Raw genomic sequence first — 72,089 nt, forward strand, 5'->3', positions numbered from 1 at the left:
CAAAGAGAGAGAGACAGAAAAAGATAGAGAGTGAGAGAAAGATAACTCTAATAGGAACACTGTCTAAACACGTGGAAGTTGTCTAGAGTGTACATAGGAGAAGTTGACAGGTGAAAGAAAGTACAACTACATGTATAATAGGCCTACAGAGAGTTTTGTTCGAGGATGTACACATCATATACCTGTCAATTATATATATGGTTTGATGTTTTACATATGTTTTGTAAGAAGTTGTATGGAATCCACATTAGACAAATATGACACAGATTTGAAGAACAGTATGATACAATTGAGTTTCAAAATACATTTCATATCATTTAATTTTGTTCAAGCATAAACATTTTTATAAAATATACTCAACAATTTCAGGGATTTAGATCCATGAGTATTATTACTTTTTTTCTTCAATGCACATGCAGAAACATGTTGTGTCATCTACTTGTATGTCCAGTGATTTAGAGTTTGGGTAGTATTCTGAAAACAATGTTATCTTTACGGTAGTAAAAAGTATGTTCATTGTCATAACAAAGTGAAATTGTGCAGAATAGACATATTTCATCTTTGCTCCCGCAGATGCCTACAGGCGTATGGTATGCAGCCAGTTTGCAAAAAATAGTAACCATGACTTGGCCTACTTGCGATTTCTTATGACAATCAACATTACTTTGCTATCAAAACAGATGACATGGTTTTCAGGACACCACCCCAGTGCCATTGCTTAGAAGAGTTGGCCAATCTGTTTTGAGTTGGGCACAGTACGGTGAATACTGCTTTCGTTGGGAAAGTACAAAAAAACAGAATGTACGCCACGTTGTGACCAACTGAAATCAAGTTGGCCAAACTCTGTGTATAGATGGCTCTGATTAAGACTAGAAACTATTCTGAAAAAGTTAACGCAGCCTCCTTTCTTTCATAGCTAATTGCCCTATGATTTGCTAATAATAATAATAATTTGATCAATTTATAGAGCGCAGCTATTATTAAATATACTCTACTGATATGATGAAGAAAAATAACTGCTAACAGTGCTACTTTACAGACACACAATAGCAAAATAGAATCTATTTTAAAGCTCCTGCAAACAAGTGCGTCTTCAACAAAACTTTGAAGAGAGCACCAGATGAGGCTTGTTTTTATGTCTAGTAGGAGTTATTCTAAAGCTTTGGAGCGGCACAACTGAAAGCACAATCTCCAAGATTTACCCTTGTTTTTGTGTGAGGTAGCTTTAGAAGCAGCTTGTCCTGTGTACTTCATTAGTGTTCACAGGCGGCTGGTTTCACTGAAAAATGAATAAACACAATAGGCGATCGGTCAATGTGAATATGTGATCAAATGATTTATAATGCATACAGGAACATGTACAGGGTTGCATACACGTTTCTATCAAGAACTTATTGTATCCCCCCCCCCCCAAAAAAAAAAAGAAAAAGAAGAGAAGCTGGTTCATGAATCTGATGAGGAGTCACTGATATCACTATCACTGAAGTCATAGCCCCCTAGCAGACTCAGTCCACTTGATTTCTCTTTCGCGACCTTCTGCGATGCAACCTTCTGCTTCTTAAGTCCTTCTTGTATGCTACTCGCAAACGAAGCCTCAGCCTCCTCTTGCTTCTCCTCCTCCGTCTTCTCCTTCTTCTTTTCCTTCTCCTTCTCTTCTTTCTCCTTCTCCTCCTCCTCCTCCTTCTTTGCTGTAGTGTTATTACCATCCGAGTTCTCACTATGTGATTCACTATTTTGGTCACTCTCTGCTGCTGAATCAGTTCTCTTCTCAATTTCTCCATTCCCACCTATTGACAATGGTGCTGCATCTGTCGCAGTATGGGATTCAGCCTCAACTTGTTTTGTGGTCAACAGTGCTGCATCCGTTGCAGTATCCGATTCAGCCTCAACTGCTTTTGTGGTCAATGTTGCTGCATCTGTTGCAGTATCAGATTTAGTTTCAACTAGTTTTGTGGTCTGACTTGGACTAGTTTCTGTTGATGATGTTACATTGTCTTGATCCTGTTTGCTGCTGCTGCTATCGCTCTTCTTGACCTTGACTAGACCCGAGAGGAATGACCTTGAGGATGACTTTGTGGATGACTTTGTAGATGACCTTGAGGAGGTGTCTGCTAGCTTCTGTTTCTTGGCTCCTGATGGTCCACCGACTTCCTGTTGATAAAAGGGCAGACGAGAGAAAAAGATGATGAGCTGAATATTTTTCAACAATCACTATGAATATGACGAACAAAGAAAGATGACAAAATATACAGTACCTCATTCTACCCTCAACAGTTGCTGTGGAAGACAAAAGGAACATTCCTTCACTGCTATTATGTAAAGATTGTAGAGCAGGTGTCACATGCATATTCACCTGTTCTACATATTTTTACATAATAGCTGTGAAGGGATGTTCCTTTGTCTACCACAGCAATTGTTGAGGGTAGAATGAGGAACTGTATATTTTGTCCTCTTTCTTTGTCCGTCATGTTCATAGTAAATGCAATTCATATTTTCCATTCATATCTCATACTCCAGATTTGACCCTAAAGTGCTTAATATTTTGAAGGTCTCAAGAGCCTGTGGGGCAGCAAATTCCATGAACCCGCCATCTGAACCGCCAAGCAACAAGAAGTAATGAAACCTGGCATATAATGAAGGAACCAATGAAGTCTAATGTAAATACCTCAGTTTGGGGATAAGTTATGAAGTTATTTTTGATTGAATGATGATTCAGCATTGTATGCAGTATTAGAAAAATTATTTTAGTTTTATTACACAAAGCACATTCATGTTTTTATAAACTGCATGGGTTCTTGGCCATAGAATGAGGAAAAATTCTGAAATTTGGCATACAGATAGAGTATCTCACAAAGAATATTTATCCTGGAATGTATAGCAGGGCCCTCAAGGGGGGTTGATTCAGACCTCCCCCCCCCCCCTCCCACAGCCCTAATATGGTTACGGACATCATCATAATCATACACAAAGACGATGCTTACATCTGTCAGAATATCAGTAGGCCTTTTAAATGTCGTAGAGGATGGAGAAGGTTTGGAGATGCTAGGAGATTCATCATCTTCGGCATCATCATCATCGTCTAGTCTCTTGATTATGATACCGTCTCCTCCCTTGCCAAAGAGTCTCCTACAAGAACCATGTGAGAAAGAGAATGAAAAAAATACAGCAATAGAAATAATATACTCATTGGTCAAGTTAGCAGAAGATCAGGAGACAACCTTGAACATATTATTATTCAAGGTACCTTTAAAGGAACACGTAGCAAAGGAAGACCCAAGCTAAGATGGAGTGACAGTCTTAGGGATATCACTGACCACACTCTCAATAGACTCTATCGAATTGCAGCAGACAGATGCCGATAGAAAGGTCTCATCACATGGGTTACAAGGGTTAGCCATGATCTATAGGACAACGATGACGAAGATGGAGAGAAGGGATCATTGAAAGATGATAACAACCACAAGATTGTCACTCTGTGACGCCCCTGATGCTCCAACATTATAACCTCTGTCATAGCAGAGTGGACAAATATGTAGCCCTTTAACATTAGCATATTGGGTAGCCATTAATACCTGGGTGGAGAGTGGCAGACTTGAAGTAATGTATTAATTCCAGGATGGGATTAGAAACCTGAACTCTTGGATTGAGAGTCGAGTGAATGAACCATGAACATAACAGAGAGAGATATAGAGAAAGAGAGAGAGGAAGAGAGAGAGATAGAAAGAAACAGTGAGACAGACACAGAAAAAGGAAGCGAATTTGTTTAACAATCGATCCATACCTGCCAACCTTTGAAGACTAAAAATAGTAATCATTTTTTATGAGGACTGTGACGGAGCGGAGCAACAGAACGAAGGAGCGAAGCGACCGAGCGGGGGGTGGGTGTGGGAGAGGGCTGTCCTCCTCCCACGGTAGGGAGATTTTGGTATTTTCAACATGTAGGAATGCCTTTTTCCTTCACTTTAAACTCATTTTTCAACACTTATGCAACCCCCTCCCCCATAAAAAATAGGACTAAAAGCTCAAAATTCCCCTGATGAAATAGAACCTGGAGGAGAAAAATAAAGGGCTGTGCATAAGCGTGTAATGAGGTACTCGAATACGCAATTTTGTTGTTGTTGACACAACCATACTACGGTAGAAGTATCCCAGGTCCATCACCGAAAACTCAAGCGATTTTACTTGGAGTTGCAGTTGAAGGCGCTGATTTAATAATAATAATAGTAAACAATGCTGTTTTTAAAACAAAAGATGACAGACTCTCAGAGTTCAAACAGAAATCTGGACATTTGGTCCCACTTTCCGAGTGGTGAGTTGACAGTGATTGAGCTGTTAAACTTTTTTTTGCTCTTGGTACCATGCTGGTGCTCTCCCGGGCACGCTTAAGCGTTGGCCTGGACAATGCCAGGTGAACGGGCAAAAATATATATATATATATATATATATATATTTAAAAAAAAAAAAAAAAATAAATAAATAAAATTAAAAATTAAAAATCGTAATTTTATGACAAAAAATCGTAAGACGTAATTTGAATAAGAAAATCGTAATAATTACGCCAAAATCGTAGTAGTTGGCAGGTATGATCGATCATGCAATCACCTCTTTCATCCCTCCGTCCGTCCGTCCGTCCATCCATCAATTTCAATCCATCAAATTCTTACCTAATCTCCTCTTCATCGTCCTCCTGTTGCTTCAGCCCAAGTGCCTCTTGCTCTGGGCCTTGTTTGAAAATCTCCTCATAGTTAATAGCGCCCTGTCTCATGCTGAGCTCCCTCCCTTCCTCCCTTCCTCCACCTATCTATCCCTCTATCCATCTATCTATCTATCTATCTATCTATCCATCAATTTTACCTTATCTCCTCTTCATCGTCCTCCTCCTGTTGTTTCAGCCCAAGTGCTTCTTGCTCTGCGCCTTGCTTGAGGATCTCCTCCTAGTTGATAGCCCCCTGTCTCATGTTGAGCTCCCTCCCTCTCTCCCTCCCTCCCTCCACCTATCTATCCCTCTATCCATCTATCTATCTATCTATCTATCTATCCATCAATTTTACCTTATCTCCTCTTCATCGTCCTCCTCCTGTTGTTTCAGCCCAAGTGCTTCTTGCTCTGCGCCTTGTTTGAGGATCTCCTCATAGTTGATAGTACCCTGTCTCATGTTGAGCTCCCTCAGCTCCTCAAGATTCTCCATCACCTCCATCTCTAGCTTAGAGTCCTTGGTTCGGTTCTCCAGCACCTACACACCAGGAGCAGAGCAGGCAATATTTGTTATATTATTCTTATACAGCACATAGCGACAGCCATTTACTGCCTTTGTGTTTTTGAAGAAAGAGAAAGAGTTACTAAATAATGAGGTATTTGCCATGACAGGAACAAGAAAAAAACTTCTGAATATAATAAGAGATCGACAGCTAAGCTTCTTGGACCATGTTATACGAAAGAATAGTTTTGGAAAATCTTGTACTGACTGGAAGAATCGAGGGGAGGAGGAGTAGGGGTAGAAGGAGGATTCTGTGGATGAGTAGCTTAATGAGTGGGATTTCTGAAAGAGGAATTGATCTCGGGGAGAATGAATTACTTCATAGAATATGGGACAGAGAGTTGTGGCACTCTATGGTCATCAACGTCTCAGGACATGGCACGTAGAGAGAGTGTTTGAAAAACGCATTTGGTGATAAAGCTGTATTTACATGTACTTTGCGTCCTAAATTTAAATTCTATCACATTTTCCCACCATACAATTTGGAAAAAGGGGTGGACACTTTTTCCCCTTTGAGATAACATGGGTTAAAGAGGTGCGCATTGGCTGGTTTTGCCATTGCGGCCTCCTCCACCCCTTCCCCCTTTTCCGTAAGTCAGTAAGTCAATCTTCTTTCCTATCATCTGGGCCCTGTTTCATAAAACAAAAGTTACAATGACTGTTATAACTGAAATTGCTGCATTTGATTGGCTGAGAGCAAATTTGTTATAGAAATGTGACACTCGTTATTGAAAACAATTTTTATGACTGCTGCTACCGGGTCAAGCTCGCTATCCATAAGGACCATTATTCATAGGGACCGCTATCCATAACGTGTGACGAAATAAATAGTGATCCTTTATGAAGAGCGGCCATTATAAATAGTGAGCAAACCATAGACAATTTGCCTCACTATTCATAAGGACCGCCATTTGTTAGGACCATTACTCATAAGGACCGCTATCCGTAACGCGTGACAAAATGAATAGCGATCCTTTATGAAGAGCGGCCATTATAAATAGTGAGCAAACCATAGAAAATTTGCCTCACTATTCATAAGGACCGACATTTGCTAGGACCATTACTCATAAGGACCGCTATCCATAACGCGTGACAAAATGAATAGCGATCCTTTATGAATAGCGGGCTTGACCTGGTAGTAGTACAGGGCCGTTTCATAAAACGGGTTTTCAATAACAAGTGTCACCTTTCTATAACAAATTTGCCCTCAGCCAATCAAATGCAACGATTTCCATAGCTTATGACAGTCCTTATAAATAGCGAGCAAACCATAGACACTTTACCTCCCTATTCATAAGGACCGCCATTCCTAAGGGCCACTGTTAATAAGGACTGCTATCCATATTGTGTGACTAAATGAACAGAGGTCTTCTATGAATAGCTGCCCTTATAAATAGCGAGCAAAATTACAGACACTTTTCCTCGCTATTCATAGGGACTGCCATTCGTAAGGACCACTATCCATAATGTGTGACTAAATGAAAAGCAGTCTTTTATTAATAGCGGCCCTTATGTATAGCGAGCAGACCCCCTGTACTGGACTGCTACCTACCTTCATGGGGTTTGTGGCATCTTCCTCTGCTTGCTTCTTCTCCTTCTCCTCAGCTGCTTGATAGAGCTTGGCCGCTTCAAACAATCTGATAGCTCCTTGTTCTAAGGTGTAGTCGGTTTGTTGGGGATCCGTCTAGAAATGTAAACAAATTAAACATTAAGTAGCATCATGAAGTTGCGATTTTGAAAGATGTGGTGAAGGGAAAGTTAACTCTGCATAAGTCAAACATGTTGGGGACGGCCAGAGAACGGTCTGACTCATGCATAATTCAACTTAAACAGTATAAATAATACATGTTTTGCATAGTTTGGGTCAAAGATTAGAAGTGATTCAACTTAGGGAAAATCTTGTTCTAGGGTGTAGTCGGTTTGTTGGGGATCCGTCTAGAAATGTAACTAGAAAACAAAGAGTAACATTGTCGATTTGCGATTTTTGAAAGATGTAGTGAAGGATGCTGCAGGTACAGTTAACTCTACAGAAGTCTGAATCTGTCGGGACTGCCAGAAAAAGTCTGACTTTATTATGCACAATTCAATAACGAACATCGCTGAGACAGTTACTAGAAGCTGGTGATCAAGAGGACACAATCACATAATTTCATGCTGATATTTTCGAGAAGTTTTGGCAAAGGATAATGCAGTAGATATAGTTCCCACGGTCATGGAAAAATACATTCTTCTGGAATCTAGTGGAAAGACCCAGAGAAATATATACATTTTGAGGAACCTATCCACAACAAGCTCTACTTTTCCATAGGCTCCGCCACTATATCTCTTAAGTTCTACTTAATGGACATATTCTGAATCTAAAGTGTGGACCGGTATTGTATGTACATGTATATTATAATCATTATCAATATGTTGTTACACTCTTTGTAAAATGAGATATTGTGGAAACCAATAAACTATCTATCTATCTAAACTATCTATCTATACATCTTGTACTAGTCGAACCCAAACAAATTCCACAACACTCACAAGGCGAGTTGCAATATTACCAAACCAATATGTCATAGAGTATTGTTTTTGTTTAGACACCCTGTATATGCTTACCTTGAAGACAACTTCTGAGATGCACCTAGGACATCTGATGTAGAAGCGATAGATGCGCAGTCCCAGGTAGTTCTCATTGTGGACATTCTCTGTCTTGGCGTTGAACTTCTTCCCCTTGTAGATGTACTCGTTGCACACCTTACATCTGAAAACAGAAATGAAAAATTAATTAACAATAATGATAATAATAATAGTGGGTTCTTGTATAGTGCTCATGTCTGCCAGATTTGACACTCCTGGCGCCCACGATTATTACCCTGGCTTTAGCACGGCTGCCATTACGGCGCTCTAGCATTTCAAGGAATTAATTCCTGCCAGGTACCCATTTACATCAACTGGGTTGAGTGTGGCAAATGTAGATCAATGTCTTGCCAAAGGACATTAGTGCCGCGGCGGGACTCGAACCGCGGACCTTGTGATCGACAGTCCGGTGACATATCCACTCGACCACAACACCTCTACATACCATTCCAGACATCTAAGTGTTGACAGATTTTTAAAAGCCTGTCTAATGCCTTACTTTCAAGGAAAAACGTTTGGGAAAATTCAAAAATGGTTGGGAGAATTTACTGTTAATCACTGTTCAAGGGTGTTGCACAGTGACACCTTCAAAGAAAACCATACATATCTTTGTGGTTTGAGAATTTTCTCAGGACTTTTTGCTTGTTAGAGGGCAAGTACAGTAGAATGAATATATATACATAACATTTCATACAAAAATTACATATATTTAAAAATCAACCTTCAACAATGTTACCGAGTCACTTTAAAATATGCAAGCCTCCATTTTGGATTATAATGACAATAGGGAAAAATGCGTGCCTACATTATTATACAAAATGCTGGCTCGCTTGTTTTTTCTCTCCCCTTAGACTAATATTATTAATTTAAAAGTCATGAAAAGGCACTTAATATCAACGAATATGGTCTACAACAACTCCAAATGACAAAATAATCCCAGCTAGACTGTCTAGGCATGTTTTTAAATCAAATTTTAAAGATATCCAATTTGCAATTCAGTGCTACACACGACTTGATAGCCTCAAAAAACTTGAACATTTTCTCTTTGTTGTTGTTGATCATTCACTTTTCATTGATCAGCGATAGACATTTATCATCCGACTTCACCTGATCGGCCAGCGATCAGCCCCCAAACCGATTATCAATAACTGGTTTAATACTCACTGCATGTTGAAAGGTGCCATGATACGGACAGTGTATTGCCTCTCCTTGGCTAGCTTGAGTTTAGGGATCTTCGCAGGATCAAACTCTGGTGGGTAGTATTTCTGAAAGAAAGAAAGAAAGAAAGAAAGAAAATATATCTCATTTAGTTTTAAAGATATCCAATTTGCAATTTAGTGCTAAACATCACTTGAAGTGCATGAACATGGCTTCAAATTAGTGCTGTGGTCAAACGTTTAACCGTCCAGTCTCTGACTGCCCATGGCACTATCCGTTTTCTATCGGACGGTTTTGTTTTCCTGTTGTTGTTTTTTGTATAAATTAATTAGACAAATCATTATTTTCGGAAGAAATTGCCACACAGTCTATTCATTCACTAGTTGAAATGAGGAATGGTAGTTTGTTGCTTTCGGATGATGCTTGAAAATCCAAGGGCATACATGTACATACAGATGAATTTATCTGTAGGGTAGAGCGCCCGGTATTCGGTCACTTAAGGGGAAATCGCTAATATTTTGAATTCTTACCTCTTTTTATTGGCAATCTACCCATCAAAAGAAAAGAAATTTATTCCTCTAACAGGATTTTATAGTCACTTCAAATATAGAATGATGATAAACAAATTACTACCGAGAGAAGGCGGAGCATTTTTCTGCCCAGAATTCGGTCGCGCCGAATAGAATTCGGTCACGCGATTTGTGCGTGGTATATCCGTTGCCAAGGAGTGAAGCTTATTTGCGCACTATTTTCACACAATTGCGCGATAAAGCACTGAATGTCAATCCGTTGACCGAATACTGGACGAGCGATACCGCATGGCAAGGGTATCGTATAAATACCTCTTGCACATCGGCAAGTGCGTCATTTGCAAATTCGCTGCGATGGAGCTAACACGGAAGAGCTCCTCTTCACACACATACTAAATTCATTGCGACAGCACACGTAGTTGTTTCGCAATAGACTTCTACATATGGCTATGCATGTTAGCGCATGTACTAACAGAACGCAGAAGTGCATAAAGTTGTGAGACACTGACCAATTTCGAGCTAAGTTGGAGATCTTTCCGGGGCCCTAAATCTGATTTAATTTTGAGAGTTAAGAAAAGTTGTTCAGCTGCCTGCTTTGTGCCAGTTTCGTGGCTCATAAATTATTTTTTTAATTGTTACAGCTGTTGAAACGGCGGTCTGACCGAATACTGGGAATGGACCGAATACTGGATGCGCTACCCTAGGCCTAGACCGAATTTTCCGTCTCTTTCGTTCGTTAGCCTCTTATTGGGGTAGGGTCGGCTCTCTCTTTAGAGACGGAAACCGTCTATACACATTCCCTTGATAACGCCACGGCCATTTCAGGTCGTAGCGTTTTGCCCCCAAAATCCCCCAAAATGTCATTTTACCTCATGCATTGATTATTTAAAATTAGGAGAAGGTTATACTACATCGGTTCCACTTACCAACTTGACTGAAATAATCCGTTTAATGGTCCCTTTTAAGGAAATTATGGGTCAAAATCAAAATCCATGTTGAAATCTTGCAAGCCATGTTAAACTCTCGCTGCGCACGGAGTCATCTAAATCAATCTCATCCCTTCTAGTCTACGCCGAAGGCAAAACGATTATGAAGGAAAAACTGTGCGCCATCTACACGTTCGTAATGGCGTTATCACAGTTTTTCCTTCATAATCGTTTTGCCTTCGGCGTAGACTAGAAGGGATGAGATTGATTTAGATGACTCCGTGCGCAGCGAGAGTTTAACATGGCTTGCAAGATTTCAACATGGATTTTGATTTTGACCCATAATTTCCTTAAAAGGGACCATTAAACGGATTATTTCAGTCAAGTTGGTAAGTGGAACCGATGTAGTATAACCTTCTCCTAATTTTAAATAATAATGCATGAGGTAAAATGACATTTTGGGGGATATTGGGGGCAAAACGCTACGACCTGAAATGGCAGTGGCGTTATCAAGGGAATGTGTAAAGACGGTTTCCGTCTCTAAAGAGAGAGCCGACCCTACCCCAATAAGAGGCTAACGAACAAAAGAGACGGAAAATTTGGTCTACCCTAGGCCTACTGCGCGACCGAAAACACCAAGATAATTTTCTTACATAGGCAACACACAGTCACACAACCATTCAACAACGTAGGCGCATAAGCTCGGCAGAGATAGTTATAGACAACGAAAGGGAGACATGATATGATGATTTCATTGAAACATTCACAGTATCTTAACATTGAAATGACTCTCAGATGTTGAAAATGTTATCATGCAGGAGCTACTTACATTTAAAACTTTTCTCTCAGACATCTTCGGGAATTTTCTCTCCTTTCTCTAGAATCTAGACAAAGATTAGTTATCTTGCTTGGATAGATAAACGTATAGGCCTAGGCTACCGTATAGGCTACAATGAATGGTAGCTTCAAATCGAAAATATCGAAGCTTTTTTAGTTTGATTGGATGGCATGATTTTACTTCTTCAAATAAAATCTTCTGATACACGAACATATTTTGCTAACATATATTCAAATTTATGGATGTTTTTTTCCTTGGAACCTAGTGACGAGCTAATACTTGGAATCTAGTTTGCATACATTCCTTTTTACTATGTCGGGAAAGCCTCGCGCAAGTTATTCAGGTTGTCAAGAACAAACTTTGTTTAAAAAGTATGCATATTATTAAACCAGTCTATCAAGTGGCGGCAATCAACTGATTAGAACTGGCACTTTAAAGAGAGATCGTCGTGAATTGCATTTTGCAGAAATGTATTCATTTATATATTTATGAAATTCGCTAATACATCTTGAGGAGGGTAAATAAAACAAAAATAATAAATAAATACACTCAGTTAAAAAGAAAGAAAAATTGGACGCTCTTTTCTGTTCAGAATCGTTTATACCGGGAATTAATATAGGCCTATATCAAATAAAAGAAAAGTCAATTGTCTACCAACAACGATTAGGATCAAGTTTTGAACCTTCACCGTTGAATAGGCACATTTATTTAATCCTTAGAAGCTCTAATTAAGAAAATTGCAAAATTAGTAGCCATTCAAATATTAACGAACATGTGCATCCGTAAGACATGCATTCTTGTTCGACAATAAAAAGAAAGAATGAGAAACAATAAGGAGGACTGAGCTTTGGATGTCAACTGTTGTCCGTCAAGACTGCATGCGGTTTAAAAAAACACGGCCAAAATGCCTCCCCTTTTAACTCAAGATCGTGGATCGTGGATCGTGGACGAAATTCAGGATAGCTACACCATTTGAATGCCCAGATACCCCATTTTATGCAATGTTCTTTCAGAGACTCGTTTATTGTTAAATGCAAATGGAATGCTATGATTCCAATTACTTTATCTTTAATTTGATATATAATTAGATAAGTTTGTATTGAATTTTTTATTTGACAATATTGATTATAAGGTCACTAGTTGACGGCTATATACGCAGCCGCGCGTCCAGAAAAGGCGTCGAAATGGTGTATTTTTTTTAGCTATACGGTGACGTCGACGTTTTTCTTAAAAAAGGGGTGTTTTTCCCCGGTGTTTTTCAAGCGCTGATCGCACAAAAACCCTAAAATAAAGGGTATCTGTTCAGGTTCAGGTACGCCATTTACGTCCATTTCAGTAAAGGTTTGATACACCATTATAGGTTTTATTCCAGAGGTTGATGAACACAGTTGAGTAGCACTTGTGTATGCGAGTGAACCCCCCCCCCCGCCCCCCTCACCCCCCAGGTTTGCGTCTGTCTACCCCACCCGGCCCCCCCCCACTCTCTCTCTCTCTCTCTCTCTCTCTCTCTTTCCCTCTCTCAATCTCTCTCTCCCACTCTCTCTCTCTCTCTCTCTCTCTCTCTCTCTAACTACATGAAATCCGTTTAAAATTTTCACAGAGTTTAGACTTCAGAGGAAACTCTACTTACAAATGACCTGCGAAATTCCATTGACGATGGTAAAATGCTTTTTTAAAGATATTGTCAATCAAATTCTCGTTGCATTTTTTGTGTGTGGAGTCACCCGTGGACACAGTTACGCCTTTTCGACGAATCGATGGTTAACTTAAGTCAGGCGCGTACGCAGGGGGGAGGGGGGGGGGTAAACCCTCCCCCCCCTTGAGTTTTTTTTTATATGTATGTTTTATGTATGATTTTGGGGAAAACCCTCCCCCCCCCCTTTTGATTTTTTTTTTTTTTTAATAAAAAAAAATTATGCCAATGGCTGACCTCAAAAAGGTGACCTTACCCCCCCCCCAAACAAAATGTCAAATTTTCAAACTTCGAGACCAAAAAAAAAAAATGTCCTCTTACCACCCCCCCCCCCCACCCCGCTTATTCAGCGGCTGGCTGAATCGTTGCGAAATTTTGGGCCTGATTATAAACCCCCCCCCCCCCCCTTGAAAAAATCCTGCGTACGCCACTGACTTAAGTACCAGTTGAGAAACGGGTTTAATTAGAGATCTTTTGAATATTTTAATTAAAAAATGTAATCATATTTATACACCTTTACCTCATGACAAGCTTTCAACTTCAATTAGATGTTCGAGGTCGAGCAAACATACAGTTAACAACTAAATTATTCACACCCCTATCAAGTTTTGTAATTTTTTAAGTACGTGGAAAATTGATTTGTCCCAATTTATGTTTGTTGAGAATGGGACAAATTAAAACTGAAATCTAAAAGTATTCAACATTATGCCCTAATTCAACAAAACAAAAACATCACATTTACAAGATGTATATATAAATAATTTATTTGTTAAGTGTATAATGATTCTACTAACAACGCGTAATATAGGCTTGTTCAATATTGTACTTTGATTATTGAATATTACTCGTATCTAGACAACAGATGAATTAATTCGCATGGGGCACTCAACAAAGATGAAAGGCTATGAATAAAGTTAGGTTGAATAACAAAAATGGTCTAGGTAGGTCTATTATTTTGCAACCCATTGATGTTTCGAAGTTAAATCGATGTATTCCTATATATTTTTTTAATTTAATGGAACTTCTTCGTTTATGAGATGTATATTTCCATTCTAAATTATGTGGAGTTGTGAGAGTGCACGTGAAGAGGGAGGGAGGGAGGGAGTGTGTGTGTATGTGTGTGTGTTATAGAGAGAGAGCGGGGGAGGGAGAGAGAGAGGGAGAGAGAGGGAGGTAGAGAAAGAAAGAAAGAGAGAGAGAGGGAGAGAGAGAGAGAGAGAGAGAGAATGAGATTTTAAACAAAATCGCTACCCTGAGTAACGGGTCTGCAACAAATTGGATGGGATAGAAAGCCCCACCATCGCAAGCTATGTGTAATAAGTGTAATTAGTGGTGGGGAGGGGTCTTTGTGCTTCAAAAATTAATTTATGTTTATTTATTGTTATTTTCACCCATAGACTCCCCCAGTTTATGATAAAACATATACACACTTTCTTTGCCCTAAAAAAGCTTCTTGGGTATTCAACATTTTGAATGTTGTCCAACAAGTAAGTAACAGAAGTTAGCACAAGTGCTAGTCGAGCCTAGTTCCATTTTTTTAGCAAGATTTATTTTAAATTTGTTAATAAACATGAATGTAAACTTGTTTGTTTTGTATTGACATGTATACAAAACTAATAATACAGTATCATGTTACTTTTGTACATTTTTTTTCTTTCTCTCTCTTCCATTTAATATTTTTTTCTTTCCTATCAACGTTCTGTTATATAAAATGTAATTTTCAAAATAATACCTATAATGTTCTCTCAGTAACTGTGTTAATTTATTATGGGCGTTCCCAACTCAAGCTATGCTTTCCGGGTTTTCGCCTCCTTCCGTATCTGAATTATTTACTGTATACTCTATGTTGAAATAATTGTTACATATATCATGTATATATACATTGTGTTTCATATTGTACTGTTGAGAAGGAAATAAATGTTAATAAATACAATACAAATACAATATAAAAGAAGCCAACAAAATAAGTTTGAGTGCTATAGCATTATAATGAAAGATACAAAATCTGCTAACATATACAATCATCACTATGTTCATAAAATTAAAAGTATGTATTCATTAAAAAAAATCATACAGATGTACGTATATGCAAACATACTGTAATATTTAAGGGCAGCTGTAATCGTTAACAAGGAAGTGTATACATATATACATGGAAGACAAGTAAAATAATAAAAAACCGACGGGGGGTGTTGAGCCCACGTCATTTACAATTATAGGTGAAAAGTTGTCTCTGAAAAGATAACCTCGATGTTTATAATTTAATTTCATACAAACGAAATACAAAATTGTTCTTGCGTTTTCATACATTTTAGTTGATAGAGTAAGCCACTTTGTTACATTCTGATTTCTGAGCTGTATCATCTGACAATAATCGACTAAGAGTGTGGTAGTACATTGTTTACCAAATTATACACACAATTATGTTGATACAAGAAGTTCATGAAGTTGAAAAGTATTTGATATTTCTAGACTTTGAAAAAGATGTTTGGAATCTGTTTAAGTAGACTGAATTTAATTGCTCTTATTGCCATACATACATACATACACATACACACATACAATATTATGTATACATTATATTATACATCATTAAGTGTAGACTTATGTACGAAATTCCAATCTTAGTATGAATTTGGATGAAATATATATGCAGTGGATATTCACCATTATGATTTGCAGACTAACAGGTGTATTCACACAAATCCAATCACAGTATGATATCATATAAAACATAATATGCAATGAATAATCACCATTATGACGTGCAGACTTATGCACAAAAATCCAATATCAGTATGATAGCATATGAAACATGCATGTACATTGGACTAGTGTCCCTCTATAAAGGGACACTACATTGGACTATAACCATTACGATGTGCGGACCTTTGAACACAAATCCTATTTCAGTATGAAATTACATGACATATATATATATATATATACAATGGACATTCACCATTAGAATGTGCAAACTTTATGCACACAAATCCAATCTCAGTATGATATCATATAAAACATGTATGTGCATGGGACTATTATCATTACGATGTGCGGACCTTTGCACACAAATCCTATCTCAGTATGAAATTACATGACATATATGCGATGGACATTCACCATTAGAATGTGCAAACTTATGCACAAAAATCAAATCTCAGTATGATATAAAACATAATTTATATGCAATGGATACTCACCATTATGAAGTACAGACTTATGCACAAAAATCCAATCTCAGTATATCGTTTATGTAATATTTATGCAATGGATACTCACCATTATGAAGTGCAGACTTATGCACAAAATTCATTCTCAGTATGATATTGCATGACATTATATGCAATAGATAGTCAACATTATGACGTGCAGATTTATGCACAAAAATCCAATCTGAGTAAATACATATATGCATTTGACATTCACCAGTATGATGTACAGACTTAAGCACACAACAATCTTAATTCAACATCGAGATATGATTTCATACGAAATTCATATTCAATTGCAATTCACCATTATAATAATGCAGACTTATGCACAAAAAGTCCAATCTCAGTATATCATATGAAATGTACGGTATATGCGATGTACATTCGCCATTATGATGTGCAGATTTAGCACAAAATTGCGATCTCAGTATAATAAAAAAATGTAATATATCTGCATTGGATATTAACCTACATAATGTGTAGACTTATGCACAAAAATCCAATCTCGGTATGGTATCATATGAAACATTTATATACATTTCGCTTCAACATAATTATGCATCCCTATATGCACAAGTATCCAATCCAGATACGATATCATATTAACATGCATTTGACATTTACCATTATAAAGGGCAAACTTATGCAAACAAAGAATCCAATCTCAGTATGATACCATATGAAAAATATATGCTTTGGGCATTCACCATTATAATGTGTAGACTTATGCAGTTACACATTTAAACTGAACAGAGAGATAATATTAGTTTACCTGTCAACCGGTCCACACACTACTAATGCACCACAGATCTGATACTAGATATATATTCCCATAGTTGCATTCAATATGATAAACATATACATTGACATTCTTTCATTCTCTAAATAATGAACTCTTTGAAATGCTTAACTTGGCACTTTATATACACGTGTTGTATTTATAATCTTACAAATACACTGTCACTCATAAAGTTGGAATATTTTTGTTTTACCCCAATTTATGGAATTATTTTTAAAATAATTTATTCCTAATGGATCAAGATAATAGTATACATTCTCAGATTTTATTGAATAATAATTTAACAATGTGTGTTTTGCGTGACTGCTAAATCATGTGTATGCTACTATGCTTATCAACTAGGGGACCTATGCCCTTAAGTCATAAATGATAGTAATGAGGATTAATGCCCCATCGACACGGTTTTGATCCTGGGGCCTCACAGTTACGAGGCCATTGCTTTGTCACTGAACTATGACTGTACGCAGCGGGGGCTAGGGTAGGGGGCAGTTTCCATAAATTAAAAAGAAAAAAAATGCAATAAATTTTCAATAATTTATTGCATTTTACCCCGGTTCCCAATATAAACAAATCCTCTGTGTGCCCATGCCTTGAGCCATAATGTATGGTCGTCCAATGGATTTTTTAAAATGTTGGGGACCGGGGTAAAATGCAATAAATTATTGAAAATTTATTTCATTTGTTTAAATTTTTATTATTTATGCAGAAGCTTGGTTTAGTCGACTAGTGCGGGCGCCATCACTTCCAGAAGTTACGCTTAAAGTAAGACTGGGTCGGTGGAAGGTCGTGTTAACTTAATCGTGGCAACTTGGTCCGAGTAAGAAGAGCGTATGGAATGGTAAAGTCAATTATTTATAGAATATACATGCTGCTGGGAAAAACTCACGCCGACTAGAAAGCCACATCTGAATGTTATGGCTTGTCCTACCTAGCAACACGGAATGTAGATAATTCGCATTATGACCATTGAAATATAATTATTCATAACAGGTGAATGAATAATTATTTGTAACATCGCACTAAACAAAGATGTACGCATTAATTTGACTACATTAAACAAGTTTTCTATTAGAACGGTATAGGGTTAGGGTTAGGCATAGTGTTTGGTACAGGGTAGAAGTTCAGAATTAGATTAGTGTCGACAAATGAAACGGATAATTTATCGCAGGAGCAGGCGCCGTACACCCTCCTTGCCATGACTACTTCTTGTATTCAGGTACAAGCCCTCCAAGGTCAACTTTTCTCAAAGCTGCATCGAGATCCTTCGTGGATCCACCCTTGTTTTTCCATTCGTGCAACAGTTCTTTGGAAGCAGCCGTCGAGTCCATGAAACTTTTCTTCAATATCTTCTGTATGTGGTCGTACTTGAATCCCAAGTTTTCGAACAGTTCGCTGTATTTTCCGTCAGGTAAAAGTTTGGATAACTTGGTGATCTTCTCATCCGTTACTTCTCTGTTATTTGACATAAAACATATATGTTTATATCAATTTACCCAAATTGAATAACTATAATTATTAAAGACCCATGATTTTGAAAAACAATATTTTGTCAAAGGGCAGAGTTTTAATCATTTCTTATAATTTCTTTTCATTTAATTATTTGTTTGAAATAGCCGTTTTTCCTTTAATGTACCCGAATACAAAGCCTGCATTTATTATGTCCTTATTCTATCAATTCTATTTTTTCTCTTCTTCGAAACAATTATAATTATTTAGTACCAGAGTCAAAAATGACCAACTGATTTGCATATTAAAGTATATTATTCTCAACATTTGCCTTTTCTTGTAAAACATAAACACATGTACGAAAATGCTTCTAAATGTAACGTTTTTGTTGTTGTTTTGTTTGGGGGAGGGGGTCATAAATCAAGTATGCATTGATTTCACAAAACACAGGCACATATGCATTCAAATGTTGGCTATCATCATGAAAAAAGTACAATTTAAAAAGGAAGTTTCTTACTCTTTGCAATACCCATTTAGTTCGTGAAATTCCATGAAAATGATTCCTCCTTTAAGTCTCATTAGAAGTCAATTTGGATATCACTTCTGGAATTTTGATAACTTAAATAACTCCGCCATATCGAGAGAAATCCTTCCCTATAAATCATCATAAAATATTGTGTTAGATTTGTGGACCTTTCTAAAGCCTTTGATATCTCAATATGTAGTTTATAATAACAATTCCTCAAAATGTTATTCTATTACCACTAGGTTCTATCCTAGGTCCTCTACTCTTTTTTATTCACATTAATGATCTTACATATTCTTCTGACAAATTTAATTACATTATGGTATGCTGACGATACCACTTTAATTTACACCCAACCTAACACTCATAACTTACAAACTAATATCAATACTGAATCAGACAAGGTAACGAAATTGTTCAAATCAAATAAATTGATGATAAATCCGAGTAAAACAAATTACATTACTTTCTTCCATATAGGCAGTCAAATTTCACTAATTTGCTTTACGCTTTGTTTATAAAGATAGATGACGTTCCATCAATAAGGTTAAAAGTGTTAATTGTCTCGGTGTTTATATTGATTATATTAATATTCAATGGGACACCCATGTCAATAAAGTCACTCAAAAGGTATCTAAATGTTTCGGTATATTATACAGACTAAACGACTCGCTTCCACCTTCAGCATTAATACTACTATATAATACAATCATGCTGTTTGGGGTAATTGTAGTCGAACTAAATTAGATAAATATTCAAATTGCAAACAAAATTCCCTTCGTATTTGCTTAAGATGCCATTATCGTTCCCATTTTGCCCAACTCGGAAATTGAAATCTCTTAATATTTGTGATTTGTACTATTACTCAATTCCCCTCCTTGGTTTCTTTTAATTTAAAAATAAAATTTTCTGCTAATATTTTTCAGATGTTCATTCTTAATTACCAGATACATAAAAACAATATCCGTTATAAGGATTCTTTTCACCCATGACCAGTAAAAACAAATAAGGTAATGAAATCATTAAGACATAATTTCCCTGTGATTTGAAACTCCATCCTCAATGATATTTCTGAATGCAAGTCAGTTAATTCTTTTAAACGAAAGTTGAAGCATTTTCTTTTTCTTAAATATATATAGTTATACAGTTGGCTTGCGGGTGCACCATGTGTGTGAGAGAGAGAGATAATTGAGGAGTCCTTAAAAGGACTCTGACTCGGTAATCTTTCTTGGGGGTGTGTAGTCCTGAAAAGGACTATATATTGTTATTCATCTTTTGTTTATAGTTGTGTTATATGTTTTTTGTTAATGTTTTTGTTTGTTTGTTTGTTATCTTTGCTTTACATTATGCTAGGAATCATTTGGAAACTACGCTTGTACAAGGCCTAAGGGCTATATTTATATAGTTCCCCATTTATTTTTCTAAATATGCTTTTAAATTATTGTGTATCTATTGTATCAATGTATTTTTTTAACCGAGAATGAAATAAATTAGAGTTGAATTGATTAGAACAAAGAATCGCTTTTCACATGATCATTTGTATGTATCATTTGAGTGGGACACTGGTCTTGGGATTACGATTTGAAAGAAACTGTAGAAACGAATGAGAAATCTTTATTATGTAATGAATTATAATTGATGTATAGTGTGAGGTTTGGGAATGATCAAAATCAAATGAAAACCTTGCTGAAGAACACATGCACTTCAGAAAATTATTTTGTCCACAAATTTCTGTTATATCTTGTAATATTTCAAATAAAAAAGGCATTTGAAGAGCAATCCGTTTCAGGTTTGACTTCTATCATGATATTCTACCAAACCTACAAACACAGATTGAGGACGCTCACAATTTTATTTTATTTTTTTAACCATAACTCAGCCAGCTCATTGAATTGAAATAATATATTATAAATAGGCTACATACCCTGAGAGCGTTGGCACCTCTGCTGATTGTGATCTGGCATCCATTGGACAGAATGCTGCTCCTCTTACTGGTGTCATTGCCACGTTTGTTGTTGCTGTTGTTTTCATGCGATTATTGGAAACAAATGTGAGTTTGTAAATTAATGAAAAGCCAGGTCCATTCCTGTCATTGTCATGAAAACAGAGTTTAAGGTACTAGTATTTATAATTGCTACTCTTTAAGAAATGCTATATGGGGGCGGGGGTTGCTTCTATTATATGAGGTACTGCACTCTTCCAAATGCCTGGTCTACTGTAGAACTATATGAATAACTAAATCTGGTTTATGCAGGCACTAATCATTTAAAGAAACACTCATGTTAAGATTACTTCTATTCTTGTGTAGTGATATCAAATAGGAGAGAATTAACTGTAGGAGAAGTAGGAATGTGTCACATGACACATACATCTTGAGCTTTAAATACATTTATCATTTACGATTATGTTTGAAATGGTTCTAGGATAATTACACCCTGGGCAATCACCCCCGGAAAACTGTCCCCAGAAAACAACCCTAAGGACAATTACCCCCGGAGAATTAACCACCGGAGAATTATCTTCCGAGGACAACTTCCCCCGAGGACAATTATCACCGAGGACAACTACCACCCGAGGACAACTACCCCCGTGGAAAAATCAGGATTCAATAGCAAAAGATCCGATCTGAAACATTGAGAGATGGCTACGAGCCCATAAAATCCCATGCATGAACCCAGATTCGTTCAAATACTAGCACGTTATTTTCCTCATTACTACACATTTCCCTTCAATTTATGCGGTTGCTGTTTTCCAAGAAGGATGCAAGATTTTGGTTATTGTCCAGCGCGTTTAAAAACGCATGGAAATACATTTTTCCGTAGCAGTGTTATTTCGACTTTTTGTTAGTCACGGTACCCTCTTAAGAAATGAAAGGTTTCTTCCATTCCCAAATTCTTCATAGACTAGGCTATTTATTTTGCAACACTCTGGCACTCGTCAAGTACTATGAACACACGTATGGGCACATTTTGTTTCTAAAGCAGGGCTCCCACTTAGCCGAGTTGGAGCCTCGAGTTGTGGCGAGCTGGCGCGAGCTTATGGCAAGCCGTCTTATCAAGAAATATGTTTTAAGAATATCAAGAATTACCATTGCTTTACAACGTAAAATTATTTCTTGATATCAAAAAACTGATTTCTTGATATGTTTTAACTCGAGGCTCCAACTCGGCTAAGTGGAAGCCCTGCTTTAATTCAGCAAACGAGCAAGAACTTAAATAAAAGGAGAAGCCACTTTCTAACTGGCACAAAATTAGTTTGTAATCAACACACTAGAAGTGAGTTTAAGTACTGTTCGCGGGCATCTCGCCGCCGAATTTACATGAATAAAAAGTGATATATTCAGTCTTGACCTTGATACACGAATATTAGGATATTCGGGCCTCTCGTTGCCCTCATTTATCATGTTTCTAAATACTCGGTGATTAGAACAACTAAGCATCTGCATGAAATGTTTTACCTTGGAAACGCGTGTTGAATTTGATCGTCTGTGTAGAGGTTTGAACCACTTCAAGTACCACTAATGTCTCATCACTCTCCTCGGTCAGATCGAGCTCAAAGTACTTTGTCACTTTCGTTTGCGTCCTGATATCGCTGAACTGAATAACCTGAGGAGATTGCCCGATATTATAGTTAATTTGCATTCATGATTGTGAAATGTGGGCCAAAACGTAGATGTAGAGTGTTCTTATGAAAATAATGAAGAAAAATTGCCTGTATTTTCAAACTTTGTCCAATTAAATCCATCGTTCCGCATCTAATTTCTTCAAAACAAATTCCATTTCTTTATCCCTTTATTCCTGGACCCCAGGGAAGAACAGTTTTGTTATACTAACAAAGCTGAATGGGTTATCCAGCCATTCACTATACCATTGATTTTACTATGTACATGCATTTTCTTTGTATTGTTTTTAATATTGTGATATGGAAAATAAATACCAATACTAATACCAAAATCCCAGGCTACCAACATCCAAGTGCATGAACCAATGTCGTAATTTCAGTGAATTTCGTCAAAGCGTCATTCATATTTGTCACTCGATTGCTTATATATATATATATATATATACAGTGCGTCCCAGAAAAAACGAAACCGAGAAGTATCGATGTTTTATCATAACTTAATCAAAACTATAATTAATGAATGATACATATTTGGAAAGCTTAGAGTCTCCTCTTTCAGTTGATGCTACTCACGTGATGCATATTTTACGCATTAGTGATTAACAGCAATTTGAAGGAAGGAAACCGAAAAGTAATTTGGCGGGCGGTATCTGAATTTCAAAGAAAAATTCATATTTCCAAAAAGTTCATTTTCTGCTCTTTCATATGATACCTCAATCAAGAAAAATGAGCCAGGAATAACAAAGTTCTGTTTGTTTAAAGTAGCCCTTACATTTTCATAATTTTAACTTTTAACAAACGAATTCGTTTTCACTGGGTGCCTGCCGTAGCAAAAAAGCAGATTTGACAAAAGACTTAACTCCGTTTCGTTGACAATCAGCCGTAGACGAGAGTCTTCATGCATGGCTGATTGTCAACGAAACGGAGTTAAGTCTTTTGTTAATTTCATTTATTAATACGACAGGCAGCCAGTGAAAACGAATTCGTTTATGGAAATGCAAGCATTACTTTAAACAAACAGAACTTTGTCATTCCTCGCTCATTTTTCCTAATTGAGGTGTCATATGAAAGGGCAGAAACTCAACTTTCTAGAAATGTGAATTTTTCTTCGAAATTCAGATACGGCCCGCCAAATGTCTTTTTGGTTTCCTTCCTTCAAATTGCTTTTAATCACTCATGCGTGACATATGCATTATCTGAGTAGCATCAACTGAAAGAGGAGACACTAAGCTTTCCAAATATGTATCATTCATTAATTATAGTTTTGATTAAGTTATGATAGAACATCGATACTTCTCGGTTTCGTTTTTTCTGGGACGCACTGTATATATTCCTAGAAGCGTAGTTCTAAGAATATTTATTATCATTATCATCACCGATCGAATAATTCAATTGAGTTCTTTGGCACTTTGTTTTACTTTTCTCCTGTTCGCTCTGAATTGATTGTTGATTCGCATGGCTCTTCTTTCAATTTATTTTAATTAAGTATAACAATTTTGTGAACCAAAGTCCGTTTACATGTACCTCTGATTTGGGACTCTTCTCCCTCAGCTGGCAAGCGACAGTTAGTGTTCCCTGCAGAAACACAATATCATCGTCATCGCCCTTCACAGGTTGAAAACAGAGGTCCTTCAAAGCATGGACATCGTCCTAAAAAAAAATCATGTGAACAATAAATATTGTAATAAATTTATCTGGAAATTGTAAAGTAGATATAAATCATTTGTACACTTGTACTTTATGACTACTCTCCGATGTATGTGTATTTCAACTGAAGTACTCGCTGGAATCGTCCTAAGAAATAAGCTGTCGTTGCATCATTTGCATTGGTCAACCAAGGAAAATAGGAAAACTAAGATGACGTCCAAAATGACATTAATCGAGAGAAATAGTCAAAATTGAATAGGTCTAGGGCCTTCTATTAACAGTAGGGATGTTACAGATAAGTCTAAAAGTATATTTTCGGCATCGGAATATATGCATTCGTTGAATTGATATTATGAAAGTGGACAAATTGCGAGGAACAGTCTGAAATGCAGTTATCAATATGTTTACTTGACCATGCTCGATGAATATTTACGACCAAGACTTAAAAAGCCCAAAAGAGAAATAATAATGTTATTTAAGAACCAAAAGGTGCTGAAGGAGGTTAAAGTTTTATTTTAACATACAAATACTTACGGTTAAAGTGATATATTTGTTTGATTTTTGAAATACAGACAAGGCTCTAAAACTGTTAATTTGCCTAAGAATTTGTTAATGGGAGAGCGACACATTCTCACCATCGACGCAAGGATAAACAATGCCTACCTGCAACGATCAGGCTTAAATATGCCCCCCCAATACAAATTAGAAAAATAAATGGTGTTCATGTCTGTTTACCCATTTTAGGTCATGTGGCTTCTTCACGAAACGAACCTCCAGGACTGGTTTTCTGGAGGGAGGCATGTGTGTCGGAAGAAACGACATGCATGACAGTAAGATGCCCTTCAGAAATAGCCAGTCCCAAAATACTGCAAAGAATCCTCCAGAAAAATGGCTGATTGAGATCTCTAGCCACCGTTTTTGTACTGAACAAATAAAGTCGGAGGAATCTGGAAGCCGTTTAGGTGTACCTTTCAAATAACACGAAACGAATTCAATTTAAAGAAAAACGACAGACAACGACTTAAACACAGGGAATTGTCCTGCCGCATTAGGCTTAACATAAGTATGCATCGTATTTTTGCGACTGGAATACATCATTTAAAAGGGTGAATTACAACAAAAAACAAGACTTACTTTATTATATACTGGTTTATATCAAAAATATATCATTTTGGCGAATATGAGGAAAAGACATTGTCAAATATTTTTCAATTCAATAAACACAATTGTAATGAAATATTTTTCTCATGTGTTTTTCTTGAGTAAGGGAAGACAAAATATGTGTACATAGACCTTAATCTGCTAATGGAAGAAATGAAAATTTGTTTTTCTGATGACCGTGATTAATCTATTCTTATAACAAACTACCCACTGTGAAATTTTCTGTGAAATAAAAAATATGTCAAGAAAATTGCGAAGAGCCCATGAAACCACAGAATTGGTTTAAAGTTTTGGAACTGATTGGGGACGCAAACATGATCATAATGAGTGTATTGTGACATATACATGGGTTCATCATTCACATGGCATGATAATCAACGTCAAGGGCTTCATTCAGTTAATGGACATGCTCACAAAAAGCTATGCTGGGCAACATTGTCATTCTTCGGGTTGTTTGGTAACTTTTGCGTTGATAGAAATAATAGGAAACTAGACTTTAATTCGTCACTTAGACGAATTAGGTGATACGTATGATAATGGTTTACATAACGAATAATGCATTACACGATATATTATTTTGCTTCTCCCATTCATATGCTTCTCCCATTATGATCTATTCATATGTCAAGATTAAATTGTGTCTCCTTGATCATCATGGATCTAGGGAAGATAGATTGAAACAATATATGACCTTTGACCCTGTGCAGTAACCAGTTACACATTTGACTCTAATTTACATCATGAAGAACACCTTTTGACGATTTTATCTTATTCAAAGAAATGAAAATGTAATTGATAAATGATTAGCATCATTTTGATAATGATGATCGTGATGATCATGATCATGATCATGAGCGCGATCATGACATCTTATTGAAAAAATGAGGGTTGATTTAGATAGCATATAATCTCAGCTACAACATACTCAAAAATCAACAAAATCCAAGCCGAAATAACGGCGATATTGCTCGCAAAAGACAGGAATGTAGAATCCAGATTTGAAAAAAAAAGTCATTTCCCATGGGGATTACACGCAAAAAGTAATGGATTAAGTGAAAATAGGGTAATAATAAAGTAAAAAGGGTTATTTATGACATTATTTGCGAATCTACGTGTTTAAATAATACGATGGTACAGTGAAGGTCAAAAGGAAAAAAAAAGTGAAAAAAAAAAGTGTTGGAGACACCCGGAATCGAACCAGGGATCTCGAGGTTGGAAGTCAAGTGCGTTACCGATATAACAAAACATCTCCCATAGCGATTAATTACACGTAAACGGGAAATGGAATTCAGAAATCCTACTTTGCAAGTGAAATATGAGCATAATCCCGGCATCTGATCGAAATATAAAAGGCACACGTGTGATAGCTTATTGTCTCAGCTACAACATATTCGAAGCTCAGCGAAAACAAAACTAAAATATGGGAGATTTCGCTCGCAAAAGACAGGAGTGTAGAATCCAGTTTTGAGAAAAAGTCATGTCCCATAGAGAATACACGCAAAATGTGAAAAATTGACATGCCTCCTTTAATCACAAAAGTACGCCTTGATGCCTTAGTCAAAATGAAAAATTGTGGCAACTATACTTGTAGCAAATTGTCTCAGCTAGAACATATCAAAATTTAAAAGAAAATTGATCCATATTTACAGAGATACAATTAATTTTCCAAAAATATGCTGACGTCATAATATGCAAATTGAAATTTTGAGTTTGGAGGCCATTATGATGACATCATGAGTTAATTGAGGGTCAAATGAGACATGAAATCATATCTCCAACTCATAATCTATCTAAATATGAAAACATATTTGACCCAACCATTCTGAACAGTTACAATGAATTTTGTATAGGCATGTTTTTGCCAATGTATGGTGGATAAAGATAACGCAGATCTGCGCGTGCTGTCAACTTTGACGGACGCTCATTGCGTTATTAAAAGGTGAACAAGTTATCAAAATGCTTGGAAAAATGTATCAAATATAATGACAGAAAAAATTCGGCGATTCTATATTGCAAAATGCCAGTACGCGCGAAAATGCGCGCGCATGCGCGTGTGCGTAATTTTTTTATCAAATGCTCCATATGGCCTGAAACGGATGTAAAAAAAAATTGGGATGATTTGGAGCATTTTAATTTTTTTCGCGCGCGTAAACGCGCGGACATAAGCGTACGCGCATTTTTGCGCGCATTTATTGACTTGAAATTGACCGGACGGATATTGAGTTTAATCATGATAAATATGAATGAAAAATGGCTTTCCTTTATGAAGATATGATCATAAGTTGATTTTCACAAAATGGCGCCTGGATGACGTCACGATGACCTTGACTGTCTGAAAAGTCACACAGTTCTAAGTTAGACTAAGATCTATCATCATTGAAAGTTTCATGATAATGGCTTTATTCAGTCTTGAGATATCCTGCGAACAAATTCGAGGAAGAATAATAAAAATAAATAATAATAATAATAACTAGACTTTAATTCGTCACTTAGACGAATTAGGTGATACGTATGATAATGGTCTACATAACGAATAATGCATTACACGATATATTATTTTGTAAAATGCTTCTCCCATTTATTTGCTTCTCCCATTATGATCTATTCATATGTCAAGATTAAATTGTGTCTCCTTGATTATCATGGATCTAGGGAAGATAGATTGAAACAATACATGACCTTTGACCCTGTGCAGTAACCAGTAACACATTTGACTCTAATTTACATCATGAAGAACACCTTTTGACGATTTTATCTTATTCAAAGAAATGAAAATGTTCTTGATAAATGATTATCATCATTATGATAATGATGATCATGATGATCATGATCATGATCATGACATCTTATTGAAAAAATGAGGGTTGATTTAGATAGCATATAGTCTCAGGTACAACATACTCAAAAATCCACAAAATCCAAGCAGAACTAACGGCGATATTGCTCGCAAAAGACAGGAATGTAGACCCCAGATTTGAGAAAAAGTCATCTCCCTTAGGGATTACACGCCAAAAGTAATGGATTAAGTGAAAATTGGGTAATAATAAAGTAAAAAGGGTTGTTTATGACATTATTTGCGATTCTACGTGTTTAAATAATCAAAGGAGATGGTACAGTGAAAGGTCAAAAGGAAAAAAAAAGTGAAGAAAAAAAATTGTTGGAGACACCCGGACTCGAACCAGGGATCTCGCGGTTGGAAGTCAAGTGCGTTACTGATATACCAAAAAATCTCCCATAGCGATAACACGTAAACGGGAAATGGAATTCTGAAGTCCTACTTTGCAAGTAAAATATGAGCATGATCCCGGCATATGATCGAAAAATAAAGTGCACAATAGAGATAGCCTTTTGTCTCAGCTACAACATACCCGAAGCTCAGCAAAAACAAAGCTAAAACAACGGAGATATTGTTCGCGAAAGAGGGAAATGTAGAATCCAGTTTTGAGAAATAGTCATGTGCCATAGACAATACACGCAAAATGTGAAAAATTGACATGCCTCCTTTAATCGCAAAATTACGACATGATACCTTTGTCAAACTGGAAAATTGTGGACACTCCATTTGTAGAAAATTATCTCAGCTAGAACATATCAAAATTTGCAAGAAAAAAAAATCAATATTTACAGAGATACAATCAAATTTTCAAAAATATGCTGACGTCATAACATGCAAATTAAATTTTTGAGTTCGGAGGCCATTATGATGACGTCATTAGTTAATTGAGGGTCAAATGAGACATAAAATCATATTTCCGACTCATAATCTATCTAAATATGAAAAAATATTTGGAGTTCTTATCTATTCTGAAGAGTTACAAAGAACTTTGTATAGGCATGATTTGCTCATGTATTGTGGATAAAGATAACGCAGGTCCGCGCGCGCTGTCAACTTTGACGGACGCTCATTGCGTTATTAAAGGGTTAACAAGTTATCAAAATGCTAGGAAAAATGTGCTAAATATGATGATAGAGAAATTTCGGCGATTCTATGTTGCAAAACGCTAGTACGCGCAAAAAACGCGCGCGCATGCGCGTGAGCATTATTTTTTGTCAAATGCTCCATATGGCCTGAAACGTATGCAAACAAAATTGGGGATGATTGAGAGCATTTTAAATTTTTGCGCGCGCGTAAACGCGCGGACGAACGCGCACGCGCGCATTTGCGCACGTTAATTGACCTGAAATTGACCGGTAGGATATTGATCTTATTCATGATAAATATGAATTAAAAATTACTTTCCGTTATGAAGATATGATCATAAGTTGATTTTAATAAAATGGCGCCTAGATGACGTCACGATGATGTTGAGTTTATGAAAAGTCACGCAGTTCTAAGTTAGGCTAAGATCTATCATCATGGCAAGTTTCATGATAATGGCTAAAGCCATTCTTGAGATATCCTGCGAACAAAATTGAGGAAGAATAATAATAATTTCTTCTATACAGACACAAAATAAATACTAGACTTTAATTCGTCACTTTGACGAATTAGGTGATACGTATGCTAATGGTTTACATAATAAAGAATGCATTATACGATATCATATTATTTTATGAAATGCTTCATCCATTAAGATCTATCCATATGTCAAGTTTAAATTGTGTCCCCTTGATCATTATAGATGTAGGGAAGATAGATTGAAAAAATATGACCATTGACCCTGCGCAGTAACCAGTTACACCTTTGATTCTAATTTATATCACGAAGAACACATTTTGACGATTTTATCTTATTCAAAGAAATGAAAATGTAATTGATAAATGATTATCATCATTATGATATTGATGATCATGATAATCATGATGAAGATCATGATCATGAGCGGGATCCTGACATCTTATTGAAAAAATGAGGGGTGATTTAGATAGCACATAGCACAAAATCCAAGCAGAAATAACAGCGATATTGCTCGCAAAAGACAGGAATGTAGAATCCAGATTTGAGAAAAAATTATCTCCCACAGGGATTACACGCAAAAAGTAATGGATTAAGTGAAAAAAGGGAAACACTAAAGTAAATAGGGTTGTTTATTACATTATTTGCGATTCTACGTGTTTAAATAATCAAAGGAGATGGTACAGTGAAAGGTCAAAAGGAAAAAAAAAGGTGGAGAAAAAATTGTTGGAGACACCCGGACTCGAACCCGGGATCTCAAGGTCGGAAGTCAAGTGCGTTACCCATATACCAAAACATTTCTCATAGCGATTACACGTAAACGAAAATGGAATTCTAAAATCCCACTTTGCAAGTAAAATATGAGCATGATCCCGGCATATGATCGAAAAATGAAGTCACATTGGAGATAGCTCATTGTCTCAGCTACAACATATCCGAAGCTCACGGAAAACAAAGTTAAAAAAACGGAGATGTTGCTCGCGAAAGACGGAAATGTAGAATGCAGTTTTGAGAAATAGTCATGTCCCATAGACAATACACGCAAAATTTGAAAAATTGACATGCCTCCTTTAATTGCAAAAATACGCCATGATACCTTTGTCAAACTGGACAATTATGTACACTGGATTTGTAGAAAATTGTCTCAGCTAGAACATATCAAAATTTGAAAGAAAAAAAAGCAATATTTACAGAGATACAATCAATTTTCCAAAAATATGCATCCGTCATAATATGCAAATTTAAATTTCGAGTTCGGAGGCCATTATGATGACATTATGAGTTAATTGAGAGTCAAATGAGACATGAAATCATATTTCCATTTCATAATCTATCCACATATGAAAGAATATTGGGAGTTTCTATCTATTCTGAAGAGTTACAATGAATTTTGTATAGGCATTTTTTTGCCCATGTATTGTGGATAAAGATCACGCAAATCCGCGCGTGCTGTCAACTTTGACGGACGCTCATTGCGTTATTAAAAGGTGAACAAATTATCAAAATGCTTGGAAAAATGTACAAAATACGATGACGGAGAAAATATTGGGATTCTATGTTGCAAAATGCTAGTACGCGCAAAAAACGCGCGCGCATGCGCGTGAGCGAGATTTTTTGTCAAATGCTCTATATGGCCTTAAACGTATGCAAAAAAAATTTGGGATGATTTAGAGCATTTTAAATTTTTAAGCGCGCGTAAACGCGCGCACCTACGCGTACGCGCATTTTTACGCGCATATATTGTCCTCAAATTGACCGGGCGGATATTGACTTTGATCATGACAAATATGAATGAGAAATGGCTTTCCGTTATGAAGATATGATCATAAGTTGATTTTGACAAAATGGCGTCTAGATGACGTCACGATAATTTTGAGTCTTTGAAAAGTCACGCAGTTCTAAGTTAGACTAAGATCTATCATCATTGAAAGTTTCATGGCAATGGCTTTATTCAGTCTTGAGATATCCTGCGAACAAAATCGAGGAAGAATAATAATAAATAATAATAAATAAATAAATAATAAAAATCTTGACGAAATCAAAAGGTGATACGTAGACTTCGTTACGTATCACCTAACTAGACTTTAATTCGTCACTTAGACGAATTAGGTGATACGTATGATAATGGTCTACATAACGAATAATGCATTACACGATATATTATTTTGCTTCTCCCATTCATATGCTTCTCCCATTATGATCTATTCATATGTCAAGATTAAATTGTGTCTCCTTGATCATTATGGATCTAGGGAAGATAGATTGAAACAATATATGACCTTTGACCCTGTGCAGTAACCAGTTACACATTTCACTCTAATTTACATCATGAAGAACACCTTTTGACGATTTTTATCTTATTCAAAGAAATGAAAATGTAATTGATAAATGATTATCATCATTATGATAATGATGATCATGATGATCATGATCATGATCATGAGCGCGATCCTGATATCTTGTTACAAAAATGAGGGTTGATTTAGATAGCATAAAGTCTCAGCTACAACATACTCAAAAATCAACAAAATCCAAGCCGAAATAACGGCGATATTGCTCGCAAAAGACAGGAATGTAGACTCCAGATTTTAGAAAAAGTCATCTCCCATAGGGATTACACGCAAAAAGTAATGGATGAAGTGAAAATAGGGTAATAATAAAGTAAAAAGGGTTATTTATGACATTATCTGCGAATATACGTGTTTAAATAATCAAAGGAGATGGTACAGTGAAGGCCAAAAGGAAAAAAAGTGAAGAAAAAAAAAAGTGTTGGAGACACCCGGACTCCAACCAGGGATCTCGAGGTTGGAAGTCAAGTGCGTTACCGATATACCAAAACATCTCCCATAGCGATTACACGTAAACGGGAAATGGAATTCAGAAATCCTACTTTGCAAGTGAAATATGAGCATGATCCCGGCATCTAATCGAAAATTGAAAGGCACAGTTTTGATAGCTCATTGTCTCAGCTACAACATATTCAAAGTTCAAAGAAAACAAAGCTAAAACAACGGAGATTTTGATCGCGAAAGACAGGAGTGTAGAATCCAGTTTTGAGAAAAAGTCATGTCCCATAGAGAATACACGCAAAATGCGAACAATTGACATGCCTCCTTTAATTGCAAAAATACACCATGATACTTTTGTCAAAAATAAAAATTGTGAATATTACATTTGTAGAAAATTGTCTCAGCTAGAACTTATCAAAATTAAAAAAAGAAAATTAATCCATATTTACAGAGATACAATCAATTTTCCAAAAATATGCTGACGTCATAATATGCAAATTAAAAATTTGAGTTTGGAGGCCATTATGATGACGTCATGAGTTAATTGAGGATCAAATGAGACATGAAATCATATCTCCGACTCATAATCTATCCAAATATGAAAAAATATTAGGAGTTTCTATCTATTCTAAAGAGTTACAATGACTTTTATATAGGCATGTTTTTGCCCATGTATTGTAGATAAAGATAACGCAAATCCACGCGTGCTGTCAACTTTGACGGACGCTCATTGCGTTAATAAAAGGTGAACAAGTTATCAAAATGCTTGGAAAAATGTACCAAATATAATGACAGAAAAAATTCGGCGATTCTATATTGCAAAATGCCAGTACGCGCGAAAACGCGCGCGCATGCGCGTGTGCGTAATTTTTTTATCAAATGCTCCATATGGCCTGAAACGGATGTAAAAAAAAATTGGGATGATTTGGAGCATTTTAATTTTTTTCGCGCGCGTAAACGCGCGGACATAAGCGTACGCGCATTTTTGCGCGCATTTATTGACTTGAAATTGACCGGACGGATATTGAGTTTAATCATGATAAATATGAATGAAAAATGGCTTTCCTTTATGAAGATATGATCATAAGTTGATTTTCACAAAATGGCGCCTGGATGACGTCACGATGACCTTGACTGTCTGAAAAGTCACACAGTTCTAAGTTAGACTAAGATCTATCATCATTGAAAGTTTCATGATAATGGCTTTATTCAGTCTTGAGATATCCTGCGAACAAATTCGAGGAAGAATAATAAAAATAAATAATAATAATAATAATAATAATAAAGAAAAATCTTGACGAAATCAAAAGGTGATACGTTGACTTCGTTACGTATCACCTAATAATAATAAAGAAAAATCTTGACGAAATCAAAAGGTGATACGTTGACTTCGTTACGTATCACCTAACAAAACTAAATACTTAACGTTAGGGTGTAGTAAATTCTGCTTGTATTTTTTTTACCAATTGGTCGAATTTGCCAAATATTATAAATATGAGGTCACGAATGGGTGTCAACAATTATGAGCCTTTCTGAGAACCATAATGACGAATCTTGAGTACTTGACTACTATCATAGGCATGTTTATGAATGTTTTCAAAGCATTGACCTATAGCTGATATCGCCATCCGAAAACATTAAGAAAAGGCATTGATCTTATGTCATTGGTCATAATATGTCAGATCTTATGTCATATTTGCTTCTGAAAGCTGTGGCAAACTTTATTCAGCTGTCAACATAGTCCGTCAATTGCGGAGTTTGGGGAGATATGTATCCCAATATTAAACAGGTTAAATGATGTAAAGTCTCGAGTGCCAATGATGGCCGCAGATAATCTCTATTTGCAGAGTCGAGTGCCCCCTATTACAAAAAAAAAGTGAAAGAAAATCTTAGAATACAAGATTATCCTTAACTCATTACATAACAATTTTGCTTGACTAGAAATCGAGTTGAAGTCTATGCCAATGTCGGGGTAAATACATTAGATTATATGCCAGTTAACAAACTATTATGTGATTTTCATGTTTATGCTTGCGGAAAGCCTATAAACGTGATTTAGTTACCTGACTGATTCCAGGAATACAGTATGGTCTGTACTTTGTTAGGAGCAGTAACTAATGCACAGTGAGGTATTATCAGCTTTGCCGGTTTCTTAAAGCGTAGCCCAGACGGGTAACACTTGAAGCCATGGCTGACTAGAAGCTCGTCCTCTTTAAGTGTGAGGCCATTTGGAATCTCGGTCAGGACCCGAAGGCTGATTTTCTCATCTTCCTCAAGGGCACCAGGTGGAATGTGGAGTGTAAACCCATGCGATTTGGTGGACAGCTTTCCTCCAAGAGCCCCAAACTTTCCACTTGCATAACTACCATCTGATAACAGCGATGCAAATATATATATTAACAGCATTCTGTACAGTCAATATATATTTTTCAAGCTCTGAAGTCACAGGCGAGAACCTCCTGCTAAAAATACAGTGCATGTACAAATGAACATGGAGTCTCATTTTCCAGACTCACTTCATTTTGTTTTGTATTCATGAAAATAACAACGCCAAGAGAATACATGAACGACAAAGTATATTAACGATTTGATGTTTATATAACGACGACAGATGGTTACTTATGAAAACATTTGTGTAGTATATATATTTATGTTTTTTACCGCTGATCTGACGCCGGGCCGGAGATTCTTGCTTGTGACCTCAGATATATACAAATAAAATGAATCACAATATTCTTAATTTGGAGGTGAATATCCCTATGTGTTCTTGCAGAAAATATGCACCCGACTCAGGTGCATTAAACGTATCTCACCTAAGGCGTGGTTTACTTGCTCTACATCGTCTGTTCCATCACTTTGCGCCATTTCCGGAAGTTTGTCATAATCGTTCTCCTCGGCCTCAGTAGTACCTCTTTCGAAATAAAAACACACAACAACATACAAGTACACAATCTGTATACAGTACACAACTAAGTTAATCATACCTCTTGTGAATTTGATGTACATGTATTTTAATTGTTTTTTCGTTACTCAAGAATTTGTTGTAACTGTTGAAGATTTACTTTCGTGTGAGCCTGTCATAGAACGAACCATTGGTGTATAAATGTATATTGACTTTCGTGAACATATTTCCAGCATTTGTGTCGGTTTAATAGCGGTTCGGTATAAATACCCTTATCTGGTCATGCACATATAATTTTTTCCGAACTCGGAGATTAATGAAGATGTCCCTACTTTGAAAATATCATCTGTCGGAAAACTTCATTGGTAGCATAGTGGACTGGTAGTTTGCCTTCACCATCCCTTATATCTAGCTTTGCACCGTGCTCCAGCAGGTATAAGACCAAAGCCTTCTCTGGGGAAAGCTCTTGCTGATAGAAGTCCTCTGAGATCTGAGTCAAAATACCAAGGTGTATCAAAAGAGATTATACAAACTGTTTGAAAATGTGCAGTGATAGTTTGTATGTTTTTATATCTTTAAACACAGGTCATTTTAAAGTTTGACGTTAAAGACAGCGTTATTTTCCATCGATGTTAGGTTGACCGATCAAGTGAGGTAACCATCGCAGCCAATCTCTTAAATTACCCGTGAATTTCCCGTCGAAACACTTTTAAAAAAGCACCAACGTAACAATCTGCCTCCTACCTTCAATAGCACTACCGTTCATCTTTATTTATTTGATAGATTTGCCGGCCAGATTCTCGTGCTCTCGTTCGTTACCAAAAACAAGGATGGAAGAAGTTAAATGCTTTTGTCATCAAACTTTAACAAGATATGTGTGCACTAAAGCTTTCATGACACCGTATGCCACCATACAGGGCGTTAGCGATACAATGGGTAACTATGCTCTGTCGTATATAGGAACATCGGAAAAAAGGGATGTAACGATTTCTTTCTTATTTTCGTCCGAAATTAACATCTTTCTCAAGGATTAATGGTTTTATCCAATTAAACCAAGAACTAATCCCCTATAAGCATGATAACGGGGATTCGAACGTAGGCCTAGTAATTATGGAATATTATGCTTTGAGCATTTAGCCTTGACTGGCAAATTGTGCTATTTAACTGGTACCATTCCACCAAACCAACAAAAGTTATCTATAAATATTGAGTTCTGACTGTTCTGACATGACTGTTCGGTCACTATGCGGGAAAAAGCTCTAAATCACATGTGAAAATATCAAACCTCAGCTTAAGAAAAGTGAAGGCATTAACATGATCAAGATTTTCTTCTTGCAGACCAGCCTCTGAAATGTCCCAGCTTTTTGAGTTTCTAATCGTTTTTACCTGCTTAGATTTCCCTTGTGTTTGCTCTTTTCTGTCCTCGTGATCAGAAAGTGTGATGGCTTCATGGAGACAGGTCTTTCCTTTGTGCGACCGGATGTTCAAGGAAGCTCCATGAGAAACCAGCGATTCGACAACCGGTGTGTGGCCATTTTGAGTGGCGAGGTGAATGGCAGTCAATCCATCGTCATCACGATCATCGAGAATCCCAGTGATCTGTATAACAACAAATAATAATTTATCAATTCAAAATTAATTTATGAATTATAGGTGTATTCCTCATCATATCGATCTGGTACCATTCCATAACTACGTAGACTTTCAACTAGCATTGAAATGCCCCCAAATTATCGGGATAAAAAAAAACATTGGCCTACATTTTGAGGAATCTGAATGTGATTATATCTAAGCCCGGAAACATGGCATTCGAAATAAACTCCACTAAGCTAGGTTTGTCTTTATTATTACCTATTTTCTTAAATCGAATTTTGACGCTTTTTTATCATTTATATTGGCTCCCCCTATGTGGATCGAGGAATGATTTATTACCCACCTTTGCGTGTTTTGCCAAGCTGTCGGAGGAGTCGGGGTTTCCTTTCTTGGAAGATAGATGCAGCGGGTTCTGTCCATTGACATCTTTTACATCAACTAGGGCTCCTTCCTCAAGCAGGACCTTAACAATATCGAAGTCACCGTTCATAGCAGCATTATGCAAGGGGGTGGAGCCGTTTCTGTCAACAATGTTTACACTTATTCCTAACGCTAGCAAATACTTTGTGACACCAAGATGACCTTCCTGAGCTGCACTGTGTAATACAGTCTTGCCCTCAATATCTCCCCTATTCATCTCAGCTCCTTGACTGATGAGATATTTGGTGACATCGAGAAGACCCTTCTGAGTAGCACTGTGTAATGCTGTCCCACCCTTATTATCTCCCCTATTCACCTCAGCTCCTTGACTGATGAGATATTTTGTGACATCAAAAAAACCCTTCTGAGCAGCACTGTGTAGTGAATTCCTACCCTCATTATCTCCCTTATTCACCTCAGCTCCTTGACTGATCAGGTATTTGGTGACATCAAGGTGATCTTTGGAAGCAGCAAGTTGTAATGCAGTCCTACCCTCATTATCTCCCTCATTTACCTTAGCTCCTTGACTGATGAGATATTTGGTGACATCAAGATGACCCTCCTCAGAAGCACTGTGTAATGCAGTCCTGCCCTTAGTATCTCCCTTATTCACCTCAGCTCCTTGACTGATGAGATATTTGGTGACATCAAGATAATTCTTCTGAGAAGCGATGTGTAATGCATTCATACCCTCATTATCTCCCTCATTCATCTCGGCTCCTTGGCTGATGAGATAATTGGTGATATCAAGATGACTCTCCTGAACAGCAGCATACAATGCTCTCCTGCCGTCATTGTCTCCCTTATTCACCTCAGCTCCTTGACTGATGAGATGTTTCGTGACATCTAAATGATCATTCTGAGCAGCAACGTGTAATGCTGTCCAGCCGTCGTTATCTCCATTATTCACCTCAGCTCCTTGACTGATGAGATAGTTGGTGACATCAAGATGACCCTCCTGAGCAGCAGTATATAATGCAGTCCAACCGTCGTTATCTCCATTATTCACCTCAGCTCCTTGACAAATGAGATATTTGGTGACTTCAAAATGACCCTTCTGAGCAGCAACGTGTAATGCTGTCCAACCGTCATTATCTCCCTTATTCACCTGAGCCCCTTGGCTGATGAGATATTTGGTAACTTCAAGATGACCCTCATGAGCAGCACTGTGTAATGCAGTCCAACCGTCATTTCTTCCCATATTCACCTCAGCTCCTTGACTGATGAGATATTTGGTAACTTCAAGATGACCCTCATGAGCAGCACTGTGTAATGCAGTCCAACCGTCATTTCTCCCCTTATTCACCTCAGCTCCTTGAGTGATGAGATACCTGGTGACATCAAGATGACCGTCCTGAGCAGCGGTATAGAGTGCAGTCCAACCGTCATTATCTCCCTTATTTACTTCAGCTCCTTGACCGATGAGATATTTGGTGACATCAAGATGACCCTTCTGAGCAGCACTGTGTAATGCTGTAATGCCGTCATTATCTCCTGTATTCACATCAACTCCTTGCCTGATGAGATGTTTCGTGACATCTAAACGACCCTTCTGAGCAGCAACGTGTAATGCTGTCCTGCCGTCATTATTTTCCCTATTCACCTCAGCTTCTTGACTAGTGAGATATTTGGCGATATCAAGATGACCCTCCTGAGCAGTACTATGTAATGCTGTCCTACCGTCATTATCTCCCTTATTTAACTCAGCTCCTTGGGTGATGAGATATTTCGTGACATCAAGATGACCCTCCTGAGCAGCACTATGTAATGCAGTCCGACCGTCATTTCTTCCCTTATTCACCTCAGCTCTTTGAGTGACGAGACATTTGGTGACATCAAGATGACCCTTCTGAGCAGCACTGTGTAATGCTGTAATGCCGTCATTATCTCCCTTATTCACCTCAACTCCTTGAGTGGTGAGATTTTTCGTGACATCTAAACGACCATTCCGAGCAGCAACGTGTAATGCTGTCCTGCCGTCATTATTTTCCCTATTTACCTCAGCTCCTCGGTTGATGAGATATTTCGTGACATCAAGATGACCCTCCTGAGCAGCACTATTTAATGCAGTCCAACCGTCATTTCTTCCCTTATTCACCTCAGCTCCTTGAGTGATGAGACATTTGGTGATATCAAGATGACCCTCCTGAGCAGCACTATGTAATGCTGTCCTGCCGTCATTATCTCCTATATTTAATTCAGCTCCTTGAGTGATGAGATATTTCGTGACATCAAGATGACCCTCCTGAGCAGCACTATGTAATGCAGTCCAACCGTCATTTCTTCCCTTATTCACCTCAGCTCCTTGAGTGATGAGACATTTGGTGACATCAAGATGACCCTCCTGAGCAGCACTATTTAATGCAGGCCAACCGTCATTTCTTCCCTTATTCACCTCAGCTCCTTGACTGATGAGATATTTGGTAACTTCAAGATGACCCTCATGAGCAGCACTGTGTAATGCAGTCCAACCGTCATTTCTCCCCTTATTCACCTCAGCTCCTTGAGTGATGAGATATTTGGTAACTTCAAGATGACCCTCATGAGCAGCACTGTGTAATGCAGTCCAACCGTCATTTCTCCCCTTATTCACCTCAGCTCCTTGAGTGATGAGATACCTGGTGACATCAAGATGACCGTCCTGAGCAGCGGTATAGAGTGCAGTCCAACCGTCATTATCTCCCTTATTTACTTCAGCTCCTTGACCGATGAGATATTTGGTGACATCAAGATGACCCTTCTGAGCAGCACTGTGTAATGCTGTAATGCCGTCATTATCTCCTGTATTCACATCAACTCCTTGCCTGATGAGATGTTTCGTGACATCTAAACGACCCTTCTGAGCAGCAACGTGTAATGCTGTCCTGCCGTCATTATTTTCCCTATTCACCTCAGCTTCTTGACTAGTGAGATATTTGGCGATATCAAGATGACCCTCCTGAGCAGTACTATGTAATGCTGTCCTACCGTCATTATCTCCCTTATTTAACTCAGCTCCTTGGGTGATGAGATATTTCGTGACATCAAGATGACCCTCCTGAGCAGCACTATGTAATGCAGTCCGACCGTCATTTCTTCCCTTATTCACCTCAGCTCTTTGAGTGACGAGACATTTGGTGACATCAAGATGACCCTTCTGAGCAGCACTGTGTAATGCTGTAATGCCGTCATTATCTCCCTTATTCACCTCAACTCCTTGAGTGGTGAGATTTTTCGTGACATCTAAACGACCATTTCGAGCAGCAACGTGTAATGCTGTCCTGCCGTCATTATTTTCCCTATTTACCTCAGCTCCTCGGTTGATGAGATATTTCGTGACATCAAGATGACCCTCCTGAGCAGCACTATTTAATGCAGTCCAACCGTCATTTCTTCCCTTATTCACCTCAGCTCCTTGAGTGATGAGACATTTGGTGATATCAAGATGACCCTCCTGAGCAGCACTATGTAATGCTGTCCTGCCGTCATTATCTCCTATATTTAATTCAGCTCCTTGAGTGATGAGATATTTCGTGACATCAAGATGACCCTCCTGAGCAGCACTATGTAATGCAGTCCAACCGTCATTTCTTCCCTTATTCACCTCAGCTCCTTGAGTGATGAGACATTTGGTGACATCAAGATGACCCTCATGAGCAGCAGTATATAATGCAGTCCAACCATCATTATCTCCCTTATTCACCTCAGCTCCATGATCGATGTGATATTTCAAGACTTCAAGATGACCCTTCTGAGCAGCAACATGTAATGCTGTCCACCCATCATTATCTCCCTTATTCACCTCAGCTCCTTGACTGATAAGACACTTGGTGATATCAAGATAAACCTCATGAGCAGCATTGTGTAATGCAGTCCAACCGTCATTATCTCCCTTATTCACCTCAGCTCCTTGACTGATAAGATATATGGCGACATCAAGATGTCCATCCTGAGCAGCAGTATAAAATGCAGTCCAACCATCATTGTCTACCTTATTCACCTGAGCTCCTTGACTGGTGAGATATTTCGTGACATCAAGACGACCCTCATGAGCAGCAACGTGCAATGCTGTCCAACCATCATTATCACCCTTATTCACCTCAGCTCCTTGACTGATGAGAAAATTAGTGACATCAAGGTGACCCTCCTGAGCAGCAACGTGAAATGATGTCCTTCCGTCATTATCACCCTTATTCACCTCAGCTCCTTGACTGATGAGATGTTTGGTGACATCAAGATCACCTTCCTGAGCAGCACTATGTAATGCAGTCCAGTCGTCATTAGCTACCGTATTCACCTCAGCTCCTTGACTGATGAGATTGTTGGTGTCATGAAGATCATCGTATCTTGCTGCAATGTTTAAAGGAGTCATGCCTTTAGCCTAGCTCTGCCCTGTTATAATGCAGAGTAGCCGTCCTTGTCTTCTTTCGCCATATTAGCTCCTTGTCTAAGTATAACTTTCGTTGCTATCAGACGCACGAGTGATGCAGCGATATGTTAGGGTGTTTGTTCATCTTGAGTCGCCGTATCCACATCAGATCCATACTGGAACGCTCTACTAGAAATGATACGATTAAGATTCGAAATCTTTTGTAGCTGATAACCCATTTGCATTCTGCATGTTACAAGTTTAAACATGCACCACACTTGTTTGTTCTTTCTCGCAATGGGTAGTTGGTTTTTATGTTGTTTTCAACAAGTTCCAAAGTCCTGCGCAGTGAACTAAATCGTAATTCATATATCTGTCATTCCTATACCACGGTTAGGCTTCTGTCTTTCCTCTTTTGTGTTGTTGTTGGGCGGGGGGGGGGGTAGCAATCATCAATATTTAAATAAATGAAAAACCAAGGGCATTCCCCCCTCCCCCTCCCCTTCACTCTAAATCAAAGGGTGTAAACGTTTTTCCTGTTCGTCATTTCACGGAGACATACATTCAGATGAATCTACGTAAAGATATTTTCAAGGAGGGCAATCGTCTTGCACAAAGATGGACAAACAGTCTACGGTGAATTATTTCCAGTCAACAGTAACATCCGTTGCATTGGAGTCCATGCATGGAGAGTTCCATTTTTACAAAGTGTTCTTTATGGAAGTCCTGGTTGAAAAGAAGTGGTGTAGTGACCTTTGTTACAGCCAAGGTCGACTGGAACGCTTCCCTTTGAACGTTAACTAGCTTCGTTGTACTGAGGTACACATGAATTTGTCATTAGGGACTTTTAGATTTGCGTGGACTGATACGTGTGACGTCCATTCAAGGCAGTGCATTAAAAGGACGTCGATCGTAGCAATCCCCATTGTCTTCGTGCGGATCTAAAAGTCCCTATTATGTATTGACTTTTACCGTGATGCAAAGTCAAACATCGAATAGAAAAAGAAAGAAAAGAGAAAGAATTGTGTAAAAAATAAATTCAAGAAAGGATCAAAATGCCCACCCCCCCACCCCCCCCCCCCTTCGGATGTGGGAGTATTCCCAGCTACAGCAAAACTCAAAAACGCATTTAAAAAAAAAATATATATATATATATTTTTTTTTTTTAACATATGGGTCATGGAACAGCCTTACCCGTAAAACTCTTCCTTTTTGTAAACAGATTCTACGACGTTTAAGGGAGACACGATTTAATATATTACATTGGAAGAAACATGTTCCTTGGTTGACTGAACATTTGTTTTTTGTTATCCTGATAGTAATTAATTATTTGCACCCAGGCTTCTGGGCTCTGGCGGTCATGTAGGAGTATAATCCAATTAAGTTTCTTAAATTTCATATGAAATGAGACTTTGGTAATCTAACATCGCCTCGCTTAAAAATCTAAATGCATACAATACAATAAATACAATATAATAGACAATTTCGGATTACCCCCCCCCCTTGAGTTTGTATTTATGTGTACGTTTTGTGTAAGATTTTTGAGAACCCCCCCCCCCCCCTTTTCAGGTAAATGAAATAATTTGTATTGAGGCATTTCACAAAGACTGATTCATTAAATTTGGTTACATTACGAAAATGGCCTATTGGAAGTGTGCGCCCGTTATACTTAGACAAAGAAAACCATGCAAGCCGACAAAAATCCGCTCCAAGCTTCACTGCATTCTCCACTGCATTCCATTGTATGCGTGCCTGGCTTGCATCTGAGAGCCGAATTTCTTTTTACTTTCCGGCGGGGGCGGACTCACTTTGTGATGTTTCAAGGGACGCTTGACTGAATATGTGATTTATATCAACAAAATTTGTCGTTTGCACCCAAGCTGCTTGTAGCCATGGAGCAGCATAATTCAATTTGGTTACCTTAATTTCATATGTTATCGCGAAGTTGCATCGATTAGAAATTCGAATGCATACATTACAATAGACAAGTTAGTAAATTTAAGGACATTGTTACACATTAAAAAAAACTTTGGCATTAAGCCCCTTTCATACCGGGCCATGCGTAGAGTTGCGTAGTGTTGCGTACCGACTACGCCGAGCGTACGCTGCCCTACGCCGGCCTACGTATCTATATGCTGAGGGACGCAAAGACGTACTTTCGGCGTAGATACTAGACGCAGAAAGTACGCATTTCGTATGCAAGTCTAGGCAACACTACGCTACAGTACGCCAGGCCTACGCAATAGTACGCTACCCTACGCCAGTCCGACGAAGCAGAAAATGCTTGCGCACACAGTAAGTGACCATACGCAACCGTTAGCAAACCTGTACGCCAGGCCTACGTAAACCTACGCAACCCTACGCCTGATATACGCAATCGTAAGCGTAGGTACGCCAATTGCATACGGCGTAGGTACGCGGTGCCTATGCACAGGGTACATAACCATACGCCATCGTGCGCCAGCCTACGCATAACCTACGCAGGGACTACGCCGAAGCAACATTTTTTTTCATGAATACGCAGCCTAATTTCGGCGTAGTCGGTACGCCACACTACGAAACTATACGCAGATCCGGTGTGAAAGGGGCTTAGACAGCTTCTTATACTTCTATCGTCAGAATGGTTATATACATTCATTTGGGAAAGATTTATGCCCATAACTGCTACGTTCTGTAGTAAATAAGGATTTTCGCTAGTACTTTTTGACCTGGTCAAAATGACACACGTCTTTTTCCTGTGTGAAATACCAATCATAGCAGCTTATAGCCTTGTGGATTTGATTATTTCCCACTTACATGACGTATGTTGCATCAGACTGAACGCATATCATACTTTATTATCTATGATTCCACTATGAAAGGAAAATATGTTTGGAAAACCTTTCAAGTCCAATAAAGATGAATACAGTATTTTGTTATGTTTTTTAATGATTTCATGCACAATCTTGTAACGATACCCCACACACATGTGCTGGTAAAGCATATCTGTACTCATCTTGCACGTAAATCCCATACGTTTTTCTGCCTGGTATTCTTAGAGTTAAATTATATTGGGAATCCCCTTTTGATGATACGGGGCCTGTTTTTGGCATCGCTTCAAATACTGAAGAGCGTACCATTGTGCGTGTGTACACTCCATGAATATTTTTGTCTGTGTTTATTGTCTGGTTAATTTCTGTACAATTCGCCAAACAAAGTATTAAACTATATCATTTCGAAAGAAATAATGTCGCTAGAAGTGGATAGAAATGTCGAGAGGAGTGAATCAAGCACCGGATGGTTTTACCTGATATACTGTATAGTATGCTGTTTATTGTTCTTTGTAATATACCCTGGATGACTTGGGAGGGGGTAGTGGGAGGTTTCCGGGATGGAGAGGGTGGTGGGAGGGGTGGTGAGGTAAGGTGTGATCAATACGGGGGATAGTGTATTGATAGATTAATATGATTGAAAACTGATATCGTATGTGAATTAACATGATTTGTTTTGCCTTTGGACCACAAGGACGAAGAGGACCATTTTGAAAATGGTCCTGAAATGGGCTATCCAATCATTTGTTTATACTTTCCAATCATTTGAAATGTGTTCTATTTGTATGTGTTTTAAATTGTGTGTTTAAACGGATTTCGGAAATAAAATCAAACAAGCAAACAAAGAAACAATGCTCAACAAAAGGCAAAGATACCATCATAAATATGAACGTATGAGACATAAAAGCTACACTTGTAAAAGACATTTTACAATGTCTGGCTATATATGGTACGGTAAAACTGAACGGATTTGACACAATGCAATCATTAAGTGGCATTAACGTTTGACAGTGACCAAGGTATAGGTGATAAGTTTATAAGTCTGTGTTCTCAACCAATTTTTAACAACGATGAAAGGTTACCCATAATTATGTTTATTTATTTATTTTTTATTTATTTTTTTAAATTTTTTTTTGGGGGGGTAATGTGATTTTGAATGTAACACAGCCGCTTACAGTTTAACAGTGATTTTTGATTGACCTTTTTCTTTGAGATAGGGAGAGTGTTTCCATGAGAACCTGGCAACCGTTGGATAAAGACATGTACTCCTTACGTCAGAGGGGTTTCACGTTGATTTCGGTTGTCTCGAAAGGGTAATATAGCCGTGGTGTCACCCTTTCGTGATAACCCAGACGGGGGGCGTGTCGTTTTTTTCGAATTAGACTCGCATATGAAACAGTCTTGGACGTTAAATTCTAAAATAACACTTTTTAAAGACAAGACGCTAGAAGAAGTATCTACGGCCTGAGTGGGATTGGTGATGACGAAGACCATCGATACAAGTTAGTTGTTCCTCTCACATGTTTTACTTCTATCAAAACCATCTTTAATAATGTAAGGGTGAATTTCCGCTTTAATTTAACAAAAGGTGTTCAACACAGCCTTTCGAGATATCCAGTCAGAAGACGGCAGGGTGAATTATGAACAATGACAAGCCACATAGCTTTATAGATGGCGTTCTCATTCTCTCATTTGTGTAGCATTGTACTTATTTCCACGGTAGTTTCCAAAGCTGTTGTACTCTTTATTTCTTTACACCCGTTTAAAATTAGTATAATGTATTTGTATCACAAAGCGTTCGCTTTGATCAAGCGGAGGACGCAAACAAAATGGGTTCTTTTCAAGTCAAAAAAAAAATTATAACAGTTCTTTAATAATTAAAGCGAGCTGGTGGAAAATTGCAGCTTTCGCACACACTATATAACATCAACAATTGTTTGTATCATTATGTTTTCTTCTTACAAGAAATACAAAATGTCACCCTCACTTTATCCCCCCACCCCCAACAAAAAAGAACACACACACACACCTCCCCGTCACGCGCACACATTCATGCACCTAAAGCACATTTCATACGTACTCGTACAAATAACAGATCGTTTTAGAGGACTATGTCATATATATGACAAATATTTCTAACATTTATTTAATATCTTAGTTTCTCTGTGAACCGGCCCATACACCAAACATGTACTACATATCTAATAGTTCATATATATTTCCATAGTTGCTTTTAATATGATACACATATACATGGACATTCTTTCATTCCCTAAACAATGAACTCTTTGAAATGCTTAACAATATAGCTCTAAAAATATACAATATGATTGTTGTCTCAACACATCTAATCGTATCATATAACTTGGCACTTTACGTATACGTGTTGTATCTATAATCTTACATATTTTACTTCTGATCAATCGGTCACTATTCCTTAAGTGTTCCTTTTATGAATGAAACAAAGGTCACGAAGAAAATCTTATATTTTTTCGCGAACATGAAATTAGCCATTTAATACCTGACATTTCACATTTTAAATATTCTAATCACAGCTACGTACTTATTTACATTTACATCAGTATATTTAAACCAAGTCGCAAACATACATGTGCATAATAAACATCATTGTAAAAGGTCACTCAGCAATATTTACGTAGAAGAGTTTTTTTTTTTTTTATATATCGTGTTATATTTTAAATTATCCAAATAGAGGTTCGACTATTGAGAAAGTTTGGGTGTTTTCGCAATTTTTTTTTAATATGATAGTCTGTGCTACGTAATTGTAATACTATCGGAAGAAAGCATAAATACTACATAATCATAGCCCAATATTTATGATTCTGTTGTCAATTTATCTGGACATGACGTTTCTACTCTACAATTACAAACAAATGACTCTGTGTCGACTAGGTTGTTGAAAACTGCAGATCTCATGTTTTTCTTTCTTTCTGTGCTACTCTGAATGAAAATAAAACTTAAAAGGCACCTCTGAATAACCCTATCTTTTATATCTTTTCTTCAACCAGTGAAAGCAACAGTTTATATGCAGTCCCCACGCAGTAGGCCGGTAAAGATATAGAATAATGTATCCACAGAATCTCGAAACATGCATACATGTTATTTCATCTCTCACAACCTTATTGTTTTAAGAACTGTTTTCTTTCAACATTCGACAAAAAGGAGCGTTGCATTTCACCGGACTGCAGAATTACCAGTGCGCTAGAAAACACTTATGAAGCTACTAAACATATAGGCCAGTCATATAAAAAGAAAAAAAAACGTAGATAATAAAGGAATGCTTAGACATCTTCATGAAATATATAGAAAATGTGATGGTTTGATTTGAACAACATTAACAAATGTAGCCATGTTAGTCTTTGTAATATGTTACCTTATGACAACACAATGAATCCGATGAATTATTTAATAAATAACTATATACAACAAAGCTTTTCAAACCTGAAAAAAAGTTTAAGTTAATCTAATTTGTTCATCTAATTGAGTCCAAATAAATGTCCCCAGCATAAGTCGATAAGTTCAGAGACGATGTCAATTTTACAATAGGTACATGATTGAAAAACAAAACCAAAGGGCACTAGGCTCCCTGTAATTATTTATGTATACGGTTTGGACACACCTTTCGCAAGTGCTTATAATTTCCATTAAATTTAATAGTTTGTTGCAATATTCTACGAATAGAGAGGCCACGTCTTCTCCCTTACGCCAAGGTGACGTATTTTCTTGCAATATTTACAATATTTTAAATCAGTAAACATCTATCTTTATATAACAGAACGATTTGATGTTGGGTTAACATTTCTAGCAAAAAAACACGAACAAAGCGTTTAACATTATTTACAACAAATATGAAACAATACAGTATATAATGTGTATGGTACAGATTGAAAAACAGCCATAGTGGTAAATATATAAAGTATAATACATTTGTATACATGCATGTAATTGAGATATACATATATTTAAATATTCGAATATTTTAATTGGAAACACGTTCAATAAAATTACATTTTGCTTTATTCTACATTGCGGTGTAACATTTGTCAATATTTTACGCCAAGTACGATTGCATGTTATGATAATATATACCAATGAGTAACGTAATATTTTTGAAGCATAGTTATCTTGTTTCAGAACATGCATGACAAAAATGTAGAAGAAATTAGTTTTACAACTTCATGAATATACTGTAGGTCCTCAGACTTCAGTTCATGTCATATATATATTGATATGGCATGTGTATTCTTATGCCTATGATCAGAAAGTCTCGAAAAAATAATATTAATAACATTAAAACGGTATTTTGTGTACATATACTTTTTTTCATTTAAAACATTTTGTTCCATTTTAGAATACCTATTTTAGAATGATTTGTTTTCTCCTTTGCAATTTGCCAGAATGAAATAATCTGCAAATGATGTTGTTGTTGATTTCCTTCACTCTAAAATAAGTGGGGAAGATCTATGTTTGGTTTAAAAAATGGAACATTCGTTTCTCTTTGAAAAGATTTACTTTCTATTGGCTTAAAATGTACCCAACAAACTTACATGTCCCTCTTCTACCTAAGCTGTCCACAATTTTACCCAATTCTGTTTACTGAAATACAGCAGCCACAGTTGTAGAGTTGGCGGTTTTTGGAAATTGATGCGCAAGCTTCTATCAAAGCCTTCACTCTCTACATTAAGAAAGTAAAGTTGATTTTTTTTTTGGAAGGCTTTACTGTCTAAAGCCTACGTGAATGATAACTTAGTTCAGTATTCATCCGATGCAATAGACGGTTCTAATCTCCAGAATGCTAATGCTAAACCTGATTTCGTTTTTTCACTATTGAATTGAATCATTGAATTGAATCAAGGTTTATTAAAAAAAACATGTGTCGCTGCCCAATGGCTGAATTGGTCATGTGTACAATTAAAACACTCATTGGATATTTCAAACATAAAATACAGTTACAATTGATTTTTCAACATAGAAATATATAGAGTTACTATGATAAGATTGCATGGGCAGCAAAATAAGAAAACAGAATATAACATTAAGTCAGGACAACGGGGAGGAGAAACATGAAGAAAAAAATTAAAAGAGGAAGTTGTAGAAAATGCATGTACATAAAAAAAAAAAATTGCATAAATGTATTTTAAAGAGTCATTTAGACAATATACGAATATAAAAAATAGAAAAGTACCTATTCTTTTCATAACATTGTTGAAGATTGATATTGCAAGTATTTGTATTATTGCATAGAGAAATGATATTAAAAATAAAACAATTATGGCACTCTAACATTCCTTTTCCTTAAGATATAAAGTGTCTATTGAAGTGTTATTTTGGTTTGTTATTATCTAATGGAGAGTAAAAATCAGGAAACTTCAACATCTGTGAAAAGAGTATACTACAAATAAAACATGTATTTTAATTTATCTCATTTTATTAATTGGGCTTGGCTTTATTGAGAAGTAAGGTATGGGGTTATTTCGGAAGCGATTGGTTTTGCACTTGAACTGTTGATATCTAGATGCATGGCGTAAGGAGATGGGTACGTTTTTTCCGGAGAGGTAACCAGGTACTACATGTTGGGTGCTCAGCTAAGGATGTAGCAAAATCCAGACAAAGCTTTACCCTTCTAGGAAAATTTATTGTCTTTCTTGCAAATCAAATGGGTTTGTGATGATATGGATGCAGAATGATACCACTAAACCCTGCGTCCTCCACAGGAGCGGGCTTGTGTACTGACTCCACAGGACCGGGCTTGTGTACTGACTCCACAGGACCGGGCTTGTGTACTGACTCCACAGGACCGGGCTTGTGTACTGACTCCACAGGACCGGGCTTGTGTACTGACTCCACAGGACCGGGCTTGTGTACTGACTCCACAGGACCGGGCTTGTGTACTGACTCCACAGGACCGGGCTTGTGTACTGACTCCTCAGGACCGGGCTTGTGTACTGACTCCACAGGACCGGGCTTGTGTACTGACTCCACTGGACCGGGCTTGTGTACTGACTCCACAGGACCGGGCTTGTGTACTGACTCGAGGAGAAGAAGACTTCCTTGTTCTGATATGACGTGGGTATACCAAGGCGTCTTTTGTTTCCTTCAATGATGACGTAAAGTCTCATAAGCTTCAAATATCTTATAACGCAGAGCTTCGTAAAGACGCGCGTGAACATTGTGGCGCTTTTATTTATTCATTTATTATTTGTATAATTATTATACTTATTATATCAAGTCATTAAAACAAAAATTTAGACGGGAATGATATTATGTAGATATCAGTGGTATATATTACGTTTGAACCCTCTCTTAATCATGGGTTTGCTTTCTTATATTTCTAGTTATTTCTAGTAATGACCACGTTTGCGGCTTCAGACATACTTCATGCAAACTGTCAGTAATAAAACTATTATTAAGAAATTTGTTGAATTAACAGGAGAGGGAGAGGGGGAGAGAGAAAGAGGGGGAGTAAAAGGAAGAAAGAGGGAGATTAACGAGAGTAAAGGGGCCGTGAGGGGAACAAATTAAAGTATTGTGCACACACTATGAACATGACAGACAATGAAAGCGGACAAAATATACAGTTCCTCAGGAAAACAAAGGAACATCCCTTCACTGCTATTATGTAAAAATGTGTAGAACAGGTGAATATGCATGTGACACCTGTTCTACACATTTTTACATAATAGCAGTGAAGGGCTGTCCCTTTGTCTACCTGAGGAACTGTATATTTTGTCCGCTTTCATTGTCTGTCATGTTCATAGTGACAGAGAGGTGAAGAAAATAAATAGAGAGACAGAGAGGGAATGACGGGACGGATACATAAAGACAGATAGAGAGAGAGAAAGATAGAAACCCGAAAGCTTGCCCGAGACTTGCCCAACATAGCACCAAGGTATGTATGCACCCAGGCCTGCTTGCACCATGGATTCCAGGTATTGTAGTCCATTCATTAAAAACAGGTTATTAGAATAACTCGTCTCTAGGTGCCCAGGAAAGAAACATCCATAAATCTGAACATGTTAGTTAAGCTGTCTACTGTGTCAAGACAATTTACTCTGACGTATTTCCACAGTACCCTCGATCCGTGGATTGTGTAACGTAGACAAACAGGTGTCGTGAAAAACCTTTCATCTAAAAATTCCATTTAAGAAATCCAAAAACCGCATTAGCTCTCAAATCTATTAGACACACCATCTGTTCCGACAGATTCCGTGTAGAAGCATAATGGATTCTTTTTTCACATGCAGAGAGTCCTTTATTTTTAGCTGTGGAAGGTTGGCATGTAAGTATATCATATTGCACATACATTATCACACCCAAGCCTCTGTTTTAATTTCTTCCACTACTTCAAGTGAGTTGCTAGCTATTACGACTATTCGATATATTTTGCTAGATCTCCAACATCTATCTCCTGAAGAATAGTCTTCAGTTGAGCCATATCACCACCAGTCCTTGTTTTCCACTGTGCCAAGCAAGACCTAGTAGCTCTCTGGTAGTCATTGGAAACTCGAAGTAGGATCTTGTCAGCTTCGTAGTATTCGATGCCAAGATGTGTGCATAGCGATGTGTATTTCTCAGCAGGCATGCGTTTCGACAGCCTGTCTAATATTGCATCTGATTGGAGATCAAACCTGAGGAATGAAACGATTAATACGATCTTTGCAAGTCGGTGGTGTAACTTCATAGTCAAAGATATGTCGCATGATGATGATCATGATATTAATAATGATAATAATAATATGATCATAATAATAATGTTAAAGAATGTTCACTTATAGTCAACTCATCAGCTGCAATACTATTAACACTTCCTGGGGCCCTGCTTTTATTATTACCTAGCAATCGCCAGGTACTCATTTACACCTGGGTGGAGAGTGGCAAATGTGAATAAATGGCTTGTCAAAGAACCTTTGTGACGTGGTAGGATTCCAACCATCAATCCCTGGATTAAGAGGCAAGTTAATGAATAAGTGTACCACGAAACCTCCTGATTGTTAGTGGACTCGGAGGCGACCATAACCGCCTATTCTGCACACTTTAAGGAATGGTATCCACAAAATATGCCTTCTTGCGTAATAAAATACAAAACGGGTACAGGAAGGGCCAATAAATGTAATATTAGGGACTTTTAGATTCGCACGAAGACAATGGGGATTGCTACGATCGACGTCCTTTTAATGCACTGCCTTGAATGGACGTCACACGTATCAGACCACGCAAATCTAAAAGTCCCTATTATCTTTTAGCGTACTAAGTACACATCTACAAAAGGTATCCTGCTTTCACAAAGCGGGTACTTACGAATTCACTTCTGTGTTTTAATCGTGAACAGGTTACCCTTTTTAGCACTTACATGCTATTGGAAAATAAAGGTAAATATAATACTCATTTGTTCGTGAACTTCCCTGGAAATTAACCTTTTTCTATATCTGATTTGAAGTATGTAATTTTGGGATCACTTCTGGAAATGTTGATAACTTGAATAACTCCGCCATATAGCGAGAGAAATACATCTCTATTAGTATTAAAGTTAAAAGAAGACCTTGTTCATAACCCATTTTATGTATCATTTAAATTGAGTCTTGATATTACAATGTGAAAGAAAGTGTGTGAAAGCAATTGGGAAAGGTTGATCTACCAATTGGTGCATACTTTGGGGTTTAAGAATGATACAAATCTAACGAAATTAAAGAATTCTTGGTGAATATATCATGCACTCAAGACAAAAGATCCGAAACTTTCTGTTACTTCTAGTAATATTTCAAATAAAAGGGCATTTGGAGAGCAATCTATTTCAGGCGACATTTCTATGAAATTCTTCCGAACTGACGTACACAGATTAAGAAAGCTCACAAAGTGCTTTTTATTTTCACCAGAACTCAGCCTACTCTTTCAAATATATTATAGATCGTACATACCCTGATTGCGTTGACACCTCTGCTGCTTGTAAACTGGCATGCATGGGAAGGGATGCTCCTCCTGCTGCTGCTATTGTTTCCACTGTTGGTGTTGCTGGCGCTCTTGTTTTTGTTGTAGCTGCATAAATTTATATTTAAAAAAAGAAAACTGTTTATAAATATGTTAATTCATTTAAAGTCAGGTCAATTTTTGTTAATGTTTTAGGCTGGTTTTAAAACAATTGTTGCATAGAACTTAAAAGACTATTATTGATAATTGTTACTGTTTTATAGATACTTTTTTCTTCTATTATTGGAGAAGTTGAGATACTGCTCTCTTCCCAATGCCTCATCTAAGTGTATAAATATATGAATAACTATATCCTGTTTAAACTGGCACTACTCCATTTGAGAAACACTCATGTCGAGATTACTTCTATACTTGTGTCATGATATCGAATAGTAGAGTATTAACTGTTGAAGAAGTAAAATGTGTCACATGACACATACATATTGAACTTTGAATGAATGTATCCGTTTATGATAATGTTTGAAATACCCTGTACCTCAATTAAATTTACTTTATATGCCTTATTCATCATATTCGGTATTCAGTCATTCATCATGGGTTTTACGCGAAGGCTAATGCGGAATTTATCTCGTGTTATGCTTATAAAGATTATTTATGCTAAATAATTATGTATGTAAATATTATGCTTTGCTCGTCATAACTTAGATTTTTCGGGGGGGGGGGTATTGTTCTTCCATTTTTTCTTCATTATATGACCAAAATAAAGTATGATTTATACATTTCTATTTTTCATAGGACCCCATTAGAATAAGCTAATTAACAGCATTAAAAGCCTATCCAGTCAACACATATATTTCCTTTTTTAAACATTATGATCGTCAATAGCTTCAAATTAAGGTGAAATTCATGTTGAATAGTATCCGCAACGTTAAAGATTGCTTTAATGCTGTTACATGTGAGTAACTTATGAACTCATTCATTTTGTTGAACAAATTTTAAACGGGGATCGAAAGTTACTTCAAATGAAACAAGTACATTATTCAGATTTGTCGGTCGTAATTTTTCTCAGAAGTCAACCAAGTTCCACAAAACATTGTCTTCAAATCACGTAATTATTAGTCTTTTAGACTGTTAGATCAAAGTGTGTAGCTTGTGGTCCCTCCATCATACATACCATCATATTTCAAGTCGAAATGAATCGGGGTAGGGTTAAAGGTAGACTCTGTTTGATCCAAGGTGAATTCGAGAAACCTTTGGCTTTCCCCCGACTCGAGTGGCTCCACTTCAAAGGAGAATTGTTTACTTTGAACGAGTTTCATTTCCCTTTTACCTAGTATCTATTTTAAAAGAAGAAGAAATTCAAGTAAATCTGAGTTCATTTTCTCATTAAAAACAACTTAAAAAGCATAACCTGAAGTTAAAACACTACCACACACTCTAAAATGAAACAAGAATATTTGTAAATGTTATATAAATCACATACTCATGACTAGGTATATAAGGGAAAATAAAAAGGTGAAAAAGAGATAGTTCAAGTTCAAGTTTTATTTCCACATCTGACTTTAAAAAACATAAATACAATTTAAATGCATATATACAATAACAAACTCTAGAGATAGAGAGGGGAGATGTGCTGAATTATTAGTTCTGTGAATTAAAGTAGTTGTCGGTAGTAAGTGACATACACTTTCTTATTCAAAAAAATCATAGATTATAAGATTTCATGTGGGTGCGTGTGTGGTTGGCTGCTGTGCACAGGCGCGTACGCAGGGGGGGGGGGCGTTGGGGTCGAACCCCCCTCAATTTTTGTGTGTGTGTGTGTGTGTTTTGAAGAAGAAAAAAAACCGTCATTTTTTTCTTCGAATTAAAACAAAAAACAAAAAAACCTTACCCCCCCCCCCCCAACGGAACGAAATGTCGATCGGCCAATTTTTCACATTTCGGGACAAAAAAAAATGTGTTCTTATCCCCCCCCCCCTTTTTTTTTATTCAGCTGCTGGGTAAGTCGTTGCGATATTTTTTGGACCCCCCCCCCCAAAAAAAATAAAAAAAATAAAAATAAAATAAAAAAATGCCCTCTTAAAGTCGTTGCGAAATTTTCGGCGCGATTTTTAAATTTTAACCCCCCCCCCTTCGAGAAAAAAATCCTGAGTACGCGCCTGGCTGTGCATATGCATGTATTACCGTAACCCAGAGAGAGAGAGAAAGAGAGGGGGGGTATATTAAATTAAACTAGAACTGCAATCGTATTATAAGTATATCCATGCAATGACGCCCGGGCTTCTACGTGACAGACTAAAGAGCATCTCTCGCACTATCTAGAGCAATTTGTAAGAAATCTGTAGCATCAAGGATGGTTGAGATGGGAAGGCCGAAAGAAAGGCCTTAAAAAAAAAAGCCTAGAAAGACAAAATGGCGCCTGGACGGTTCGTGTGGCTGCCTCCGTTTACAACTAGCAAACCGAGGAGTTTCGACAATTACACAAACACCCTAAAGTTGTTATTCACAAGATTGAAATGACGAGGTACGAAGATTCAGTTAAAGTTCACGAACTGTCGTTTATTCACTGGTCGTATGGTCACCCAACCTTCAGATAACAATCTGTAACACAACAGAAAGAGAAACAAACTACATAATGTTCATACTTATGAGACACTACAACAATGCATGTGCATATATATCATATCAAAATAGCTTAACAAAGTGATTGAACCTACATATAACTTAAACTGACTACATGTATGCACTCCAAAACTGTCTCTTTGTTTTATAAGCAACAAGTTATAAACCTTGGCTAGACAATGAAAATATGAGTCAACTTGCATGTATGTAATTAACTAATTACGCAGTCTATTTACATATATATGCTGCAACAAAACAACTACAAGTATAAAGAATAATATCCTACTAGATAAGAAAGTACCTGTCTTAAAATACATTATAATACATTATAATGCAGTCACCACCATCTCAGTGGCACTGTAACAAACATGCATAGAGAGCTGAAGAAAGGGATAGAGAGGGAGAGAGAGAGAGAGAGAGGGGTGGATAGCGATACAGAGAAGAGAGAGAGAGAGAGAGAGAGTACAGTACAATGCACGCATCTCCTAAGTACACTGGAAGAGCACACACATAACTTTCCTTGCCCTTCAAGTTCCAAACTATATATAACAAACAAGAAAGATGTCTAATATTCTCTCCTAAGCTTACATTACTTCATAAAACAATTCAACATTAACTACCACTATTATATTAAGTGAGTTCTTACCAATTCGGGTCTGTAAAATGCTCCACAATCACTGGAAATCAAACTTTTGAAGACGGTTGCAACTAGCAACTTCACTGTTGAGACATTCACTTGAACACTGATGATATACTGCCTCTACACATAATATGCGATACATCTACAACACAAGTGCCTAAACACAGAATGCATACCCATACATTGTATGCAAAGTACTTTCATTTAGCACTATAAAACAAGGGAGCTTCTGTTATATAAGACAAGGGGGCTTTTGTTGACCTAAGATAACAGCAGTACAGGCCTAATACATTGACATTGGTAGTCTATGAATTCAGACTGAGTTAACTAGTCTTCAATACTAGACCTTATTTAACGAAATCTTGTAACAATCCTCACTACACACTGCTGTAGTGACGTGGCTTGAGGGATTTCGGTGAACTAAGATTCAAGTGACCTTGATTGGATGCCGGAGATTATGCCTACGATGTTTGAAAGAAATTGGGATCGAGGAAGGGACCTAGATTTTGGAAATGATGAGCATAGCAAATACATTTAAGGGATACAATGAGAACATTTGAAATGACACAAATGAAAGTGACAGCCAGTTGTTAATACTATTGCAGCTGATAACTGCCACTTTCGAGTCGGGGTACATTTGTGGAGTTTAAAAGAGTAATATTTTTCACAAGAATCGCTGTTACTCATATGGTTGATACTCTCAATGTAATATACATTGTCATGTTAGGGTCATGTAGTAGGTGAGAATGTGTTTTTATTGATACAATATTTTGTCAATATGAAATTAATCATCAATTATATTCTATCAGCTTTGAAATTTTTCTAAGGACAACATAAGTCAGAGTTGATATATTTCCCGCAGTTCGGTTGTTTCCTTGTACTTGCTGTTGTTCTGCAATTGCAACTTTAGGCATCAACAGGTAATTATTGACACATGGTCATGCTTTAAATTGGTTTGATAAAACAGCTCACAAGTATCATTTTTTCAGCTAAAACTGATTCGTCCTTAAAATGATTTTGTTTTTGTAAAATCAAAATCAGTTCTTGTTGATAAAACACCCGTTTTTTAAATGGCGTCTAAAGTGCCTCCCTTGACATATTGTCAAAAACCGGGTTTAGGATGTCTTGCTATTTACGCCGCCCAGAGTATACATGCACGATTTCAAGGGAAAAAAATATTTGAAAGGGGGCAAAAAGCCTCCTGAAAGATGACGTCATAGCCAATACGTGTTATAATCGTGTTCACATTTTCTGCCCGAACAAATACCGTATTTGGTATCATTTAAAAAGGCAGTTCATTGCGGTCAGTTTGACACCAATGCTTTGCATGTAATGTATTGCAAGCATTATTAACGGGGTATAATGTTTTGCATAGTAAAAACATATGGCCGTTACTTTACGATGACGTCATCAAATTATAACATATTTGGCAGACAGTTGTCAAGGGTAAGAATACATATCTGTCTCCTGAGTTTCATTGACGTAGGTATAAAGATCGCCATCTTATAGCAAGTTGAAGTTATTTTGCAATTTTCTTGACAAATCACTGCGAATTTGGATGGCAATTTCCTTTAAGTCGGTGAATGTAAGGGTGTATAGTACTTAGCTTGAAAGGGCATATCTTGAAGTATCTAAATCAACAAAAGTACGGGTGTGGCCAAACACGATGGAGCTACGGCCACAGAAAGAAAGCTACATGTATTATTTTTAAGACCGTCAATGCTACTGGGCCAGAAGGGATTAGAACACACAGCGAGGGCACTGACAGGTGGCTATCGCATTAACTCAGCTCTCAACTAACATAAGAAAAAGAGAATCATAGGGGACCAACAGGCACCGATTGGGGAAGTTTTCTATATAGAGGGAGCAAGTAGCTACAAGTAGGACAGTGGGGCCTTAACTTTAGAGGACGCTATTTTTGTTATGCGTAACTACATGTGAGTAAAATTATAGATGGCAATGTGCAATGATAAGATGAAAATAGTGTACGAATTTGAGACAAAACTGAATCAATATAATAAAGTTATGGCAATTGATGGGTTTTAGGTGTAAGTTTTTTTTAAAGAAGATTTTTAAAGGATTCCATTTAGGATTTGAATTTCGAGTACGAAGATGGCATTTTGAAATCAGGTTATGGATCGCAGATGAAAGAACATCTCTTTGACTATCTAAATGAATTTATTAGAAGTCTGTAGGATCTAGGATAGTGGAGATAGAAAGGAAGAAGAAAGGTCTTACAATGGACCAGAAATGGACAAAATGGCGCCTGGACGGTTACGCATGAGTGATTTCGAAAAACTAAGATTTAGATGACTTAGATTAGATTTCAGAGAGTACGCCTACGAAATGTGAAAGGAATCGGGCCAGAGAACAAAAGACCTAAATAGGAAGAACAAGCACTGCGTGCAAAGCGAAAGGGATTTTTGGCATAAGAGAAGAAGAAGACGACAAAGAAGAAGAATAAGAATTCAGAATGGAAACAAGACATTGACGACGAGTCGTAAATGCAATAAGAATTCAGAACGCGAACGCGAACGAAGATAAGTCATTGACGAAAGTCGTCAATGCAATACAATTCTTACAATTGACCATTTTCCTAATTCATTAAATTCGTTTCACGTACCTTTGATAAGTGCCTCGTTATAAATTATTTCATTCACATGTTACGAATAATAATATTTCAGTAGTCAGAATGCGAATTGCATACTTCAATTGTTGGTTGGTAGGACAAACATTAGGCTTCTGCATTAAATTTCATTACATTAAACAAAAATGGCCTATTTTCTTTAGTTATCCATATACCCATAGCTTTGAAATACAGAACATACCTTTTTGCCAATTTTTCTTCCTGTTTCCATTGAGCCATCGAACAAGGCGATATTGATATCACCACACCTCCATTCTACGAACATTTGCTGGGGCGGATAGAGCATTCTGTACTCCTTCATATTTGTGTTTGTTTTCTGTTGGGGCAAAACATAATTTATGGTAAAGAAGACCTCCCACCCTCCCCCTCAATTTCTTTCTTTGTTTATATATATATATATATATATATATATATGTATATGAATATATAAAGAAAGAGAGAAAGCTATATAGCTATAAACAAATATATTTTTCTTTTTACAATTCTAGGGTATACATTACATATTAAGTTACACAGAAGGAAAATACCCCCCCCCCCTACAGCAACTAATTCAGAACGACATAAAATCATAAAATAGCAAGAAATGTGTTAACTTCCCTTTTTTTATAGAGAGAACTTTAGGGGGAAATTATAATTGTTTGTCTCGTTTTTGCCTTAAATTGTTTAAAATATCTGGCAGCAAATGATGAAATTTGAGGACCCTCTTGAATGACATATTGTTATATTTTCCACTCACTTGCTGGAATATTTGCTCAGAAACCACCCATAACCACTCCCCCCCCCCCCCCAGCGCCCTTATCTCTGTCTCACCTCAATAACATCCACGAGATCGTCATATATGCAGAGTAGCACTAAGTGAGTGAACCCTTTCGTTACAGGTGGTCGTATATATGGCGTGCACTCGACCCTCTTTCCGACGAAGTACCGTTTGATTAAGGCCACAATCCACCAATCACTGAAATGATCCACATAGAAATCCAAGTCCTTTGATCTGACGACACAACGTGGACAACCGTCAGTGGATGCGGGAATTTTCACGAAACTTGTTGAGTCTATAACAACGAGAATTATAACATAAATATTCGGTCTACAAGAGACTTGTACATAAGTGGATTTTGGGGAACAAATGCTATATTAATGGTGAAGCTATTTACATTAAATATATATATAATCCAACAAATTATTGAGAGACAGCATATAGATAAGTATGCATCAACTTTCACTATGGAGTTGAACAAGGGTCATCAGCCGATTACTTTTCTTGTTCCTTTTCCCCCTATTATTGTTTTTGGGGGAAGGAGAGGGGCGAGGATAGGGGCATATGCCCCATGTTCCCATTAGATCATCTTCTGGTCCATGAATAAGCTATAACTAAGTTAACTGAATTAAATTTAAATCAAATTAAAAAAAAAGGAACCTGAAGATAACATGTATTCTACCCATTTTGAAATTTAACGATAATTTTACTTATATTTATTGTTGTATTTGTATGTCAAAATTGTTTGTTTGTTACATGAAAAAGGCATTTGAGCTGCGGTAAATTGGATATGATATGTGTTCCTGCGACAATTGCTCCGCTTCAATTTCCTTCAATACACGAATCCTTAACTTTAACAATGGAGTTAACACAACACCTGACCCTAACATCATCCCCAACCCTAGATCTAACCTGGAACTCAATTGCTACGCTAACCATATGCCTATAACTTTGAAGAAATAAAGATCTGAACAATTTTTGTCGCAGGAGCTTTTGTCACGATAGTTGCCCCAGACCTTTGTTGCGGGTGTAGAAGATGATCTCTGCACGTCTTGGATTGCTGAAATGTGCATTATGGGCCAATGTGACCTTGATAGTTTCGCTGGGCTTGACTCCAGAAGGCGAGAATCTGATGCCGCATGATATTACTACTTCATTATCTTGAAGAGTAAGTTCTTGAGGAATGTCTGTCAAAAAATCCCAGTGGACTTTTTTGCCAACTGAAAAATAAAGGTTGGTAGGATGTACGAGTTTGTTAATTGTCTCACCTGTAAAAGATTGTGTAAACTACTTGACCAACATGTTTTCAAAATTTGTACGATTATCACCTTCACCATCATCACAAAAATCATCACCATCGTCACTCATTGGCACATCATCATTATCATCATCTTCACCACCACCAACACCCGTCAACATCATCACCACTACCACCATCATACCTCAGTCACACCGGCAGACCTTTCAAAAGACCGACTCCAAGCTGACTTATTTTTAGCCATTGGGTGTAATGTCATTGTATGTTTGGTTTGTCTTCGGTCTCGTCGGTGTGACTAAGGTATCAGCATCACTGTCATCATGATCATCATCGTCACCATTATCCTACCCATTACTACAATCTTTATCCTCAGACTAAACACACCCGTATATGCGCATGCCTAAACAAATGAATGTGCGGTGAGTGCGTAATTAAGTGTGCCACAATCATGAGGCAATATTTAATCATGAGTTTACATTGTTATTCAATGCATGAATCATACTGAACGGTTTCATTGTGTACTTTTTTGGTACCAGTGTTATGTATCTGTTCGTGGTTGTATTTGTATTTGAAATACAACTTTTTGTTGCAATGAAGGAATACAAATAATATAATTATAGACATGACAAAACAAACTTTTCGACCTCTAGGCGGATGTTGAATGTTTGCATAATGCTTGTATGCAGGTTACCTAACGTTTTGAGGGAGAACGCGTAATTTCTTGATCTAAAGCTACTTAATAACTAACACAAGTTTTTAATTCCTTCTCCGTACAATGTACTTCTGAAACTTTTGTCTTCAATCTTTTCTGAGGGTAATGGGCCCATTTCTTGACGACGAAATAATATATAACCTTAATTAAGTAAAAGAGCAGAACATTATATGCTGATGTCTCAGTTAAGGCCAGGGGACAAATCAAGTCAACAACACATTTTCTATTTGTCCTGTTTTCATATTTATCTTCGACCAAATTAAAAAAAACGATCATGCTCTCACCATTACAACGCGTTTTGATAATACAGTGCCATGTGTACGTACTTGCTTGTAGTTCTCTAACGAAAACTGTTTCATTTAATGGCAACGCATATTATATTTGAATAAGCCAAAACGTTGTTACCTCCACTCGCCACATTACCTTGGTTCTTGGAAGACTTGTCATCTAGAAGAGGCTGGTCAATGGTTGATGTAGGCTCCTGTGTCATGGTCTGTCCTCCTGAGGGCCCTTGCGCTGTTTCTTTTTTCCGAGGGAAATCTAGTCCTGTCAATCCACCTGCTTTTAGGAAATAGGGAAAAAATATAATATTAAGGACTCGAGTTATTTGACACAAACCACACAGTAAAGAAAATTCCATATCATTTACAAGATATGTATTCTTTTTGCTTAATAATCTGGATCAAATTATCACTTCTGACCAAACTACCATAGAACATAATCTCACCTATACGATGATCTACATGGACGATTATTCATAAAGGACACTTGAACAAAGTTTGGTAGGTTTTCATACTTGGTTTACAGTCATCTGCCTGTGACCTCAGATCAACAAATTCTTACTTTGGAGGTGAATATACCTTTGTGTTCTGGCATAAAGATATTCACCTGCCTCAGATGCATAAAACGTATCTCACCTAAGGTGTGGTCTATTGGCTCTACAGTGTCTGTTCCGTCACTTTGCGCCTTTGCCGGAAGATTGTCAAAATCGTTCTTCTCGGCCACCGTATTTCCTCTGTTGAAAGAAATACAAATAAACAAACATTATACATGATTGATTATGTATTCCATACTCTTTTCACACTCATTATTATCTGAGGGGTCCACAATTTATGTCTTCCTCAAATGTATAAATTACTATTAAGATTAGTTCATTACAAATGTAACTATGTTTTGTATACATTTTACATTGTATTCGTTATTATATATTGTATTTTGTTGGAAATGAAAAAATAAAAATGAAAATGAAATGAAATACAGTTAACCACCAGGTTATTCATATCTCTTGTAAATTTGATGTATTTGGTGTATTTTTCGTTACGTAAGAATGACAAAGAGGACTGGTTGAATTAGGGGATTTGTTAAATACTTAGTAGATGTAAGCTTTATTATGTCATATTCTCAAGAAACATTCATCGGGACAAATTAATTTTTCACATATTTCAATAATGACAGAACTAATTCAATTGTTAACTGAAATTTAATTAACGTTGAAGGTCATGTACAATGTACACATTAACGTGTAGCGAATTATCTTTCAATTTGAGAAAACCCAAGACTCCGTTTCAGATAAACACGTTACAATGAATCAAATGCTATTGTTGTTTACATGTAGCTGCTACTTAACTGACTAAATAACAGTTCTAATAGCAATAATACTTATAATTATGATAATAATAATAATGATGATGATGATGATTATGATGATATGTATTCCAAATCTTCACATTTGTCGCATAATGTACACTTTTATTTTATTGTCCGAACAACACAAACACGATATGATCAATTTTTAAGATTTACAATAACACTTAGTGGACTTTTCCATTTTGAGAATGTCATTCCGTTACCTAATTTTAAAGGAGCAAAATGGAAATACGAATTATTTATTTGCGTTTTGATAAATCCCTGGACTTCAGTAACATGGCTGATTAGGACAATGTCATTTTCTTAGACCTGAAAGAATCACCTAGACAAAATCATCTGTTTGATCACTTCGTCCTTGGCATACTGGATTGGTAGCTTGCCTGTCTCATCCTTCACGTCTAACTTGGCTCCATTCTCTAGAAGATGAAACACCAAGGCCTTCTCAGGAGATAGCTCGCCCTTGTAAAACTCATCAGAGATCTGAAACATGCAAACATATATATTCATTTCTTTTATTAGAACAGCATCGTCTATCAATAGTTAGGTTGGGTAAGCATCATACACATAGTTTAACACTGCCTCTTGGAATTACAGCAGTGGAAATCACTATTTTCGTTGTAAATTTCCCAACACACACAAACATATGCCCAAACACTGACATACATATTTCTCGGGCCAATCACGAGTATCAGATTCTTTGAGTCACGTATAACCTAGAAGAGCAGTATAAGTCAGTGACTCCGCCAAAACGACTCCATGCTGACTCCAGAACTGACCGATATTTGGCCGTAAAGTTAATTTCTTGTTTAGACTCTCGTCGGTCTGGTGTCAATCTCATTGGTGTTAATGGGGTATGACCACAAAATACTAACAAAATACGTAAAAGGCTCATACGTGTTCGAAATTATAGTTATTATTATAGATATTATAAGTCTATCCTACTACTCTATCCATTCTTTCTCCCTTTCAAATAATTCATATTTCCCTCCTTCTTTCTCATTTGCCTTTTCTTTTATTTCCCGTTGTCTTCTCTCGTTACCCCCCTCTATCTATAATCTATAATTTGTTCTTTCCATCTCTCTATCTCTACTTCTTAACATATCCCTTTTTTCTCTCTCTCTCTTTTTTTTTCTCTCTGTCGGGTGAATTCAATCTATTTAAATTATTGTAATCCGCGTATTTTCAAACCACTTAATTCCTACAATAGTTTAGTAAAATGTCGTTATTGTGATTTTTATATTTTCATATCTGTTTAATCGTTTTAAAACATATTCTTATCGATAAACATTTCTTTAGAAATCTAGCCATCTGATTTGTCGAAATTGGAGTCGTAATTTTAGCCATACCCGCCTAACGGTCAATATATTTTTTTTAAATATGCCCAACGCTACTAAAAAAAAAAAGCTTGAAAGAGGATGTTTAAAAAATATATATATATATATTTTTTTTTTGTCTTGAAAGAGAACTAAAATTCTACTTTTTGTATCTCGTATGCTATAAGATAACGCAAGCCATTAATTGAAACATGACAGTCGACTTCAAAATTGGAAGTGAATCTAAGATGATGGCATACAGAGAAGGTCGAAATAGAATTGAACCGTGTCAATGCGCGTGGTCAACTGGGGTTTGATAGCTGAAAAGACAGAGGACTAAGCAATATGGCGGCATGTGCACTCGAGCGTATCCCCAGGGCTTTTGACGGCCACACGTCGAAGTGAATAGAGATGAGCGTTCTACCAATTATTTTAGTTCTTTGGGTATGACTCACCTTTCTAAGAGTGTCAGTTTTTTGCACAATGTTCGGGCTTTTAGAGCAGAGTCTAATGGCTTCATGCAGACACGTCTGGCCGTCAGTTGAGTGGACATTGAGATCAGCTCCCTCAGAAACTAACTTCTCAATGATGGACGTGTGACCACGTTGTATGGCAAGGTGGATATCAGTTAAATCATTTTGGGCGAGCTGGATAAAGAAAATACGCAGCATGAATACTTAAACATTGTAACTCGTCTATAAAGTACATAAAAACAGCATTGAAGTCTAACTGGTGTTTTAAGTACGTATGGTTTTTATTGGTGATACAAACGTTGGCCAAGTCTTTAACAAAATGATAGGTAGCCTATGCCTAATATTTACTGAAATAAATTTCAGTATTTTTTATTCTACATACATGAATTGAATACATCAGGTTAGGTGAATTCGACATGAAGCATTTTTAAAATTATTTTTACCTGGGAACAGTGGATGAATAGATCAGCGATCCTTTGGTGCCCGAGGAGTGAAGACAATTGTAAAGGTGTTTGCCCCTTAATGTCTCCCCTGTCAGAAAGTGATCCTCCTTCCAGAAGGACTTTAACGACATCAAGGTTCCCATTCTGAACAGCATTGTGTAGAGTCGTCATACCGTCATCCTGTCCCTTGTTCACCTCAGCTCCTTGACTGATCAGATATTGGGTGATATCAAGATGACCATTCTGAGCAGCCCTGTGTAATGCAGTCCTACCGTCTTTATCTCCCTGGTTCACCTCAGCTCCTTGACTGATCAGATATTGGGTGATATCAAGATGACCATTTAGAGCAGCCCTGTGTAATGCAGTCCTACCGTCTTTATTTCCCTGGTTTACCTCAGCCCCTTGACTGATCAGATATTGGGTGATATCAAGATGACCATTCTGAGCAGCACTGTGTAATGCAGTCCGACCGTCTTTCGTTCCCTTATTCACCTCAGCCCCTTGACTGATCAGATATTGGGTAGTATCAAGATGACCATTCTGAGCAGCAATGTGTAATGCAGTCCAACCGTCTTCCTTTCCCCTATTTACCTCAGCTCCTTGACTGATCAGATATTGGGTGATATCAAGATGACCATTCTGAGCAGCACTGTGTAATGCAGTCCAACCGTCACCCTTTCCCTTGTTCACCTCAGCTCCTTGACTGATCAGATATTGGGTGATATCAAGATGACCATTTTGAGCAGCCCTGTGTAATGCAGTCCTACCGTCTTTATCTCCCTGGTTTACCTCAGCTCCTTGACTGATCAGATATTGGGTGATATCAAGATGACCATTCTGAGCAGCCCTGTGTAATGCAGTCCTACCGTCTTTATTTCCCTGGTTTACCTCAGCCCCTTGACTGATCAGATATTGGGTGATATCAAGATGACCATTCAGAGCAGCACTGTGTAATGCAGTCCGACCGTCTTTCGTTCCCTTATTCACCTCAGCCCCTTGACTGATCAGATATTGGGTAGTATCAAGATGACCATTCTGAGCAGCAATGTGTAATGCAGTCCAACCGTCTTCCTCTCCCCTATTTACCTCAGCTCCTTGACTGATCAGATATTGGGTGGTATCAAGATGACCATTATGAGCAGCCATGTGTAATGCAGTCCTACCGTCTTTATCTCCCTGGTCCACCTCAGCTCCTTGACTGATCAGATATTGGGTGATATCAAGATGACCATTCTGAGCAGCCATGTGTAATGCAGTCCTACCGTCTTCCTCTCCCCTATTTACCTCAGCTCCTTGACTGATCAGATATTGGGTGATATCAAGATGACCATTCAGAGCAGCCATGTGTAATGCAGTCCTACCGTCTTTATCTCCCTGGTTCACCTCAGCTCCTTGACTGATCAGATATTGGGTGATATCAAGATGACCATTCAGAGCAGCACTGTGTAATGCAGCCCGACCGTCTTTCGTTCCCTCATTCACCTTAGCCCCTTGACTGATCAGATATTGGGTGGTATCAAAATGACCATTCTGAGCAGCCATGTGTAATGCAGTCCAACCGTCTTCCTCTCCCCAATTTACCTCAGCTCCTTGACTGATCAGATATTGGGTGATATCAAGATGACCTTTCAGAGCAGCACTGTGTAATGCAGTCCGACCGTCTTTCGTTCCCTTATTCACCTCAGCCCCTTGACTGATCAGATATTGGGTGGTATCAAGATGACCATTATGAGCAGCCATGTGTAATGCAGTCCAACCGTCTTCGTCTCCCCTATTTATCTCAGCTCCTTGACTGATCACATATTTGGTGATATCAAGATGACCATTCTGAACAGCACATTGTAATGCAGTCACACCGTCATTTTTTCCCTTGTTCACCTTAGCTCCTCGACTGATCAGATACTGGGTGGTATCAAGATGACCACTCAGGGCAGCACTGTGTAATGCAGTCCAACCGTTCTTGTTTACCTTGTTTACCTCGGCTCCTTGACTGATCAGATTTTTGATGATATCAAGATAACCATTCTTAGCAGCACTGTCTAATGCAGCCCACCCGTCATTATCCTCCTTCTCTATATCATCACCTTGGTTTATGGGATACTCAATGACGGTTATAAAGTCCTTCTTCACCGCATTATGTAAACGTTTGTTTCCTTCTTTGTATGTCCGGTATATTATGTTATAACCCTTTTTTAGCAGATTGTTGACGCTTTTGATTTTACCCCTCAATCCTGCCTCATGAAGCTGTTGATTTATGTCCTCCATATTTATAGAACCACCGGTTTACCAGACATCCTAATCCAGCATAGTTCCTTGTTATGATCTTCTTCTCTTTTAACATTCGACTTCGAAATCTAAACCTTTGTAGCAGATAGTCCCGTTGCATTTTGCATACACCACGTACACTGGGTTCTTGTTTTTTCTCGCAATGTGAAATTGTTAATCATATCGTTTTCAGCAAGTTCCGAAGTCCTGTGCAGTGAACTAAATCGTAATTCAAATAACTGTAATTCCTATTTCACTGTTAGCCTTGCTCTCCCCTCTTTCATTTGTCTATTCCTTGGCAATCATCAACATTTCGATAAATATAAACCCGCTCCCCTGGAAACTTCTGTTCGTCTCTTTCGAGGAGACATACATTCACATGAAACTACGAACAAACATTCCCAAGGAGGAATGTCGTCAAGCCCAATGAAGAGAAACAGTCCATTTGTTTACATGTTTCATGACACAATTCGTAGTAAAGAAGCATTAATTTGCCGCCTAATTACGTATCTCAATATAAAATAACTAAATTTCTTACTGTGCGTGGAGGACGCTGATTCCTAACATTTGATAATTGAATTACTCATGAACAAAGCAAATATTAACGCTGATTATGGCACTAAGTATGGTTGGTAATGGTAATGCGGTGAAGCTTGGGACAAATGCCGACTGATATCGGACTGATATTAGGGACTTTAAGATTTGCACGTCGATAGCTTTGACTGCAACGTGTGACGTCATTTTAAGGCACTGCGCATGCGTTACGTCGTCTCAGTCGGCGATCGAGAATGCGTCAACATTGATTTTCCTAAATCTAGTACATACATACATACATAATTGGTACTTTAAAACGCCTTTACATGCCGCGTGCGCATAAAATATACAGTTCCACAGGTAGACAAAGGAACATATCCCTTCCCTGCTATTATGTAAAAATGTGTAGAACAGGTGTCACATGCACATATTCACCTGTTCTACACATTTTTACAAAATAGCAGTGAAGGGATGTTCTTTTGTTGAGGGTAGAATGAGGAACTGTATATTTTGTCCTCTGTCTTTGTCCGTGATGTTCATAGTGTTACTTCCTGCATGCATGTATATCGTCGAGTGCAATCTGTAGTCAACATGCATGGACAGTTAGGTACGTTGACACGCATGATCAGTCGGCGTTCTTCGTGTTCTCGTCCACTCAATCTAAAAGTCCCTTTTGTCATATCTACGACGAAGATGGTGGAGCGTACAGTATTTGAATGATTATGGCCGTCACGGTAATGGAGGTGAAGATGATGATGGTGAACTATTTAAAGTCAACAGTATTTATCCGTTGCATTGCAGCACACGGAGAGTGCAAGTCTTATCAAAATATTCGTTTACAAAGTCTTCTTTATTAAAATCCCCGTTAAAAAGAAGTCAACGCGGTGTAGTGCCCTTGAGTAAGACATTAATTCTCAGTCCCAAGCTAAGCCACCTAGAAGGCTTTTCTGAGTACGCTAACCTGCTTCGCCGGATCGAGGTACACATGAATTTGTCAATATGTATCAATATTTACCGGGATGCAGAGTTAAACATCGAATAGAGAAAGCGAGGAAAGAGACAGAATTGTATTAAATATGATTCCAAGTAGGAATCAAAACGCCCCCTCCTCTTTCTCCTCGGACGGAAAAGAAAAAGAAGATTTAGGACTTTGTATTTAGTGGGAAGATTCCAAGCAAAATCAAAACTCATAAACGCATTTCTTGTTTCCATTGATCATGGAATAGCCTGACCCATAAAACACTTCCAATGTGCCATTGTATATCTACGACGTTTGGGAGACACGATAAAATAGAGTACATTTGAAGAAAGAAATTATTTCATGTATTGAATATTTGCTTTCTTATCAATATAATTTGACGTCTGCACCCATTACAGGCTTCTTGCAGCTGTGGAGCAGAAATAATTCCATATGAGATGACATTGAGGTTAAGACGACATTACCTCGCTTAAAGGTACTATGTCCCATTTGCAGGCCAAAAAATGAAAAAGTTAAATTCCAACTGCATTTGAAAGATAATACTAATTTAGAACTTCCCTAAAAAAGGTGGGGCTTGAAAATGTCTTCAAGTGGGAAAATAACGACTATTAGTTGTCAAATCGACTTTAGGGCTATAGAGCCCAAAAGTAATAGTCTTGATTTTCAGACATGGTCATACGTTTTATGCTGCGCAAAGATTCAATCAGTTTAATATTGGCCATCACAAGAAGTGGGTTATTGATGTAGACAAATGCTCATGTACCCTTTACAACTCTTTTCATGTATGTTATTACCAAAGAAGAAAAAAGCCAGTCAGTCACTCAATAGTGTCTGACAGTGAAGTCTAGCAAGTAAACGGGTTTCCTTGCATAATTTGAATATGAGGACACTGCTAACGTTTAAATTTCACAGATAGGACATACATGACATATTCATAATTCCTGCAAAGTTCTACAGCATTTGAGGTTGGCTGCAAAAGGGACATAGTACCTTTAAATGTTGTAATTCATACAATACAGACAAGTTTGAAAATTCATAGACACTTCTAATCACATTAAAAAATATTGCCGTGTGTGGCATCGCTTCAAAAACCGAGGGGCATACCATTGTGCATGTGTGCACTCCATCCATAATATCCTCTTTGTTATTTAGTTTGTGACAAATAGAATTCACAAAGTAAAAGAGACTCCGTGGCTTATCTCTGCACAACTGGCCGGACGAAGAATTGAACTCTATCGTTTCAAGATATCAAAAATGTCGTTATATTAAAGTGGAATAAAATGTAGAGAGGGACGAATCAAACACTGGAGGAATTTAAATTATATATGCTCAACCAAAGGCATTAATACCACTATAAATAAGAACAATTGAATGATAAAAACAGCTCTTGTAAAAGAGATTTTACAATGGCTGGCTATGGTACGGTAAAGATACAGGCCCGAATTCACAAAGGAGGTTTGTGTACGTCATATGACGCGTTTTGACGCGTTTTTTACAAACCTGGTTTGTAAAAACGCGTCGTTACGCGTCATATGACGCACGAAAACCAAGATTTGTCGACAAACCTCCTTTGTGAATTCAGGCCACAGTGTTTGGCTCGTTATCGAACGTGAACCCGCTCAACAACATCGTAAATGACCAAGGTAAAGGTGGTCAGGTTATAGGTCTGTGTTCTCAATTAATTTTCAACAACAATGAAAGGCTACCATAGGCGCCGGAAGTGGGGTGGCAGGGGGGGGGGCAGTTGCCCCCCCACAAGAAAAAGTGTGGGGGGCAAAATGCATTTATGCCCCCCAAAACGCCCCCCCCCCCCTCCAAAAAAAAAGCAGTAAAGGAGTAAAGATGGTTGTATTTTTAACCCAAAGAACATAACAATAATAAAGACTTGAATTAAATCACATATAAAATTCCATTCAAAGAAAAGGAAAGTTAACAGGAATTAAATTTCCTAAACATTGCGCATGCCACCTATATTTATCAATAGAGGTTTTTATAATAGCGATACGCGCATATCGTAGGCGTATCGTGAGAGAATGGGAAAGGTGTCTATTTTTTGTTATAGAGGTGAGAAAACATGAGTCCCTGCACAGTGGCGTACTGATGGGGGGGGGGGGGTTATTTCTTATCCGATACCAGTTATTTACAAATGTTGC

At 37.4% G+C, this 72,089-nt stretch overlaps 4 protein-coding genes and 1 long non-coding RNA gene across 5 annotated transcripts; all 5 read right to left on the reverse strand.

Moving 5' to 3' along the window:
* Positions 1–392: 392 nt before the first annotated feature.
* LOC583690 (splicing factor YJU2) lies at positions 393–11,372 on the reverse strand. The gene is made up of 7 exons (XM_795146.5): positions 11,326–11,372; positions 9,047–9,147; positions 7,862–8,006; positions 6,810–6,941; positions 5,052–5,233; positions 2,982–3,126; positions 393–2,151 (listed from the first exon to the last, which is right to left on the reverse strand). The coding sequence occupies exons 1-7, from the start codon at positions 11,347–11,349 to the stop codon at positions 1,444–1,446; spliced, it is 1,437 nt and encodes a 478-aa protein (XP_800239.3). The 5' UTR covers positions 11,350–11,372; the 3' UTR covers positions 393–1,443.
* Positions 11,373–18,240: 6,868 nt separating this feature from the next.
* Positions 18,241–25,245, reverse strand: LOC100891341. Its single transcript, XM_011669906.2, has 5 exons — positions 25,017–25,245; positions 24,159–24,284; positions 22,471–22,618; positions 20,938–21,031; positions 18,241–18,493 (listed from the first exon to the last, which is right to left on the reverse strand). The coding sequence occupies exons 1-5, from the start codon at positions 25,101–25,103 to the stop codon at positions 18,241–18,243; spliced, it is 708 nt and encodes a 235-aa protein (XP_011668208.2). The 5' UTR covers positions 25,104–25,245.
* Positions 25,246–34,682: 9,437 nt separating this feature from the next.
* Positions 34,683–38,931, reverse strand: LOC753568 (ankyrin repeat domain-containing protein 50-like). The gene is made up of 8 exons (XM_030990277.1): positions 38,849–38,931; positions 38,225–38,465; positions 38,109–38,170; positions 37,466–37,871; positions 36,916–37,128; positions 35,862–36,019; positions 35,441–35,538; positions 34,683–34,996 (listed from the first exon to the last, which is right to left on the reverse strand). The coding sequence occupies exons 1-8, from the start codon at positions 38,929–38,931 to the stop codon at positions 34,683–34,685; spliced, it is 1,575 nt and encodes a 524-aa protein (XP_030846137.1).
* Positions 38,932–51,559: 12,628 nt separating this feature from the next.
* On the reverse strand, positions 51,560–55,133 carry LOC115926026. Its single transcript, XM_030990285.1, has 3 exons — positions 55,130–55,133; positions 53,637–53,754; positions 51,560–52,349 (listed from the first exon to the last, which is right to left on the reverse strand). The coding sequence occupies exons 1-3, from the start codon at positions 55,131–55,133 to the stop codon at positions 52,091–52,093; spliced, it is 381 nt and encodes a 126-aa protein (XP_030846145.1). The 3' UTR covers positions 51,560–52,090.
* Positions 55,134–56,184: 1,051 nt separating this feature from the next.
* On the reverse strand, positions 56,185–57,250 carry LOC115926179. Its single transcript, XR_004065005.1, has 2 exons — positions 56,915–57,250; positions 56,185–56,247 (listed from the first exon to the last, which is right to left on the reverse strand). It is a non-coding gene; the product is annotated as an uncharacterized LOC115926179 (long non-coding RNA).
* Positions 57,251–72,089: the final 14,839 nt, after the last annotated feature.

This window comes from Strongylocentrotus purpuratus, unplaced genomic scaffold, assembly GCF_000002235.5.
Source record: "Strongylocentrotus purpuratus isolate Spur 01 unplaced genomic scaffold, Spur_5.0 spur5_contig_844, whole genome shotgun sequence".
Lineage (NCBI taxonomy): Eukaryota > Metazoa > Echinodermata > Echinoidea > Camarodonta > Strongylocentrotidae > Strongylocentrotus > Strongylocentrotus purpuratus.

Excerpts from the sequence above, each read along its gene's own strand:
- LOC100891341 (XM_011669906.2), bottom strand. The coding sequence starts at position 25,103 with ATGTCGTTTCTTCCGACACACATGCCTCCCTCCAGAAAACCAGTCCTG. Across the intron at positions 22,619-24,158 it reads AGAAGAGTCCCAAATCAGAG|GTTATTCAGTTCAGCGATAT; the intron begins GTACATGTAAAC and ends CAATCTCCTCAG. Across the intron at positions 21,032-22,470 it reads ATTCAACACGCGTTTCCAAG|CAACAACAAACGTGGCAATG; the intron begins GTAAAACATTTC and ends TGAAAACAACAG.
- LOC753568 (XM_030990277.1), bottom strand. The coding sequence starts at position 38,931 with ATGACGGTTGGACTGCACTCTATACCGCTGCTCAGGACGGTCATCTTG. Across the intron at positions 37,872-38,108 it reads ACTGCATTACACAGTGCTTC|TCAAGGAGCTGAGGTGAATA; the intron begins TGAGGAGGGTCA and ends ATATCTCATCAG. Across the intron at positions 36,020-36,915 it reads CACAAGGGAAATCTAAGCAG|ATCTCAGAGGACTTCTATCA; the intron begins GTAAAAACGATT and ends ATTTTGACTCAG.
- LOC583690 (XM_795146.5), bottom strand. The coding sequence starts at position 11,349 with ATGTCTGAGAGAAAAGTTTTAAAT. Across the intron at positions 9,148-11,325 it reads CTGAGAGAAAAGTTTTAAAT|AAATACTACCCACCAGAGTT; the intron begins GTAAGTAGCTCC and ends TCTTTCTTTCAG. Across the intron at positions 3,127-5,051 it reads GACGATGAAGAGGAGATAAG|GAGACTCTTTGGCAAGGGAG; the intron begins GTAAAATTGATG and ends TGGTTCTTGTAG.
- LOC115926026 (XM_030990285.1), bottom strand. Across the intron at positions 52,350-53,636 it reads GAGGTGTCAACGCAATCAGG|GTTTGATCTCCAATCAGATG; the intron begins GTATGTACGATC and ends TTCATTCCTCAG.